The sequence below is a fragment of the Moschus berezovskii genome, chromosome 17, assembly GCF_049115385.1.
Source record: "Moschus berezovskii isolate FMDL1 chromosome 17, NW_MosBer_1.0, whole genome shotgun sequence".
Taxonomy (NCBI): Eukaryota; Metazoa; Chordata; class Mammalia; order Artiodactyla; family Moschidae; genus Moschus; species Moschus berezovskii.
In genome coordinates this window covers 2,918,640-2,978,445 of record NC_142476.1, presented here as the reverse complement: position 1 = coordinate 2,978,445, position 59,806 = coordinate 2,918,640, and the positions used below count along the sequence as shown (strand labels likewise).

Sequence of the window (59,806 nt, the reverse complement as noted above, 5' to 3'; positions counted from 1 at the left end):
TGTTTTTTCTATTCTGTTGTTTTCCTCTATTTCTTGCAGTTTAAATACTACTATATATAAGCTAAAGCAAATAACATATTAACTAAATGGTCAAGTAACTGATTATGACCTCAAATTCATCATGAAATAATACATACAGGGCTATAATTCCAAAGCAAAAATATCTAAATCCAGTCCGAAATAAGATCATCTTTGAATAGAAATTTTCAGTCAAATCTAAATAAAACTCAATTTGAGAAATGAAAAGATAATAGAGGATTGGAAAGTTATTCATGTTGTGAAATATATAAATCCATATTTGTTAGAAGAAGTCATATTTGCTATAACATGGAAGAACCAAGAAGGCAACATACTAAGTGAAATACTCCATGCAGAAGAAGACAAGCACTGCATGTTCTCACATGTAGATATAATCTAAAAGGTAAAACTCGGGAACTCCCTGGCAGTCCAGTGAACAGGACTTGGTGCTTTCAATGCCTAGGCCTGGGTTTGACTTCTGGTCAGGGAACTAAGATCCTTGCAAGCCTTGTGGTGCAGCCTAAGTCAATAAATAAATTTCATAGATGTCGAGAGTAGACTGGTTGTTGCTAGGGGCTGAAAGGAGAAAAGGGTGATGTTGATCAAAGTGCACAAATTTTCTATTATTTATTGAAAAAGTTTAGGGGATTTAATCTACATGATGACTCCAGTTAACAAAAGTGTAGTATAAACTTGAAATTTGCTAAAAGAGTAGATTTTAACTGTCCTCACCCAGGGAAGTCCTATATAACACAATATAGTATAACTATTGTATGCATATAACAGTTTTGGGAAGGTGCAGAAATGGTTGTGGACAAAAAGTTAACAGACTTTTATAAAGGCATACATATTTATTAATTGCACTAGATGTAGGAAATTATAAGTTCTTGATATTTGATGCTTCATATACCTTGAATCTGGTTTCCGGAAGGCTAAAGCACAGGAAGTGAGGATACAAACATATATTTGAAATATCATAAAGTACTGAAGAACACTCTTATTTATTCATTAAAAGTGTAAGTTTAAAAGACCTCTGATAGTCTTAAATTTTATATATGTCATTATAAAATATCCTTATGTGAAAATATTTCAGAATGGAAAAATAAAGCCTACAAAATTCCTTTGTTATTCAGAGTGGTATTTGTGAAACACTATAGCATAATGGCAACCCACTCCAATATTCTTGCTTGGAGAATCCCATGGATGGAGGAGCCTGGTGGGTTACAGTGCATGGGGTTGCAGAGAGTCAGACACGACTGAGCGACTTCACTTCACTTTATAGCATGTTAAAAAGTGTTCTCATGGTGGAAACACCTTAGAATAATTGTATAATATAAAAGTTTGAAATTCTGTACTCCTGGTTCAGTTCAGTTCAGTCGCTCAGTCATATCCGACTGTTTACGACCCCATATTGTATCATTTCAGCCAAATTTCTTTTGAATTGTTGCTTACGGGGAGAAACATTGCAGAAAACATTGACTGGAATATATTGCTGCTGCTGCTAAGTCACTTCAGTCGTGTCCGACTCTGTGTGGCCCCATAGATGGAAGCCCACCAGACTCCCCCGTCCCTGGGATTCTCCAGGCAAGAACACTGGAGTGAGTTGCCATTTCCTTCTCCAATGTGTGAAAGTGAAAAGTGAAAGTGAAGTCGCTCAATCATGTCCGACCCTTAGCGACCCTATGGACTGCAGCCTACCAGGCTCCTCCATCCATGGGATTTTCTAGGCAATAGTACTGGAGTGGCTTGCCATTGCCTTCTCCGCTGGAATATATTAAAGTTAAGCAAAATAGGGAGTTGATGGATTGCCATTAATTAAGAGTTAATGAACACATTAATTAATCATTCTTCATGCTTATGATATATATTTATTTCAGCAACTAAAGGCTGCATTGCAAATATCAGCTCATTTTATTGGATCTAGTGGGAATGATATAAAGAGAAGAGAATTTTAAGCCCATTAAATGCAATTCCAAAAATAGTATTGATTTAGATGAAAATTTTCTATGTGTATATTATAATCTAAAACGGCATTCCATAAACACAGTACATTCACTATGAGATTGTAGGAAACTATTAATTTTTATTTTTAATTCTAAAAGTTTCTTGTAAAGGGTTTATAATATGTTTATGTAATGGCTATATTGCATACTTTCTAGAGTATCTCAGTACATTATTAATCTTTATGCTACTAAAAGTGCCACCTTGCTTGTAGAACAACTGTCTTTATCCACCCACTGGATCTCCCCTCATTTTCACAACACCTGGGAACTATAAAACACTTCAGTACCATACCACGCAATGAACTCCATGTCATAATAGGTTTGAAGAACAGACAACCGTATTTTGAAGAAGATCGTCTGGGTAGTATGGTCTGCCTAAAACTGTTTTAGTATCTGCAAAGCACCAGGAAAACTCTAAATGTAGATTCTTTCTCTCATTTGCTTAACCTGAGGGATACACTTTCTCTTTAAGAGATGTTTTACAGTTATTTAAGATCTCCATTTTTAATGAAACACAAATCCCATTGGAAGATTTTTGCCCCTTAGGCTACCCAACCTGTAATAACAATGTAGTACTCACACTCAGTTAAAGAGTTAGGTGGGGGAGTATTGAAAGGATGTTAATCTACATGTGTTTGAGGAGCTGCTGCTGCTGCTGCTAAGTCGCTTCAGTCATGTCCGACTCTGTGCGACCCCATAGACTGGAGCCCCCAGGCTCCCCCATCCCTGGGATTCCATCCCCAGGAATCCCCTGGGATTCCCTGTCTGTTCGCAAGTACACTGGAGTGGGTTACCATTTCCTTCTCCAATGCATGAAAATGAAAAGTGAAAGTGAAGTCACTCAGTCGTGTCCGACTCTTAGCAACCCCATGGACTACAGCCTACCAGGCTCCACCGTTCATGGGATTTTCCAGGCAATAGTACCGGAATGGGATGCCATTGTCTTCTCCCTGTTAAAAAGCTAAAGCTGCTTTCTGGCTGAACAGAATAGTTGTTGCAACAATATTTGCACCCCAGGAGACAGGGATTCCTGAAGGAAAAATTAATTTTGATTGGAGTATAATTAGAGCTTCCTTGGGGCTCAGATAGGAAAGAATTTTCCTGTAATAAAGGAGACACGGGTTTGATCCCTGAGTCAGGAAGATCCTCTGGAGAATGGAATGGCAACCCACTAAAGTATTCTTGCCTAGAGAATCCCATGGACAGAGAAGCCTGGCAAATATAGTTCACAGGGTACCAAAGAATCGGACATAACTGAGCTACTACCATAATTAGGTGACCAAGAACAATTCTGCATACCCCATATGTGTAACAGAGAAGTAGAATGATAGTAGAATTATTCTGAAACATAAATTTATCAATTTCTTGATTTTACTGGGAAAATATTAGCAATTAGTTTTGGTTTGAAATTTGCCTCACCTATAGCTCCACAGGAGCACAATTGGTATTTCATTGTTGATATCCTTACAACCAAGAATTAAAATGATATATAAATAGGCATCAAAAGTTGCCATTAAGAATCTCATTTCAAAAAAATAAAATCACATTTCCAAAATTAAATATGAAATAATTATATGGATTTAAGCTAAATGATTTCCCGGATTTCTGGAAAATAAAAGAAAAACAAACAAACGAAAAGAACAAAGAAAAACACTCAAACTGATAAGAAAGCCTGTCCCCGTTAGTTCCCAAATGAGATTTCTGATGAATTACCGAATTTGTTGTGCTCAGTATATTAATTTCAGTCCATTTGGGATTTGTGTTATGTTACCCTCATTGCCTTAATAACCAATGGTGCTGAGCAAAATCTCATGCATTAACTTGTTGCTTATGTATCTTCTTTTTGACAGTTTCTATTAATTTTTTTGGGGGGGATCATATTTTAAGTCTTTTTTTTTTCCCCAATGAGCAAATCTATCCGTATATTGTGGATACAAGTTCTTTGTCATATATATGGATAAATCATTTTAACATACTTTCTATTTTATGGAAATATTTCTCTCTGATTATATTTATTTTTTGCTGTGAGTGAGTGAAAGTTGCTCGGTCATGTGTGAATCTTTGTGACCCATAACTGTAGCCCTCCAAGCTCCTCTATCCATGGAATTTCCCAGGCCAGTATACTGGAGTGGGTTGCCATTCCCTTCTACGTGGGATCTTCCAGACCCAGAGATCGAACAGAGCTCTCTCTCACTGCAGGAGAATTCTTTACCATCTATGTCACCAGGGAAGGCCAATCTTTTGCTACATAAACACTGTTCCAAAATTCAGTTTGGTTCAGTTACTCAACAGCATCTGACTCTTTGGGACTCCGTGAACTGCAGTACACCAGGCTTCCCTGCTGCTGCTGCTGCTAAGTCGCTTCAGTCATGTCCGACTCTGTGCGGCCCCATAGACAGCAGCCACCAGGCTCCTCCGTCCCTGGGATTCTCCAGGCAAGAACACTGGAGTGGGTTGCCATTTCCTTCTCCAATGCATGAAAGTGAAAGTGAAGTCGTTCAGTCGTGTCCGACTCTCAGCAACCCCATGGACTGCAGCCTACCAGGCTACTCTGTCCACGGGATTTTCCAGGCAAGAGTACTGGACTGGGTCGCCAGTGCCTTCTCCGCCAGGCTTCCCTGTCCATCACCAACTCCCAAACTCATGTCCATCGAGTTGGTGATGTCATCCGACCATCTCATCCTCTATAGTCCCCTTCTCCTCCTGCCTTTAATCTTTCACAGCATCAGAGTCTTTTCCAATGAGTCAGTTCTTTGCATCAGGTGGCCAAACTATTGCAGCTTCACTTCAGCATCAGTTCTTCCAATGAATATTCAGGACTGATTTCCTTTAGGATTGACTCGTTGGATCTCCTTGCTGTCCAAGGAACTCTCAAGAATCTTCTCCAACACCAAGTTCAAAAGCATCAATTCTTTGGTGCTCAGCTTTTTGTCCACCTCTCATATCCATACATGACTACTGGAAAAACCATAGCTTTGACTAGATGGACCTTTGTCGACAAAGTAATGTCTCTGCTTTTTAATATGCTGTCTAGGTTGGTCATAGCTTTTCTTCCAAGGAGCAAGTGTCTTTTAATTTCATGACTGCAGTCACGGTCCACAGTGATTTTGGAGCCCAAGAAAATAAAGTCTGTCACCGTTTCCATTGTTTCCACATCTATTTGCCATGAAGTATTGGGATAGGATGCCATGATATTAGTGTTTTGAATGCTGAATTTTAAGCCAACTATTTTACACTCCTCTTTTACTTTCATCAAGAGGCTCTTTAGTTCTTCTTCACTTTCTGCCATAAGGGTGGCGTTATCTGCATATCTGAGATTATTGATAAAGAGCTTATAGATAGTATCATACTTCAGGAATGGCATGTAGATTCACACAGAAGTTTTTCAACTGCCTATCTCAGATATTTTTATTATTATCAGATAGATAGCAATATCTCTTTAAAAAGTGCATTTTAATCAAGACTTTTCTGAATGTAAAAAGAAATAGCACAAATAAATTATGTCTTTCTTATAAATATGCTGTGAATGTCCAAAAGTGGTTCATACATATGTATCATTTTCTTCGTCATTTCTTCAAAACTTTAGACAAGGACACAAAATAATGGAAAGAGAAAATTGCTTATCCTTAACTGAATTCATATATAGGGGAACTACTGATAAGTCTGGGATTAAAGTGACCCTATTTATCATGTTTTTTTTGCTGTTTATCTGGTTAACATTCTGGCAGATCTTGGAATGATTATTTTAATTAGGATGGATCCCTAGCTGCATATACCATTGTACTTTTTCTTCAGTCACCTCTCCTTCTCTGACCTCTGCTACTCCACAACCATTGGCCCCAAGATACTGGTGGACCTATTTGCCAGTTCAATTCAGTTCAGTCACTCAGTCATGTCTGACTCTTTGCAACGCCATGGACCGCAGCATACCAGGCCTCCCCGTCCACCACCAACTCCCAAACGCATGACCATTGAGTCAATGGTGGCATCCAACCATCTCATCCTCTGTCATCTCTTCTTCTGCCTTCAATCTTTCCCAGCATTAGAGTCTTTTCCAATACGTCAGGTCTTCACATCATGTGGCCAAAGTATTAGAGTTTCAGCTTTAGCTGAACACTCAGGACTGATTTCCTTTAGGACAGACTGGTTGATCTCACTGAAGTCCAAGGGACTCTCAAGAGTCTTCTCCAACACCACAGTTCAAAAGCATCAATTCTTCGGCGTTCAGCTTTCTTTCTTTTTTAATTTATTTATTTTAATTGGAGGCTAATTACTTTACATTATTGTATTGGTTTTGCCATATATTGACATGAATCTGCCCCGGGTGTACATTTGTTCCCCATCTTGAACCCCCCCTCCCCCTCCCTCCCCATCCCATCCCTCTGGTTCATCCCAGTACACCAGCCCTGAGCATCCTGTATCATGCATTGAACCTGGACTGGCAATTCATTTCACATATGATAATATACATGTTTCAATGCCATTCTCCCAAATCATCCCACCCTCCCCCTCTCCCACAGAGTCCCAAAGACTGTTCTACACATCAGTGTCTCTTTTGCTGTCTCGTATACAGGATACAGGGTTATCGTTATCATCTTTCTAAATTCCATATATATGCATTAGTAAACTGTATTGGTGTTTTTCTTTCTGGCTTACTTCACTCTGTATCAGCTTTCTTTATAGTCCAAATCTCACATTCATACATGACTACTGGAAAAACCATAGGCTTGACTAGATGGATCTTTGTTGGCAAAGCAATGTCTCTGCTTTTTAATATGCTATCTAGGTTGATCATAACTTTTCTTCCAAGGAGCAAGTGTCTTTTAATTTAATGGCTTCAGTCACCATCTGCAGTGGTTTTGGAGCCCAGAAAAATAAAGTCTGACACTGTTTCCCCATCTATTTCCCATGAAGTGATGGGACCAGATGCCATGATCTTAGTTTTCTGAATGTTGAGCTTTAAGCCAACTTTTCCACTCTACTCTTTCACTTTAGTTCCTCTTCACTTTCTGCCATAAAGGTGGTGTTATCTACATATCTGAGGTTATTGATATTTCTCCTTATTTGCCAAGAACAATACAATCTCTTTCCATGGCTATGCTCTGCAATTCTTGGTCTTATGTATCTTTGCAGAATCTGAGTGTCTCCTGCTGGCCATGATGGCCTATGACCAGTACAAGGCTGTCAGCAGCCCCTTGCTCTATGCCGTCAGCATGTCCAGTGGGGTGTGCTCCCTGCTCATGGCTAGGGTTTTCCTGGTGGGGATAACAGTTTCTCAGGTACACACAGCATTAAAGTGAAAAGTGAAGTTGTTCAGTCGTGTCTGACTCTTTGAGACCCCATGGACTGTAGCCCACCAGGCTCCTCCATCCATGGGATTCTCCAGGCAAGGATATTGGAGTGGGTTGCCATTTCCTTAGCATTTCATTTATGATTCTGTGGGTCAAATGTGATTAACGATTTTTTCCTGAGATTTACTTCCACTTTTTTTTTTCCCTGTCCTGTTCAGATACACAGGTCAATGAGTTAGTGATATTCACTCCTTTGGGGTCTATTGAACTGAGTACTATTTCAGGAGTCCTTGCTCTTATTTTTGTATCATCCTTGCAGTCTTGAAGATCCACTCTGCTGAGGGGAGAGTCAAAGCTTTTACCACCTGCACCTTCCACTTAACTGCAGTGTCAATTTTCCAGGGAATTATGTTCTTCGTATATTTAGGCCAAGTTCTTCCTACTCTCTAGATGAAGACAAAATGACCTCTTTGTTTTACACTCTTGTGATTCCCCTGCTAAATCCTCTGATATTTAGCCTATGGAACAATGATGTAAAAGAGGCCTTAGTAAAACTGAAAGCTAAACTATATTTTAAAACATTTGTATTATGCATATGTACACAAAACCACACACATATAGTAATTGTGTAATTAAAATTATATGGCATGACACACGAGAAACCATTTTCTCAAGTTCCTAAGTGAATAATTATTTGTATTAAACTCCACTGTTAAGGGAGAAGGCAATGGCAAGCCACTCCAGAACTCTTGCCTAGAAAATCCCATGGATGGAAGAGCCTGGTAGGCTGCAGTCCATGGGGTCGCTAAGGGTCGGACATGACTGAGTGACTTCACTTTCAATTTTCACTTTCACACATTGGAGAAGGAAATGGCAACCCACTCCAGTGTTCTTGCCTGGAGAATCCCAGGGACAGGGGAGCCTGGTGGGCCTCCATCTATGGGGGTCACACAGAGTCGGACACGACTGAAGTGACTTAGCAGCAGCAGCAGCAGCCACTGTTAAGACTGGAAGAGGAAATGGCAACCCACTTCAGTATTCTTGCCTGGAGATTCCCTATAGAGAGAAGAGCCTGGTGGGCTACGTTACAATCCATGGGGTCACAAAGAGTCAGACATGACTGAGTGACTAAGAACAACCTCACTGCTAAGAAATATTGCAGGTTGCCTCAGATATCATGCTTAGTATGTGGGAAGGGTTTATATATGGCACTTACCATTTTTGAAAAACCTTTTGACTTTTATACTTATGCTAATTTTTGTTCATTTGTCATTCAAACATTATTTCAGTCTCATTAAAACATTGTGCTATGTCTTAAAGGTTTTGTCATAAAGTAAATCAAAGATTTACTGAGTGATCTTTCAGAACTCAGACTTTTTATATTTTATAGTACATCTTATAGATTCTATACTGATAAATTTAAGCTGATACTAGTAGTAGACATTAACGAACTAAGCAGTTTAGTAATAAATGAGCCACAAAATCATCATGGGATACAAAATTTAAGGGCATTTGTGAAACTTTAGGCATGTTAGGAAAATTTTTCATTGTGGAAAAAGCTACAAACATAAAATTCTTAATTTATATAAAAGATGTATAGGTTTCTATTTCTACCATATTTTAACAATTCACCAAACTCTTTCAGAACTGTTGCTCATAAAAGGCAGCCTAACTGAAAATATTGTCTGAAAATTAAAGTCTAAGACAAACAGGGCATCAGTGGATTGGCAGGTATTGTTCAGTAAATAAACATGTATTCTAGTTAATTTGTCTCCATTCAAATGTCAGATGTATATTACAGCATATAAAGACTGATTTGACCTACATATTGGTCCATTTTATTGGATCTAATAAATATTATTAGAAAAAAAGCAGAAAAAAAATTAAGCCCATTAAATAGAAGTAAAAAATAGTATTGCAGCAGTCAACATTTGATTAAAATAAGCTTCCTCGTCTGGAATTGGATAACTTAACGAAGAACTGAGTGTTTTTTAGGAAATTCACAATTCAAATCCACGTTGTGGCAATGGCATATAGATACTCTTCTATTCCATGAAAATTCTTGAAATTCCACAAAAATAGGGAACAGTATATCAAAAGACTCTGATGTATTCTAGGCTGTCTCCTTCAGTCCTCATCACTAACTTTTCTTCTTCTTTCCATACCACATCCCTTTTACTCATCACTGATGATTGATGGAAAGTATCTGTAATGTCAGTTGTTACTTCTAGTCTCTCATTTCTAATTTTATTGACTTGAGTCTTCTCTTTGCTTCTCTTAATGAGTCTGACTGAAAGTTTATCAACTTTATATTCTCAAAGAACAAGCTTTTAATTTCAATGATCTTTGTTATTATTTTTTTATATTTTTCATATATTTATGCTCTGATCTTTATGTTTTGGTTCCTTCTATTAACTTCAGGTTTTGTTTATTCTTTCTCTAAAGAGGAGAGTGAAAGAGTTGGCTTAAAGCTCAACATTCAGAAAACTAAGATCATGGCATCTGGTCCCATCACTTCATGGGAAATAGATGGGGAAACAGTGGAAACAGTGGCTGATTTTATTTTTCTGGGCTCCAAAATCACTGCAGATGGTGACTGAAGCCATTAAATTAAAAGACACTTGCTCCTTGGAAGGAAAGTTATGACCAGCCTAGATAGCATATTAAAAAGCAGAGACATTACTTTGCCAACAAAGGTCTGTCTAGTCAAGGCTATGGTTTTTCCCGTGGTCATGTATGGATGTGAGAGTTGGACTATAAAGAAGGCTGAGCGCCAAAGAATTGATGCTTTTGAACTGTCGTGTTAGGGAAGTCTTTTGGGAGTCCTCTGGACTGCAAGGAGATCCAACCAGACCATTCTAGAGGAGATCAGTCCTGGGTGTTCATTGGAAGGACTGTTGCTGAAGCTGAAACTCCAATACTTTGGCCACTTGATGCGAAGAACTGAGTCAGGAAAAGACTCTGATGCTGGGAAAGATTGAGGGAAGGAGGAGAAGGGGTTGGCAGAGGATGAGATGGCTAGATGGCATCACTGACTCGATGGACATGAGTTTGAGCAAGCTCCACGAATTGGTGATGGACAGGGAGGACTGGCGTGCTGCAGTTCATGGGGTCGCAAAGACACGACTGAGCGACTGAACTAAGTTGCTTTAGGTGTAATGTAAGGTTGTTTATTTGAGAATTTTCTTGTTTCCTGTGGTAAGACTGTATTGCAATAAACTTCCTTCTTAGAACTGCTTTTGTTGAGCACCTTAGGTTTTGGATTGTCATTTTTTTTTGTCATTTATCTCTAGGTATTTTTTGATTTCCTCTTTGTTTTCTTCAGTGATCCATTGGTTGTTTAGTCACATATTGTTTAGCCTCCATATGTTTGTGTTTTTTACAGTTTTTTTTTTTGTAATGGATTTCTCATATTGTCTTTGGAAACAGATGCTTGTTACTATCTCAATTTTTAAAAATTTACCAAGTCTTGGTTTGTGATCCATGATATGATCTATTGTGGAAAATGTTCCATGTTTACTTGATATGAAAGTGTATTCTGCTTCTTTCAGATGAAATGTCCTACAAATATCAAATCTATCTGGTCTATTGTGTTCTATTTAAGAATTGGTTTACTTATTAATTTCTGCCTGGGTGATCCGTCCATTAGTGTAATTTGCGTGTTAAAATTCCCCACTATTGTGTTACTGCCAATTTCCCCTTTTATTGATATTAGCACTTGCCTTATATATTGAAGTGTTCCTGTGTTGGGTGCATATATATTTACAATTGTTATGTCTTCTTCATGGATTGATCCCTTGGTCATTGTATAGTGTCTTTCCTTGTCTCTTTTAACATTCATTATTTAAAAGTCTATCTTGCCTTATATGAGTATTGCTTTTCCAGCTTTCTTTTGATTTTTATTTGCATGGAATATTTTCTACATCCCCTCATTTTCAGTCTGTATGTGTCTCTAGGTCTGAAATATGTTTATTTGTATATTTATTCTAGATGAGACTTAATTTGTTCAAGTTCTTTGTTCAATTTTTATTAGGTTAGTACTAGGTTAGGTTTGTTGTTTAACTGTGAGGATTCTTCATATGCTTTATCTACAAGTTCTTTGTCATCTCTCTCTCTCTCTCTCTCTCTCTCTCTATATATATATATATATATATATATATGGTGTTCAAACATTTTCCCTCAATCTTTGAATATACATGCATTTATATATATATTCAAAAGCTTGCTTCTCTGATTTATTTTTTGCACACTGTTCCACTTATCTCTTGCTACATAAACTGCATTTCAAAACTAGATAACTTAAGAGAATGACCACTGACCATGCGTGCTCAGTCATGTCTTCTGACTCTTTACGACCCCATGGATGGTAACCTGCCAAGATCTTCTGCCCAAGAAACTTCCCAGGCAAGAATACTGGAGTGGGTTGCCATTTCCTACTCCAGGGGATCTTCCCAGCCCAGGAATTGAACAGGCATCTCCTGCATTGATAAGCAACTTTCTTTACCACTGTGCCACCAGAAAAGCCCATATTAGGTAATACATCTGTTTATTTACCTTATAGCTGTTATCATTTCACATATTATTATCAAAATATACATTATCCACCTTAAGGAAAATGATGGTGTCAATTCCATCTTAATAAAACTGGAAAAAAAAGAGAAAAAAGTACAAATAGTTAGGTTATAAAGAGCAACAAAAAGTGACTTGAAAAAATATATTATTGTGCTTTAATTATCAATAATCAACACTTTTATCATCCCTTCATGTTTAACAATGTCTTTACTCACATACAGGCCCTTCTAATCTTTCCTACAGTAGCAAGGAATCAGTGTACTTGGGAAAAAATGCAATGAACTAAAATCTGTGTCACAGTATTGAATTTTTAGGGACAGATGTCTATTCTAAGAATGTGACATTTTGTGTGGACACTTGTTTCGGTACTATTGTTCCAGTGTTATAAGTTAGTGTTGTGTTAGTCACTCAGTTGTGTTTGACTCTTTGCATCCTTAAGGACTGTAACTCACCAGACTCTGCTATCCCCAGAACTCTCCAGGCAAGAATACTGGAGTGGGTAGCCATTCCTTTCTCCAGGAGGTTTTTCCAACCCAGGGATCAAACTCCAGTCTCCTGCATTGCACAGGTTTTCTTTATCACATTAACTACCACAAAAGACATCAAGGGTACCTAGAAATCCATAAATATAGAGGAATTATTGTTGTTTGCTCGAATCTGTTGTATAGAATTTCTCCTAAAAACATTTTTGTCTAGTTATTAAAGGACAACATTCTTAATGAGACCAGAAATCCATTGAGAGCTAAACTAGGTTACATAATTTGTAATAATAGTGTAGCTTCAAAGACTCAGTTTTAAATCATTGAAGGGAAGATAGTCTACATGATCTGAAGGAGAAACCTTCTTTAATAAGCTAAAGTTATGTCTTGGTTAAACAAAATGTAACCGGAGGGACTTTTGTATCCCTGAAGACTCAGAAAAACCTGATAGAATAACTAATTTTAAAGGAATCAGAGCAGGAACAAAGAAAACTTTACATCCTCAAAATGTGTACCAGAGAAGTCAATAGTGGTATTAAAAAACTTGAGTAACAGAAATGCATGTTTCTTGAATTTAATTAGTGCACAGTGATTAGCAATTAGTTACATGGTTTGAGCTTTGCTCAAGGATATCTCCCGTAAGAATGCATTTTGGTATCTTAGTACTGGGATCACGACACAAATGAAATATGGAATCCATCAAAATTCATCAGAAAGACTCCGTTTTTTTTTTTTTTTTAGAAATGTACCAGTTTTGGTGGCTTTAGTCTGATGAACATTCTATTTTTATGGAAAGCAATGGAGGGAGACAGTAGCAAACCAGCAACAGAAGAAACAGACAATGAAAGCAAACAATGTAAAGAAATCCTGTGTACCTCCAAGTTGGCAGGTGAGATTTCTGAATAAATAAGAAAGTGCCTGAAGTCTTTCAAGCATAATCTAGTATATGCCTGACACATCTTATTTAACATCCTTTACAATTAATTAGATAACATACTAATATGTGGTATTTTATACTAGTAACATAGATAGTATATAACAATTCCAAAATGCTTTCTTGTTGTCCCTCAAGTCTATTTCTAAGGATTTCCATAAAGAGACCCTGGATGTGAGAAATTATGTAAGCACACAATCATTCGTTTTAGAGTTTATAATATAAATAATTGAATAAACATTTTTGTATATAAACAGTACCTCTTTCCACTAAATTAACATTGAACATAGCAACATAAGTATGAATAACTGTATATAAACCAGTAGATGAATGAAATAAATGAATATACATAAAAAGAAAGGAATATAAGCCTCTGTTCAGAATATTTTACATGGAAATGTGTTTATTAAGGTCTTTTTTATGTTTAAAATCTGAGTTTATATAAGACTACATGGTCCTCTCTGAGCAGTGTGAGTCAATTGGATTTTCCTATCTTTATATAGAATTTTTAATTGTCACAATAAATTTAATGGATGTGCATATGTGTGCATTGTGCATCTCTGTGTTTGCACCATCTATTATGGAATACAACAGTGTACCTTTATTGGAGTTGGTTAAGCATATGTGATAAATGTTGGATGAATGGGAAAATTTAATCAACTATAGGACTGAACACTGAAGTGAAAGGGACAAAAAATAATAGGAAAAATCTCTATTTCTGTCTCAATAATTCCACATATGAAACTGCGTTGTGCTCGGTTGCCCAGTCATGTCCAAATCTTTGTGACCCCATGGACTGTATCCCACCAGGCACCTCTGTCCATGGAATTTTTCAGGCAAGAATACTTCAGTGATAGCCATTTCTTTCTCCAGGGTATCTTTCCCACCCAGGGATCTTTCCGACATCTCTTGTGCCTTCTGTATTGGCAGGTGGATTCTTTATCACTACCATATTTGTCACATATTTCTGAGAACAAAAAAATTGAAAAATCCAGAGTTCTGACACAGATATAGAAGTATACCCTAAATTATTCCAGAGACAACACTGAATGTGCTGGAAGATAGAACCACACCCAAGAAAACATCACGAGTTTAGTCTCACAGGTACTAATATTTTGCAGTGAGTTTCTTAGATATATTTTATTTTTTCTCAGTTTTTTTTCTTTTCACCAAAATAGAAATGTTCACCTTAATAAACAAAGTTTCATCATGTATTTTGGAGAAAATCTTAATGCAGTTCAGTTCAGTCGCTCAGTCATGTCCGACTATTTTTGACCCCACAAATCGCAGCACGTCAGGCCTCCCTGTCCATCACCAGTCTCCGGAGTTCAACGAATTTCATGTCCATTGAGCCGGTGATGCCATCTCATCATCTATTGTCTTCTTCTCCTCTTGCCCTCAACCTTTCCCAGCATCAGGGTCTTTTCAAATGAGCCAGCTCTTTGCATCAGGCAGCCAAAGTATTGGAGTCTCAGGTTCAACATCAGTCCTTCCAATGAACACCCAGGACTGATCTCCTTTACGATGGACTGGTTGGACCTCCTTGCAGTCCAAGGGACTCTCAAGAGTCTTCTCCAACACCACAGTTCAAAAGCATCAATTCTTCGGCGATCAGCTTTCTTCACAGTCCAACTCTCACATCCATACATGACCACGGGAAAAACCATAGCCATGAATAGACGGACCTTGGTTGGCAAAGTAATGTCTTTGCTTTTTAATATGCTATCTAGTTTGGTCATAAATTTCCTTCCAAGGAGTAAGCGTCTTTTAATTTCATGGCTGCAATCAGCATCTGCAGTGATTTTGGAGCCCAGAAATATAAAGTCTGACACTGTTTCCACTGCTTTTCCATTTATTTCCCATGAAGTGATGGGACCAGATGCCATGATCTTTGTTTTCTGAATGTTGAGCTTCAAGCCAACCTTTTCACTCTCCTCTTTCACTTTCATCAAGAGGATTTTGAGTTCCTCTTCACTTTCTGCCATAAGGGTAGTTGTCATCTGCATATCTGAGGTTAATGATATTTCTCCCAGCAATCTTGATTCCAGCTTGTGCTTCTTCCAACCCAGCGTTCCTCATGATGTACTCTGCATATAAGTTAAATAAGCAAGGTGACAATATACAGCCTTGAAATACTCCTTTTGTTGTTTGGAACCAGTCTGTTGTTCCATGTCCAGTTCTGACTGTTGCATACAGGTTTCTCAAAAGGGAGGTCAGGTGGTCTGGTATTCCCATCACTTTTAGAATGTTCCACAGTTTATTGTGATCCACACAGTCAAAGGCTTTGGCATAGCCAATGAAGCAGAAATAAATGTTTTTCTTGATCTCTCTTGCTTTCTCCATGATCCAGCGGATGTTGGCAATTTGATTTCTGGTGCCTCTGCCTTTTCTAAAACCTGCTTGAACATCTGGGAGTTCACGGTTCACATATTGCTGAAGCCTGGCTTGGAGAATTTTGAGCATGACTTTACTAGCATGTGAGATGAGTGCAATTGTGTGGTAGTTTGAGTATTCTTTGGCATTGCCTTTCTTTGGGATTGGAATGAAGACTGACCTCTTCCAGTCCTGTGGCCACTGCTGAGTTTTTCAAATTTGCTGGCATATTGAGTACAGCACTTTCACAGCATCATCTTTCAAGATTTGAAATAGCTCAATTGGAATTCCACCGTCTCCACTAGCTTTGTTCGTAGTGATGCTTTCTAAGGCCCACTTGACTTCACATTCCAAGATGTCTGGCTCTAGATTAGTGATCACGTTATCGTGACTATCTTGGTCGTGAAGATCTTTTTTTGTACAGTTCTTCTGTTTATTCTTGCCACCTCTTTTTAATATCTTCTGCTTCTGTTAGGTCCATACCATTTCTGTCCTTTATCGAGCCCATCTTTGCATGAAATGTTCCCTTGGAATCTCTAATTTTCTTGAAGAGATCTCTTGTTTTTCCTATTCTGTTGTTTTCCTCTATTTCTTTGCATTGATCCCTGAGGAAGGCTTTCTTATCTCTCCTTGCTATTCTTTGGAACTCTGCATTCAGATGCTTATATCTTTCCTTTTCTCCTTTGTTTTTCACTTCTCTTCTTTTCACAGCTATTTGTAAGGCCTCCTCAGACAGCCATTTTGCTTTTTGCATTTCTTTTCCATGGGGATGGTCTTCGTCCCTGTCTCCTGTACAATGTCACGAACCTCCGTCCAGAGTTCATTAGGCACTCTATCTATCAGATCTAGTCCCTTAAATCTATTTCTCACTTCCACTGTATAATCATAAGGGATTTGATTTAGGTCATATCTGAATGGTCTAGTGGTTTTCCCTACTTTCTTCAATTTAAGTCTGAATTTGGCAATAAGGAGTTCATGATGTGAGCCACAGTCAGCTCCTGGTCTTGTTTTTGCTAACTGTATACAGCTTCTCCATCTTTGGCTGCAAAGAATGTAATCAATCTGATTTCGGTGTTGACCATCTGGTGATGTCCATGTGTAGAGTCTTCTCTTCTGTTGTTGGAAGAGGGTGTTTGCTATGACCAGTGTGTCTATTAGCCTTTGCCCTGCTTCATTCCATGCTCCAAGGCCAAATTTGCCTGTTACTCCAGGTGTTTCTTGACTTCCTACTTTTGCATTCCAGTCCCCTATAATGAAAAGGACATCTTTTTTGGGTGTTAGTTCTAAAAGGGCTTGTAGGTCTTCATAGAACCGTTCAACTTCAGCTTCTTCAGCGTTACTGGTTGGGGCATAGGCCTGGATTACTGTAATATTGAATAGTTTTCCTCTGAAAAGAACAGAAATCATCTGTTGTTTTTAAGATTGCATCCAAGTACTGTATTTCGGACTCTTTTGTTGACCATGATGGCTACTCCATTTCTTCTAAAGGATTCCTGCCCACAGTAGTAGATATAATGGTCATCTGAGTTAAACTCACCCATTCCAGTCCATTTTAATTCACTGATTCCTAGAATTTCTATGTTCATTCTTGCCATCTCCTGTTTGACCACTTCCAATTTCCCTTGATTCAGGGACTTAACATTCCAGGTTCCTATGCAATATTGCTCTTTACAGCACCATACCTTGATTCTATCACCAGTCACATCCACAACTGGGTATTTGTTTTGCTTTTGCTCCATCCCTTCATTCCTTCTAGAGTTATTTCTCCACTGACCTCCAGTAGCATATTGGGCCCCTACTGACCTGGGGAATTCCTCATTCAGTATCCTATCGTTTTGCCCTTTGGGGTTCATGGGGTTTTCAAGGCAAGTATACTGAAGTGGTTTGCCATTCCCTTCTCCAGTGGACCACATTCAGCTCTGGTCCATGTGATCAGATCGACTAGTTTCCTGTGATTATGATTTCAGTGTGTCTGCCCTCTGATGCCCCCTCGCAATACCTACCGTCTTATTTGGGTTTTTCTTACCTTGGGCGTTGGATATCTCTTCACAGCTGCTTCAAGAAAGCGCAGCCGCTGCACCTTACCGTGGATGAGGGGTATCTCCTAAAGGCCTCCCCTCCTGACCTTGAAGGTGGAGTAGCTCCTCTCAGCCCTCCTGCGCTCACGCAGCCACCACCTATTGGACGTGGGGTAGCTCGTCTCGGCCGCTGGCCCTGGCCTCAGGCGTGGGGTATCTACTCCGCCACGCCTCTTTGCATGGTCGGTTGCGCTGGGGCCAGCGTCTCTTGCATCTGAGCCACCAGGGCCGGCGTCTCTGAGCCTTAGTTTACTTATCTTTATTCCATGTGACCTGGGAATCGTCTCTGGATCTGGGGGCACACCCAGCCGCATGCCAAGTGACTTTCCTTCTCTGGGCCTCAGTTTCCCTTCATGCAGAAGGAGATTTGGGGCCAGAAGATGAGTTTGGGCCAGAAGGTTTCCAAGGTCAACCCTGAATCTGCCAGGGAGCCCCCCGCCCCACCCACGTGGTGGTTGGGGATGAGGGGTCCAGAACCTCCGGGTTTAGGGTTTGATTAGACTTGTAGCAGAACCAGCTAGGGAGTAGAGGTGTGTGTGGGTGGGCTGAGAATGCCTGCCAGGTCTCCAAACAGGTGAGCACCGTTTGATGGAGAGCAGGTCTGAGGAGGCCAGGTGAGGCTCCAGGGCAAGCTCTTAGCCACAAGTCCCTAGGCTGCCTGCAGCAAACAATGAGATTAATGCCAGTGTTTTCCATTCCGAGCCCAGGAGCGGGGCGGTGCAGGGCAGCAGCGGCAGGGGTGGGGTTGGGGGTGGTATCGAGACCGGAGGGCGGTATCGAGACCGGAGGGCTCGGTCCGGCTTTGGCCCGCAGGCAGCGGGTCAGGGGTCGGCGCGCAGAAAGCCTAGGACTCGGACGTGAGTTCCAAGTCCCAGCCGCTCAGCTTTCTTTAAGAGAAGGCAAAGGCAACCCGCTCCACTACTCTTGCCTGGAAAAGAATATGGACAGAGGGCTTGGTAGGCTGCAGTCCATGAGGATGCTGAGAGTCAGACACGACTGGGTGACTTCAGTTTCACTTTTCACTTTCATGCATTGGAGAAGGAAGTGGCAACCAACTGCAGTGTTCTTCCCTAGAGAATCTCAAGGACGGGGGAGCTGCCGTCTATGGGGTCGTACAGAGTCGGAACAACTGAAGCGACTTAGCAGCAGCCGCAGTCGCAATTTTCTATATAGTCCAACTCTCACATCCATACATGACTACTGGAAAAACCATAGCCTTGAATAGATGGACCTTTGTTGACAAAGTAATGACTCTGCTTTTTAATATTCTGTCTAGGTTGGTTATAACTTTCCTTGCAAGGAGTAAGCGTCTTTTAATTTCATGGCTGTAGTCCACCATCTGCAGTGATTTTGGAGCCCCTCAAAAATAAAGTCTGACAGTGTTTCCACTGTTTCCCCATCTATTTGCCATGAAGTGATGGGACTGGAGTGGATCACAATAAACTGTGGAAAATTCTGAAAGAGATGGGAAGACCAGAACACATAACCTGCCTCTTGAGAAACCTGCTTGCAGGTCAGGAAGCAACAGTTAGAATTGGACATGGAACAACAGACTGGTTCCAAGTAGGAAAAGGAGTACATCAAGGCTGTATATTGTCACCCTGCTTATTTAACTTATATGCAGAGTACATCATGAGAAATGCTGGGCTGGAGGAAGCACAAGCTGGAATCAAGATTGCCAGGAGAAATATCAATAACCTCAGACATGCAGATGACACCACCCTTATGGCAGAAAGTGAAGAAAAACTAAAGACCTTCTTGATGAAAATGAAAGAGGAGAGTGAAAAAGTTGCCTTAAAGCTCAACATTCAGAAAATTTAGTTCATGGCATCTGTCCCATCACTTCATGGCAAATAGATGGGGAAACAGTGGAAACAGTGTCAGATTTTAATTTTTTGGCCTCCAAAATCACTGCAGATGTGACTGCAGCCATGAAATTAAAAGACACTTACTCCTTGGAAGTAAAGTTATGACCAACCTTGATAGTATATTAAAAAACAGAGACATTACTTTGTCAGCAAAGGTCCGTCTAGTCAAGGTTATGCTTTTTCCAATGGTCTTGTATGGATGTGTGAGTTGGACTAGAAAGAAAGCTGAGCACTGAAGAATTGATGCTTTTGAACTGTGGTGTTGAAGAAGACTCTTGAGAGTCCCTTAAACTGCAAGGAAATACAGCCAGTCCATTCTAAAGGAGATTAGTCCTGGGTGTTCATTGGAAGGACTGACGTTGAAGCTGAAACTCCAATACTTTGGCCACCTGATGTGAAGAGCTGACTCATTTGAAAAGACCCTGATGCTGGGAAACATTGAGTGCAGGAGAAGGGGATGACAGAGGATGAGATGGTTGGATGGCATCGCTGACTCAACGGACATGAGTTTGGGTGGTCTCTGGGAATTGGTGGTGGACAAGGAGGTCTGGTGTCCTGCGATTCATGGGGTCACAAAGAGTCGGACACAACTGAGCGACTGAACTGAACTGATGGGACCGGATGCCATGATCTTAGTTTTTGGAATGCTGAGCTTTAAGCCAACTTTTTCACTCTCCTCTTTCACTTTCATTAAGAGGCTCTTTAGTTCTTCTTCACTTTCTGCCATAAGGGTGATATCATCTGCACAGATGAGATTATTGCTAATTCTCCCGGCAATCTTGATTCCAGCTTGTGCTTCATCCAGACCAGCATTTCTCATGATATACTCTGCATATAACTTAAATAATCAAGGTGGCAATATACAGCCTTGACGTACCCCTTTTCCTATTTGGAACATGTCTCTTGTTCCATGTCCATTTCTAACTGTTGCTTCCTGATCTGCATACAGGTTTCTCAAAAGGCAGGTCAGGTGGTCTGGTATTCCCATCTCTTTCAGAATTTTCCACAGTTTATTGTGATCCACACAGTCAAAGGCTTTGGCATAGTCAATAAAGCAGAAAGAGATGTTTTTCTGGAACTCTTTCTTTTTCGATGATCCAGTGGATGCTGGCAATTTGATCTCTGGTTCCTCTGCCTTCTTAAAATCCAACTTGAACCTGTGGAAGTTCACGGTTCACATATTGCTGAAATCTGTCTCAGAGAATTTTGAGCATGACTTTACTAGCATGTGAGATGAGTGCAATTGTGTGGTAGTTTGAGCATTCTTTGGCATTGTCTTTCTTTGGGATTGGAATGAAAACTGACCTTTTCCAGTCCCATGACCACTGCTGAGTTTTCCAAATTTGCTGGCATACTGAGTGAAGCACTTTCACAGCATCATCTTTCAGGATTTGAAATAGCTCACCTGGAATTCCATCACCTCCACTAGCTTTGTTTGTAGTGATGCTTCCTAAGGCCCACTTCACTTCACATTCCAGGATGTCTGACTCTAGGTGAGTGGTCACATCATCTTGATTATCTGGGTCATGAAGTTCTTTTCTGTACAGTTCTTCTGTGTATTCTTGCCACCTTTTCTTAATATCTTCTGCTTCTGTTAGGTCCATACCATTTTTGTCCTTTAATGAGCCCATCTTTGCATGAAAAATTCCCTTGATATCTCTAATTTTCTTGAAGAGATCTAGACTTTACCTTTCTGTTGTTTTCCTCTGTTTCTTTGCACTGACCACTGAGGAAGGCTTTCTTATCTCTCCTTGCAATTCTTTGGAACTCTGCATTCAGATGCTTACATCTTTATTTTTCTCCTTTTCTTTTCACAGCTATTTGTAAGGCCTCCTCAGACAGCCATTTTGCCTTTTTGCATTTCTTTTTCTTGTGGATGGTCTTGATTCATGTCTCCTGTACAATGTCACTAACCTCCGAACATAGCTCATCAGACACTCTGTGTATCAGATCTAATCCCTTAAATCTATTTCCCACTTCCACTGTATAAACATAAGGGATTTGATTTAGATCATACCTAGATGGTCTAGTGGTTTCCCCCACTTTCTTCAATTTAAGTCTGAATTTGGAAATAAGCAGTTCATGATCTGAGCCACAGTCAGCTCCCAGTCTTGTTTTTGCTAACTGTATAGAGCTTCTCCATCTTTGGCTGCAAAAAAATATAATCAATCTGATTTCAGTGTTGGCCATCTGGTGATGTCCATGTGTAAAGTCTTCACTTGTGTTTTTGGAAAAGGGTGTTTGCTATGACCAGTGCGTTCTCTTGTCAAAACTAAATTAGCTTTTGCCTTTCCTAATTCTGTACTCCAAGGCCAAATTTGCCTGTTACTCAGGTGTTTCCTGACTTTCTACTTTTCCATTCCAGTCCCCTATAATGAAAATGACATCTTTTTCTGGGTGTTCTAAAAGGTCTTGTAGGTCTTCGTAGAACCGTTCAGCTTCACCTTCTTCAGTGTTACTGGTCGAGCGTAGACTTGTATTACCATGATGTTGAATGATTTGCCTTGGAAACGAAAAGAGATCATTCTGTCGTTTTGAGATTGCATCCAAGTACTGCATTTAGGACTCTTTTGTTGACTATGAGGGCTACCCCATTTCTTCTAAGTGATTCTTGCCCACAGTAGTAGATATAATGGTCATCTGAGTTAAATTCATTAATTCCTGTCCATTTTATTTTGCTGATTCCTAGAATGTCGATGTTCACTCTAGGAGCGGCAGCCAAGAGGTGTTATCCCACATCCAAGGTCAGGAGCAGTGGCTGTGATTTGCTGGAGCAGCTGTGAATAGATATCCCACGTCCAAGGTAAGGGAAACCCAAGTAAGATGGTAGGCACTGAGAGAGGACATCAGAGGGCAGGCAGACAGACTGAAACAACAATCACAGACAACTAGCCAATCTGATCACATGGACCACAGCCTTGTCTCACTCAATTAAACTAAGCCATGTAGTGTGGGCTTAGTTTCCCAAGATGGACGGGTCATGGTGGAGAGGTCTGATAGAATGTGGTCCACTGGAGAAGAGAATGGCAAACCCCTTCAGTATTCTTGCCTTGAGAACCCCATAAAAAGTATGAAAAATTCTTAATTTAATTAAGATTTTAATTATTTTTCCACATAGTGAATCACCATAGACTTCAAGAGTTTAATTGCTATTTACCACTGAAAAAAATGATGTACTATCTTATTTAGATTTGAAACGAAACAACACAGGATTGATTATTTTCTATTTAAGTAAACTTTTTTCCAGTTATAAAAACCAATATATATCGGGAGTTCCCAGGTAGCCTAGTAGTTAGGATTGGGGTTTTCACTGCCAGGGTCTGGGTATGGTCCCTGGCCTGGGAACTGAGATCCTGCAAGCTGTGTGGCATAGCAAAACAAAACAAAACACCATATTATTTTTTACAATATGAGCATGAACTCATAACAAGAATTTTATAGTATCACTGTATTTAAAGAAATTGAAAATGTTAGTCGCTCAGTCATGTCCAACTCTTTGCAACGTCATGGACTGTAGCCTGCCAGTCTCCTCTGTTCATGGAATTCTCCAGGCAGAATACTGGAGTGCATTGCCATGTCCTTCTCCAGGGGACCTTCTCAACCTAGGGATCAAACCCAGGTCTCCCGCACTGCAGATAGATTCTTTACCATCTGAGTCACCAGGAAAGCCCATATAGTCTTTTCAATTAATATAAAACTTCATTTGTGACTATGATTTAACAGATGGTGATTACTTTTAAAATTTGTAAATGTCCATTAAGTATAGCGTCTTCCCAGTGACTCAAACGGGAAAGAATCTTCCCTCCATGTAAGAGACCTGGATTCAATCCCTGGGTTGGGAAGATCCCTTGGAGAAGGCATGGCAACCCACTCCAGTATTTTTTCCTGGAGAATTCCATGGACAGAGGTACCTGGTGGGCTGCAATTCATGATTTTGCAAAGAGTTGGACACAACTAAGCAACTAACATTTCACTTCACTTCAAGAAAATATGTCATTTAGTGTATATATATATATATATATATATATATACATATTTCTGAATATATTTAATTCAGAAATATGTATATATATTTCTCGAAGAATGCATGTGTACAGTATCAGAATGTCTATAAACATTACCCCTTCCAGTTATTAAGAAGAATAAAGAAATACTGTAACAGTTACAAACCAACAGTTACAAACCAAACAGTTACACACCAACAAATACCATCCACTTTCTTCCAACTCAATTCAATGTGTGTGTTCATGCGTATAGAAACCTATGTTCACTCAAATATACACAGGATACATGCGTACATACACATACATTCATAATGGTCCTAACAAGCAAAGGATGACTCCCTGACATTTTTCTTCCAATGACAGATGATTAAATTGGCAAACAGTGTTGCAGGAGAAGGTTTTTTTTTTCAGTCTTTCCTCAAGTTTTTAGTTTACTGCTTGAATATAATGTGTCTGAACAGCTATTGTGGCACCACTCATTAGCTATAGAGTTTATCAAATGATTGTTAAGGGAACTTAAATCCACCATCAATTCTTATTTATACAAATATCTTGCTTTTTTACCTCTCTAGAGAGAAAATTATAAGATGACACATAATAAGGCTTTAATACTTGTGAGTCAATCACTGTCCTACAAGTGAAGATATAGTACATGTATAAAATAAATACATCCCCCGGCCTTTTTTATTTTTAAAGGCTGTTAGTGGAATCCAGGTATTCCTGCAAACCACATCTGTGTTCACTGTGAATGCAATTTATTGCATTAATTGTAAGAACTGAGTTTAAATATTGATTTTTTTGAATCTGTTGACCTTTCATTCATGACTTTTGACATTTCTTCATAGCCTTTTAGTACTGGGAATATTCCTAAATGACATGGGGAAGATGGATATTTCAAAGAAGAAACAAAATGAATAAAGGAAGATGTAAATTATTAAGTGGAGAATCATCTTCTTGTATTTCATTGGATCTCTGCTTTGACTAGAAAAGATGATGTAGACTGTTACTGTGCAGCTTAAAATAAGAGTAATTTTGTAGTTTTCTGCCTGTCATAGCAATGCGTTGACAATAGTGAAGAAATAAAGCTCAATTTTTGCAAAAGCTGTTAGTGTGTTCACAGGGGAAAATACACAGCAGAAAATATAATTAATCACATAATAACATACATCAAGCCAGAGAGTGGACCCTTCGGAGATTTAAGTCCCAGGTGCTGTCTGGTATAATAAAATGCCATCTGTTTATTTTATTTTTATTTAATTAATTTATTTTTATTGGAGACTAATTATTTAACAGTATTATATTGGTTGGTTTTGCCATAAATTCACATGAATCTGCCCCGGGTGTACATGAGTTTCCCTTCCTGAACCCCACTCCCACCTCCCTCCTCCCTTTATCCTCCCTCTGGGTAATCCCCGCACACCAGTCCCAGTTCAGGGTCGATGCAGCTGTGTATTTTTTAAGCATCTGTAGCAAGAACAGAAAGGCCTGCTCATTCCATGTAGGTTCTCAAATCTCCAGATTTAAGAATATGGGAGAAAAATTTAACTTTAAATAAATGAGAGATTTGTAAATTAATTACTCCTGTTTACTGGTTCAGTCTAAAGCACATCAATTTAATGGCTAAAAAATAATACTTTCTTCTCAGAACTGGAAGAATTTTTCTAAACTTATTCAGTTCAGTTCAGTTCAGTTGCTCAGTCGTGTCCGATTCTTTGTGACCCCATGAATCACAGCGTGCCAGGCCTCCCTGTCCATCACCAACTCCTGGAGTTCACTCAAACTCACGTCCATCAAGTCGGTGATGCCATCCAGCCATCTCATTCTCTGTCATCCCTTTCTCCTCCTGCCCCCAATCCCTCCCAGCATCAGAGTCTTTTCCAGTGAGACAACTCGTCCCATGAGGTGGCCAAAGAAGTGGAGTTCCAGCTTTAGCATCAGTCCTTCCAATGAACACCCAGGACTGATCTCCTTTAGAATGGACTGGTTGGATCTCTGTGCAGTCCAAGGGACTCTCAAGAGTCTTCTCCAGCACCACAGTTCAAAGGCATCAATTCTTCAGTGATCAGCTTTCTTCACAGTCCAACTCTCACATCCATACATGACCACTGGAAAAACCATAGCCTTGACTAGATGGACGTTTGTTGGCAAAGTAATTTCTCTGCTTTTGAATATGCTATCTAGGTTGGTCATAACTTTCCTTCCAAGGAGTAAGTGTCTTTTAATTTTATGGCTGCAATCAACATCTGCAGTGATTTTGGAGCCCAAAAAATAAAGTCTGACACTGTTTCCACTGTTTCCCCATCTATTTCCCATGAAGTGATGGGACCAGATTCCATGATCTTTGTTTTCTGAATGTTGAGCTTCAAGCCAACCTTTTCACTCTCCTCTTTCACTTTCATCAAGAGGCTTTTTAGTTCCTCTTCACTTTCTGCCATAAGGGTGGTGTCATCTGCATATTTGAGGTTATTGATATTTCTCCCAGCAATCTTGATTCGAGCTTGTGCTTCTTCCAGACCAGCGTTCCTCATGATGTACTCTTCATATAAGTTAAGTAAGCAGGGTGACAATATACAGCCTTGACGTACTCCTTTTCCTATTTGGAACCAGTCCATTTTCTAAACTTATTAGTATTTATAAAATGATTATTTAAAAATTGTTTTTTTATTTTAGGTTCAGCAGAAAACCTTTACTCTTTATCAATGGGAAAGTATATGCATGAACTTAAGTATTTTTTAAAACTCTATTTACAATTTAGTTTAAGTGCCACACTATAAACAGCTATATGTGCAAAGTTAACTCCAGGTAAACATGTGCCATATATACTAAAGAAAATTTATCACCATTATTCTTATTCTTATATCAACAGAGACATACATACAAGCAGACATGACACAGGCAGATACACACACACACAAAGAGAAGACTATGTATGTAAATATAAGTGTTTATTGTATCTCATATCTTTTTCTATTTTTAAATATAACGATCAATCTAAAATCAAAGAAGTAAAAATATGTGTGTTAAGTTCTGTGGTTTTCACTTCTTTATATCACTTTCCTTTGATTGGTCAAGAGACTCCATTTAGCACCAGACACTCCACAAATAGGTAGTGAATGGTGTGGCAAAGCAGTAATAAACCTGCAGAGAAAGGGAGGCCTTTCTTATTTCATGCCTCACTAAATACTAAACACCAAGATCAATAACATAATTATTTTTATTAGTATATAATATGAGAATTGATTTTTAAAACTAACATATAAATGTTTTGGGGGAAACATAAAGATTATGATCATTTTTTGTAACCATGTAATTTTTCCAGAATAGAAAATGCTTAATATTTCATATTGTTGTCTGGTGTCTCTAACACAGGTATTTTTTCCACAATGCTTTTGAGGAGTAATTAAGTATCAGTTCATCCAAATACCCTTCTTGGTACAAGGAAGGTAATGCTCAGATATATTAAAGAGTTTTAGATGATATCATGCCTCAGGGATGACAGTGTAGATTTAGACAGAAGTTTCTCAACGGCCTATCTCACACATTTTTATTATTATCAGATAGATAGCAATACCTCTTTAAAGAGTGACTACTCTGGTTCATCCCAGTACACCAGCCCCGGGGAGGTGGGAGGGGGGTTCAAGATGGGGAACACATGTACACTCGGGGCAGATTTATGTCAATGTATGGCAAAACCAATACAGTAATGTAAAGTAATTAGCCTCTAATTAAAGTAAATTAATTAAAAAAAGAGTGACTACTAATTAAGTCATTTGCTGGGTATAAAAAAAATTTGAAGAAATAAGTTTGTTTAAAGAAATTTAGTCTGTTCAACTTGAATCAGCTCTGTCAAACATTAATTAAAAGCCTCATTTGAAGAAAGAAATTGTGTTCTTCATTACAGATGTATTGTCGATGTCAAGAGTGGTGCAAGTAAATAACTCATTTTCCTGATCATTTCCTCAAAGGCTAGAGACGAACATAGTAGAACAGAAGAGGAAATTGCTCATCCTTAACTGAATTCATACTTTGGGGAATTACTCATAATCCTGGAATTAAAGTGACCTTATTTATGGTGTTTTTTTTTTATTATTTAGCTCATTAACTTTCTGGCAAATCTTGGAATGATAATTTTAATTAGGTTGAATCCCCAGCTACACATCCATGTACTTTTTCTTCAGCCATTTCTCTTTCTGTGACCTCTGCTATTCGACAGCAATTGGTTCCAAGATGTTGATAGACCTTTTAACCAAAAACAAATCAAACTCCTTCATTGGTTGTCCTCTGCAATTGCTGGTCATCTGCATCTTTGCAGATTCTGAGTGTATACTACTTTCAGTGATGGCTTATGACCGGTATAAGGTCATCAGCAACCCCTTGATTTATTCAGTCAGCCTGTCCAACAGGATATGCTCACAGTTCATGGCTGGGGTTCATATGATGCGGATGACAGATGCTTTGATACACACAACGTTAGCATTTTGCTTATGTTTCTGTGGGTCAAATGAGATTAACCATTTCTTCTATGATTCACCCTGGCTCTACCTCCTTTCCTGTTTGATACGCAGGTCAATGAATTGGTATTGTTTATTGTTTTGGGCTTCATTGAATTAACCTCCATTCTGGGAGTTCTTATCTCTTGTTATATCATCCTAGCAGTCTTGAAGATTCACTCTGCTGAGGGGAGGTTCAAAGCTTTCTCTACCTGTACCTCCCATCTATCTGCGGTGGCAATTTTCCAGGAAGCCATGCTTTTCATGTATTTCAGATCCAGATCTTTCTGCATTATAGATCAAGATAAGATGACCTCATTGTTTTCCACCCTTGTGATTCCCATGTTAAACCCTCTGATCTATAGCCTATGGAACAAGGATGTGAAAGATGCCCTGGAAAAACTAAAATCTAAAAGATGGTTTTAAATATTTATATTTGGCATGTGTGGGAACACATTACATTTATTTTATTTCTTAACTATTCTGCAAGAGAAATAAAGATGTCTCAAATACTGTAAATCAATTGATAAAATCAGTATTTATTCTATGTTGCAGAGTTTATTTTGCGTTAAAGACCCTGATGCTGGGAAAGTTTGAAAGCAAAGGGAGAAGGGGGCAGCAGAGGATGAGATGGCTAGACAGCATCATCAGCTCAGTAGACATGAATTTCAGATGGTAGAGGACATGGGAGACTGATCTGCTGCAGTCCACGGCATTGCAAAGTTGGACATAACTTAGCAACTGAACAACACCACCTCTATGTAGAAAATGTTTTCAACTTTTCTAAGTTTGCCAATTTCTTTTGTTCATTCATTCAAATGTTGACTTATTATACTTAAATATGTTGTATATTTAGCAAGTTAACTTTGACCATTTAAATGTTTTGTTTTCTACGGTACTGGAGAAGGAAATGGCAACCCACTCCAGTACTCTTGCCTGGAAGATTCCATGGATGAAGGAGCCTGGTAGGCTACAGTTCATGGGAGGACAAAGAGTCAGATATGACTGAGTGACTTCACTTTCTTTCTTTCTATAGTTCCTTTTTGAGAAGGAAATGGCAACCCACTCTGCTGTTCTTAACTGGTGAATCCCATGGACAGAGGGGCCTGGTGGGCTACAGTCCATGGCGTTGCCAAGAATTGGACACGACTAAGCAACTAACACACACATACACACACATTCATTAAGTAGTTTCTATACCAATAAATTTTATCATTTATTTGAAAAAAAAAACATTGTTTAACTAAGTACTAAATAATTCGTACTAATCTCAACATCATTATGAAATAAATACAATGGTATTAAATCCAAAGAAAATTTCCAAATTTAGTGCAAAAAAAGGCTTCATCAAATGGAGATTTTGAGTGTCAAATATAATGAGGCATGTTGTGACAGGAAAAGAGAGCAGGCAGAGGATTTGAAAATTAGAGTTGTCTGGAGGTGGACATTCAGAAAACAAAGATCATGGCATCTGGTCCCATCACTTCATGGGAAGTAGATGGAAAAACAGTGGAAACAGTGTCAGACTTTATTTTTTTGGGCTCCAAAATCACTGCAGATGCTGATTGCAGCCTTGAAATTAAAAGACGCTTACTCCTTGGAAGGAAAGTTATGACCAACCTTGATAGTATATTAAAAAGCAGAGACGTTACTTTGCCAACCAAGGTCCGTCTAGTCAAGGCTATGGTTTTTCCCGTGGTCATGTATGGATGTGAGTGTTGGACTGTGAAGAAAGCTGATCGCTGAAGAATTGATGCTTTTGAACTGTGGTGTTGGAGAAGACTCTTGAGAATCCCTTGGACTGCAAAGAGATCCAACCAGTCCATTTTAAGGGAGATCGATCCTGGGTGTTCATTGGAAGGACTGATGCTAAAGCTGAAACTGCAATACTTTGGCCACCTCATGCGACGAGTTGACTCACTGGAAAAGACTCTGATGCTGGGAAAGGTTGGGGGCGGGAGGAGAAGTGGACGACAGCGAATGAGATAGCTGGATGGCATCACCGACTCTGTTGACATGGGTTTGAGTGAACTCCGGGAGTTGGTGATTGACAGGGAAGCCTGGCGGTGCTGTGATTCATGGGGTCGCGGAGAGTCGGACACAACTGAGCGACTGAAATGAACTGGAGGTGGAGAAGCCCACAACTTCTTACAAGCAAAGAAGCTTTGAGTAAGGAAAATATTTAATTCTACCCTCATAGATTCTTTGGGCTGATCTCAGGATTAAACTGATTAGAGATATTAACAAGAGGAAAAAGAACAACTTTAATTATGCACATTGGAAGAATCCATATAACATGAGAGATGTCAAAGACACTAAAGTGAGATACATAGAACCTCATTATGGGCTTCCTGGGTGGCTCAGTGGTAAAGAATCCCCTACAATGTAGGAGATGCAGGGGACACTGGTTCACCCCTTGATCATGAATATCACCAGGAGGAGGGCATGACAACATACTCCAATATTTTTGCCTGGAGAATCCCTTGGACAGAGGAGCCTGGTGGGCTGGAAAGCGTTGGACCCTACTGATGTGACTGAGAAGGTACACATGCAACTTTGACCAAGCAGAAAGTGTTAAACACCCAGCAATTAAAAGGGAAGGAAGGAAATTCATAGGGAGATGAAAAGGGTAAACGTTTGGTAAACAATGTTACTGGGAATGTTTGAAGATGAGAGGAGAAGGGGATGACAGAGTGTGAGATGGTTGGATGGCATCACCGACTCAATCGACAGGAGTTTGAGTAAGCTCTGGAGTTGGTGATGGACAGGGAAGCCTGGCATATTGCAGTCCATGGGGTTACAAAGAGTCAGACAGGACTAAGCAACTGAACTGAACTGAAACAAATGTTTCCTTGGCTATACAGAAACAATGAGGCATAGAGAGAAATTTTAACAAAAGTTTTAGATTTCTACCTATCTATGACACCTAGTTCATATTATTCTCTAGTCATCTATGATAATAGCTCCCTTTTTGGAACATGTCCTATATCTAAATTTTTTTAGACAGTTAAGAGTGAGTAAAAAAAAAAAAGCAAACAACAACAACAAAAAAGACTTTCTGAGTTGTTTGTTTCTTAAAAATACTTAGAGCAACATTGTCGTCATACCAAAAAGACATATTTTGGGGTGGTTAATTTTGCTTGCCTACAAAACTGTGGTTTCAAAAACATGAATAAAAATTAAGGAAATTGTGCTAAATGAAATAAATCAGACAGAGATAGACAAATGCTTTATGTTCCCCTTTGTATGTGGAATCTCAAAAGCTCAATTCAAAGAACCAAAGTAGAAAGATTGTTCCCAGGGACTGGAGGAGCCAGGGGAAGAGGATAGTGAAGATGATCAAATGGTTCAAGCTTTCTGTTATAACACAAAAGGTTTCTGGACATTTAAAGCAGTATAGTGACTAGAGTCAACAATACTGTATTGTATACTTGAAATTTGCTCAGAAAGTATGTCTTAAATATTTCCAACAGAATACAAAAATGGAAGCTGTGTAAGGTAACAAATCTGTTTATTTCCCTTATAGTGTTAATCTTTTCACGAATTATTCATTTATCAAAATATACATTGGAAGACTTAAAGAAACCCAATGTTATCAATTACATCTCAATAATGCTGGAAAAAAGGGTGAAAAAAGTCCAGTGGTTAGGTTATAAAAAGCAATGGAAAATGCCTTGAAAAAATATACCATTGTGCTTTCATTATCAATAATCAACACCTCTATCAACCTAAGAAAATTTCCTTCTCTTCTTGCCCATTATCAGTCCTCATGAACTATTCCTTTGTGTAATTCATAATAAACCATCTCCCAGGTAAGCATTGTCCTAATACCGCCATGCACTTTAAGTCATTACCTCTAATATGAGATTGTGAGCATTCTTTGCCCAAGGATTAAACATTCCATTTCTGCTGTCCAAAGCGCTGCATATTGTTTGCAACACAAAACTAGAAAGCAAACAAAAAATAAATGTATCACTTATTATAAACATTTTCTAGTGTCCATTAGACATTATAATGCAATTACATGTATATGAAATATGTGTCTTAGAAATATATACTTTATATAAATGTAATCTAATATATATTTTATAAAATATATGCATATTTGCATATTTTATATCTTTTAAGAAACTCCATAAGGTAGTCCGGGTTACTAAGGTAATTGATCTTTAAAAATCAATGGTCCTGGTTACTAAGGTGATTGATCTTTAAAAATCAGCATATTAATTGCTAAGTACTTGACAAGCAGGGTTTCCAAAAGCATGATGCGGCTGGAGAATGAGAAACAGACACAAGAGTTGAGGGAAAGGCGAGGATCAGGGGACTAACATCACTGCAAGGTGCAGGTGCCGAAACTGAATCCAGGCCAGTTCTATTATACTCTCAGCTGTGAAGGAAAGAATATGCAGGGTATTAGGCGATAACTCATGTGGCCTTCAGGGCCAAAGAACAAAGTGATCATTAACCACTAAGTAACCAGGAAACAGTAATCAATAACAAATCACTAACTAAGACTTATATTCTTATCTATAGATTTTCCTCCAGATACGTAAAACATGTGACTCTGAGACACCAGTTGGGAGACAGTCTGGGATCAGTTTTCTGACTGCAGGATCATATCTTCTTGTCAACATTATGAACTGTTCCCTCTGGACTTGTTCCAAGAGTCTCATGCCTTATAGCATCCAGTTTATCAATAATTATAAATTCCTTTTGTGACCCTTGTCTGGCCTGCTTTTCTTTTATTCTTCCTATCTCCTACATTAATTACCTTCTACAGTAATTACCTAGAAATAAAGTGTGTTCATCTGCATATTTTCCTGATACTCATCTATTTCATATCTTTGATTTAATTTCTGATGGTTAAAACATTTAGTCAACTTGTTGAGGCACATGGATAGGTCTATATATTTGAAAGATCATTTAAGACTCATGGCATTCTTAATTATCTAATACAATTGTGGATACTAAAAACCACTGAATGTCTTACATCTTCTAGCTGCCATTTTTAAATGCCTTTGTGTGCAAATATTTCAGAAAGAAAGTAAAGCCTTAAAAGTTCTACTGTTTTTGTAGGGGATGAATATTTGTGAGACATTGTAACCTATCACTAGGTTGTACACTGAGAAAAAAAAATGTGAACTATATTTTTTCCATAAAAGATTTAAAGGTCTCCACCTGCACCATATTTCCTTTTTTAAAAAAATTTATATATTTAGGGAGGAGGGAGGGGGGTTCTGGGGGGGAACTTACGTAAACCCAGGGCGAATTCATGTCAATATATGGCAAAACCAACCTATATAATATTGTAAAATAATTTGCCTCCAATAAAAAATAAATTACTTAAAAAATTTATATATTTTAATTGGAGGCTAATTACTTTACATTATTGTATTGGTTTTGTCATACATTGGCATGAATCTGCCTCGGGTGTAAAAAACATTTTAATAACAGACATGTTCATAGTACTTTAAACAAGATAAAGCATAAAACATTTAAAAGAAAAGGAAATAAAAAGGACATCTGCATTTACTTGTAAATTTCCTAAAAGTTGGTGGATTAACTGGCTTACAGGACTTCCCAGGGAAAATATATGCACAGACAATGAGCTTCACCAACACTATTAATGAATAAGAAATAACCACAGAATATCTAAATGTAGTACTATGACTAAACTACAAATAAAATGTACGGTAATGATGTCCTTTTACACATTGCAAGTAAAAATGTGAATTGGCACTTTACTTTGCAAACCATATGCTTCTGTTGGCTATAGCTGCACATATAAACATTGTATGATGTAAACTTTGTACTCCTAAATTTTTAGCAAAGCAAAATTAATGAATGTTCATATGTTCACCCAAAACTGAAAACACTCAAAGTTTATCAACACAATAGTACTATATCTGACAAACTTTTTCTTAAAGTGTTAAATATTATGCATTTAGGTTTTTAAGCCATAAACTCATAACAGCTAATTATGATTGTCAGGTGCTCATATATAGAACTACAGCATATATAAATAAACGACATGCCCCAAGTCCAATAAAGCTTTATGCACAATAGTTTCATGACATCTGCCTAATAAGATAAATTACTTCATGATACATCTGTACATTGGAAAAGTATACAGCAGTGAAGATAAATAGAATACTTTATATACAGCATGGGGAAATGTCACAAACATAATGTTGAGTTAAATGAACAAGACCAAAAATAACAGTGAAAAGCTATATAATGTTACTCTTCAATACTTTAAAAGCTTCCAACTAACCAGTAGCATTGGATATCAGCTTATAGCTCTATGAAATGATTTCTAAGATGCCAATAATGTTCATTTTTTGACCTAGCTTTACTTGAAGGGACTCTTTATTTATGAAAACTTAATTGCAGTGAGGTTTTTTAAATGAAAATTCCATGTATATTAATAAATATATATTTTTTTAAAAGTATACTCCCTAGAAGATTGTGAACAACCACAAGATTTTATTTTTTAATTAAGCAGTTCCTTGTGTGCATGGTATTCATATTGCTTTTGGAAATTTTGTGGAATGCATGTATTTCATAGAATATCTTAATACATTATATTTATGTTATTAAAAGTGCTGGTTTGCTTGTAGAATAACCTCTTTATCCACCTACAGTCCTTTCTGGTCTTTCCTACAGCAGCAAAGAAACTTAGTATATTTTGGAAACAATCCCATGAAATAAAACCTGTGTCACAATGCTCATTTTTTTAGGGACAGACAGCTATTCTCTGAAGAATATGACATTTTTTACAGACATGTGCTTGTATAATATTGTTTTGGTTCTTCAGGGGTACCTGGAAGTCCCTAGACATAGATTAGTTCTTTACATTTGTCAGTTTCTTTGCAGTCTGTGTTTTGTTCTGTTTCGGATCAAGCCTTTTATTTTTAACTGGAGAATGACTGCTTACAGGGTGTTGGTCTCTGCCATACAACAACACGGGTCAGCAGTAAGTGTACAAGTAAACCCTCCCTATTGAGTCTCTCTCCCCTGCCCCCACCCTACCCCTCTAGGTTGTCACAGAGCACCAAGCTGAGCTCCCTTTGTTATTCAGGGAATTTTCACTAGTCATCTAGAGAGTAGCATTGAAATATATACATTAACACATGTAAAACGAGTTCCCTTCACTTGCTTGAATTTGATGTACCAAATTGCACCTAAAGATTTTTTTTTCCCAATTATTAAAGAACTCCATTTCTAATGAGAACAGAAATCCATAAGGAGTTAAAAGTAGGTTACATAATTTGTATTAATAGTGTAGCTCCAGAGACTCAATTTTAAGCCATTGAGAAGCATTAGATTGAAGGGAGTTAGTCTACATGGTCTGGATTAGTAGCCTTGTTTAAGGAGCTAAAGTTAGGTCTTGTTTGAACAAAAAGTGACCAGAGGGATTTTTGGATCCCTGAAGACTCAGAAAAACCTGACAGAGTAACTAATTTGAAAGGAATCGGAAGACAGGAACAAGGAAAGCTTTACATCCTCAAAATGTGTACCAGAGAAGTCAATTGTGGTGGTAAACAACTTGAGTAACCCAAATGTATCAGTTTCTTGAATTTAGCTAGTGCACAATTATTAGCATTTAGTTACATGGTTTGAGCTGTGTCTCAACATTGTCCACCATGAGAATGCATTTTGGTATCTTAGTATTGGAATCATGACAGAAATGAAATATAGAATCCATCAAAAATTCATCACTAACTTCATCACTAATCACTTTTCCCATATTTTAAACTGTACCAATTTCACTGACATTAGCTTGATGAGTGTTCTATCTTAATGGAAAGCAACAGAAAGACAGCAACAAAGCAACAAGCAAAAGACACAAACAGGAAAAAAAGACAAAAGAAATGCTGTGTCCCTGCTAAATACCAAATGACACTTCTGAATTAGCAAGAAATTACCTGACGTCTTCAAGAGCATAAACTAGTGTATGCCTGACATATGTTGTTAATGATCCTTTAGAATTTGTTAGATAGCACACTAAATATATGACTTTTTGAAGTAATAAAATAGATATTATATGAAAACTCATAGTAGTTGGTAACAACTCCAAAAGGTTTTCTTATTGTCTGTCAAGTCCATGTCTAAGGATTTCCATAAAGAAACACTAGATATGATGAATTATATAAGCATACAATCATTCATCTTAGAGTCTGTTGTATAATCAATTGAATATGCACTTTTGCATATAAATTTTCCCACTTTCCACTAATGTTGAAAAATCAAAATAGCTAAGAATAACTGTATATAAGCCAGCAGATGAATGAAGTAAATGCACATACATCAAAGGAAAGAAATGCAATGCCTCTGTTGAGAGTATTTTACATATAAATGTGCTAATTAAGGTCTTAGTAATTTTTTAATTGATAATATATTAAAAAATGGTTCTTTCTAGGTAGTGTGATTCAAATTGGGTTTTCCTATATTTATATAGAATCTTTAATTTTCACAATAAATTTAATGGATGTGTGTGTATGTGGTACATCTGTTTGTTGCCTTTGTCTTTTATAGAATTAAAACATTGTACCTTTACTGAGATTGGTTAAGCACATATAGTAAATATTGACTGAGTGGAAATGATACACTATTTTAACCAAGTATAAGATTGAACACTGAATAAAATGGGAACAAAAGAATAATAGGAAAAACCTATATTTCTATCTTAACAACCCACTTATATGAAATATTTAGCAATAAAACATATAGTTATATTTGTCACTTATTTCTGAGAACCAAAGTTTAATAAACCCAGGGACCAGACTCAAACATAAATATGTACCCTAAGTTATTACAGAGACAGCATTGAATGTGCAGACTGATAGAGCCACACCCGAGAAAAACATCACATTTGCTCACAGGTATTAATATTTTGGCGTGTGATTTTTTTATGTTTGATTTTTCTTTAGTATTTTCTTCTTTTCACTACAACAAAAATGTTCATATATAGTAAACAAAGTTGTGCCATATAATGTGGAGAAAATCTTAATTATTTACACACTTTTATCACATAGTGAATTAGGGTAGACTTCAGATATTTAATTAATACAAAAATTTTGCCACAGAACAAAACTGAAACCCACTTCTTAGTTAGAAGAAAAAATACAAGATTGGTTATTTTCTATTCAAGTAAACTTTTTGCTAGTTAAAAACAAGTACATATTGACAGTTCCCTGATGGCCTAGTGGTTAGGATTCCAGGCTTTCTCTGCTGTGTCCTAGGTTCAAATCCTGGACTGCAAACTGAGATCCTGCAAGTTACACAGTATGGTCAAAACAAACAAACAAAAATGACACATATTGTTTTTTTTAATAATAAAGGCTTGAATTATACGCCAATGTTCATTGCAGCACTGTTTATAATAGCCAGGGCATGGAAGCAACCTAGATGTCCATCTGCAGATGAATGGATAAGAAAGCTTTGGTACATATACACAATGGAGTATTTTTCAGCCATCAAGAAAAATGCATTTGAATCAGTTTTAATGAGGTGGATGAAATTGGAGCCAATTATACAGAGTGAAGTAAGCCAGAAAGAAAAACATCAATATAGTATACTGACGCATATGTATGGAATTTAGAAAGATGGAAACCTGAAACCTGTGTACGAGACTGCAAAAGAGACATAGACATATAGAACAGTCTTTGGGACTCTGTGGGAGAGGGTGAAGGTGGGATGATTGGGGAGAATGGCATTGTAGCATGTATATTAGCATATGTGACCAGTCCAGGTTCGACACATGATGCAGGATGCCTGGGGCTGGTGCACGGGAATGACATGGGGGGAGGATATGGGGAGGAGGGAGGTGGGAGGGGGGTTCGGGAGGGAGAGCACATGTACACCCGGGGCGGATTCATGTCAATGTATCGCAAAACCAACCAATATATTAATGAAAGGTAAAAAAATAAATAAATAAATAAAAAGCAAGAATACCATATGCAATAATCAAGAAAAAAAATAAATAAAATTATACATATAAAAAAAAATAAGGGATTCATAGTGTTACTATTGTTGATGTTGTATTGTTTAGTTGAAAAGCCAATATTTTTTTAAACCCATGGACTGTAGCCCATCAGGCTCCTCTGTCAATGGGATTTCCCAGGCAAGAATATTGGAATATGTTGCCATTTTCTTCTCCAGAGGATCTTCCTGACCCAGGGATTGAATCCATGTCTCTTGCATGGGCAGGAGGATTCTTACTACTAAACCACCTGGGAAGATATTAATGTTATTACACTTACTGTGTGTTTGTGTGCATGTGATCATGCATGCTCAGTTATGTCTGACTCTATGCGACCCTACAGACTGTGGCCCTCCAGGCTCCACTGTCCATGGGACTCTCCAGGTAAGAAAATTGGAGTGGGTTGTCACGACTTCCTCCAGGGGATCTTCCGACCCAGGTATCAAACCCATGTCTCCTGCGTCTCCTCAATTAAGAGTGGATTCTTAACCCACTGAGCCAACTGGGCAAAGAATACACCCTCTTCAGCATTTTCACAAGCTAGTAGTTAGCTACTTGAATATAATGTATCTGAACTGTATCTGAATATAATCTGAATATAATTTATCTGATATTTGCACCAATCATTAGCTATAGAATTAATAAAATGATTGTTAAGGTGAGTCCCTTGTACTGCAAGGAGATCCAACCAGTCCATTCTAAAGGAGATTAATCCTGGGTGTTCATTGGAAGGACTGATGCTGAAGCTGAAACTCCAATACTTTGGCCACCTCATGCGACGAGTTGACTCACTGGAAAAGACTTTATGCTAGGAAAGGTTGGGGGCGGGAGGGGAAGGGGACGACAGAGAATGAGATGGCTGGATGGCATCACCGACTCTGTGGACATGAGTTTGAGTGAACTCCGGGAGTTGGTGATGGACAGGGAGGCCTGGCGTGCTGTGATTCATGGGGTCGCGGAGAGTTGGACTCAACTGAGCGACTGAACTGAACTGAAGGTGAAAAGTTCAGTCGCTAAGTCGTGTCTGACTCTTTGCAACCCCATGTACTGTAGCACACCAGGCTTCCCTGTCCATCACCAACTTCTGGAGTTTACTCAAACTCATGTCCATCGAGTCAGTGATGTCATCAAACCATCTCATCCTCTGTTGTCCCCTTTTTCCCCTGCCTTCAATCTTTCCAAGCATCAGAGTCTTTTCCAATGAGTCAGTTCTTCCCATCAAGTGGCCAAAGTATTGGAGTCCCAGTTTCAGCATCAGTCCTTCCAATGAATAGCCAGGACTGATTTCCCTTAGGATTGACTGGTTGAATCTCCTTGCAGTCCAAGAGCCTCTCAAGAGTCTTCTCCAACACCACAGTTTAAAAGCATCAGTTCTCTGGTGCTCAGCTTCCTTTATAGTCCAACTCTCACATCCATACATGACTACTGGAAAAACCATAGCTTTGATAAGATGGACTGGTGTCGGCAAAGTAATGTCTCTGCTTTTTCATATGCTGAGTAGGTTAGTCATAGCTTTTCTTCCAAGGCACAAGCATCTTTTAATTTCATGTCTGTAGTCACCATCTGCAGTGATTTTGAAGCCTAAGGGGACTTAAATGCATCATCAATTCTCTTTAATCACATATCTTGTTTTTGCCCCTCTAATAAGAGAGGAAATTATGAGTCATAAAAAGACTTTAACACCTGAGTCAATCTTTGTTCTAAAAAGATATACTGCAGGTACAAAATAAGTGCATTTCCCCCACTTTTCATTACTAACGTTTGTTAGTGGAATCCAAGTATCCCCACAAACTACATCAAATAATTGCATTAATCAAAAAGAATAGATTTTAGGTACTGATAATTTGAATCTGTTGGCTTTTCATGCTTTGCTTTGACATTTCTTCATATCCTTTTATTACTGGAAATATTCCTAAATGGCATGGGGAAGGTGAATATTTCAAAAAGGAAGAAACAAAATGACTAATAGGAAGATATAAATTACTAAGTGGGGAAACCTTGTAATTCATTGGATCTCTGCTTTGACTAGTAAGGAGGGTTTAGATTCAGTGTAACTGTGAAGCTTGAGATAAACATAACCTGTATTTTTCATACTGTCAGATCAAAAGTTGACAATAGTGAAGAAACAAAGCTTAATTTTTGCATAGGTTGTTACTGTTTTCACAGGGGAAAATACAGAGCAGAAAATATAATTAACCAAATGTTAGCAAACACTGAGCCAGAGGGTGGACGCTTCAGAGACTTAAGTCGGAAATGCTACCTGACAAAATAAAAGGTTAGCTGTTTATTTTTTAGACATCAATAGCAAGGACAGAAAGATCTGCTCATTCCAGGTTTGTTCTTGCATCTCCAGATTTAAGAATATAGGAGTAAACTTAGCATTAAAAATGAGATACTTATCAATTAATTACTTATGCCTACTAATTCAATATAATGAATTCATGAATTTAAAAGTCAGAATATATTTTCTTCTCAGAACTGTAAAAATTTGTCTCTAGCATCTATAAAATGATTGTTTAATTATTTTCTTTTAATTTAGATTCACAGGAAAGTCTTTACTTTTTGTCACAAAGTATATATATACATTTTAGATTTTTTAAATTTTATTTCAAAAATAATATAGGTAAACAATATAAATAGCAATATGTGTGAACTTAACTCCATGTAAATCATATGCCAATATATATGTAAAGAAAATCTATCACCAATATGCTAATTCTTATATCAACAGAGACGTGCACACATGCAGACAGGACACATGCAAATACACACACACAAGGAGAAGACTATATTTATCAGAAGTGTTTATTATACCTCATCTCGTTTTCTTTTTTTTTTTTAAATATAAAAGTCATTTAAAATCAAAGAGACACAAATGTGTGTGTTAAATTCTGATGTTTTCACTTTTTTGTATCATTTTTCTTTGGCTGGTCAAGGGATCCATCCTCTGGCAACAGGGCACTGCAGAGATTGGTAATGAGAACTGTGGCAAAGCAGCAACACGTTTCTATCAGTCAGTCAGTCAGTTCAGTCGCTCAGTCATGTCAGACTCTTTGTGACCCCATGAATCACAGCACGCCAGGCCTCCCTGTCCATCACCAACTCCCGGAGTTCACTCAAACTCATGTCCATCGAGTCGGTGATGCCATCCAGCCATCTCATTCTCTGTCGTCCCCATCTCCTCCCACCCCCAATCCCTCCCAGCATCAGACTCTTTTCCAGTGAGTCAACTCGTCGCATGAGGTGGCCAAAGTATTGGAGTTTCAGCTTCAGCATCAGTCCTTCCAAAGAACACCCAGGATTGATCTCCTTTAGAATGGACTGGTTGGATCTCCTTGCAGTCCAAGGGACTCTCAAGAGTCTTCTCCAGCACCACAGTTCAAAAGCATCAATTCTTCGGTGATCAGCTTTCTTCACAGTCCAACTCTCAAATCCATACATGACCATGGGAAAAACCATAGCCTTGACTAGACGGACCTTGGTTGGCAAAGTAATGTCTCTGCTTTTTAATATGCTATCTATAGTAAAGGTCCATAATGCTTATTTTATGTTTACCAAATGCTGAAGCTAACTTAGACCAAGACAGTAACATACTAATTTCCATTATGAATAGTTGCTGATATGCTCTAGAATGTATAGAAAATCATTTAAACCAACATTATCTGAGCTTTTTTTTGATAAACATTACAATGGTAACAAATTTTTGTGTTCAAATGACTGTTTTCAGAGATGGAAAATGCTTAATCCTATAACTGACAGCCAGGTCTCTCAAACACTGGTGTCTCTTGTATGGTATTTTGAACATCAAATTAGACATTAATTCTTCCAATTATACCTCCAGAGATAAGAAAGCAAAAACCTAGCAAAATGAAAAGCTCATAGAGTTTTATATACATCATAATGACACTCAGGCTTAGATAAAACTTTTTGGATGTGTAATACAGTTTTTTGTTTGTTTTTATTTTTCCATGTAGGTAACAATGTTTCTTCAAAAATTAGGTACATGATTCGGTAATTTTCTGAGTATAAAATGACATTTACACAAAGAGACTGTGCTCTCCTTTACAGACTTTTTGCAGATGTTCATACATTTATCTATACTTTTCCTGATCATTTTGTCAAAAATTTAGATAAGAAAAATTAAAGAATGGAGAAAGAAAATAGCTCCTCTGTGAATGAATTCATTTTCTTGGGGATTACCAGTGATCTGGATGTGAAAGTGACCTTATTTGCCATGTTGCTAGTTGTTTATCTTATTAATCTTCTGGGAAATCTTGGAATGATAATTTTGATTAGAATGGATCCCCAGCTGCAAATGCCAATGTACTTTTTTCTCAGCCACCTCTCCTTCTGTGACCTCTGCTATTCCACAGCAATTGGGCCCAAGATGCTGGTTGACCTTTTGGCCAAAAACAAACCAATCCCCTTCTATGGCTGTGCCCTACAGTTCTTGATTGCCTGTACCTTTGCAGATGCTGAGTGTCTCCTGCTGGCCGTGATGGCCTATGACTGGTACAAGGCCATCAGCAGACCCTTGCTCTATGTGGTCAGCATGTCCAGCAGGGTGTGCTCCCTGATCAAGGCTGGGGTTTGCCTGGTGGGAATGGCAGATGCTCTGATACACACGACATTAGCTTATGCTTCTGTGGGTCAGAGATTAACCACTTCTTCTGTGACTTACCGCCACTCCACCTTCTTTCCTGCTCTAGTACACAGGTCAATGAATTGACAGTATTTATTGTTTTTGTAGTTACTGAACTGAGCTCAATTTTAGGAGTTCTTGTCTCTTACTGTCATATCATCCTAGCAGTCTCAATGATCCATTTTGCTGAGGGGAGGCTCAAAGCTTTCTCCACCTGCGTCTCCCACCTAACTGCTGTGTCAATTTTCCAGGGAACTCTGCTCTTTATGTACTTCAGGCCAAGTTCAATCTACTCTTTAGATCAAGACAAAATGACCTCATTGTTTTACACCCTTATGATTCCAATGTTAAACCCTCTGATTTATAGCCAATGGAACAAGGATGTGAAAAATGCCCTAGGAAAAATAAAAAATAAAAGATGGTTTCAAAGATTTATATCACACATATGCACACACATATAGTAGTTATTATTTTTGCAAAATTATATGATATGATACATGAGAAATATATTTTTTTCAAATTATTTAATAAATGAGTATCTATACCAAAATTCAGCCATAGGAAATTGTTACAGTTTTCAAAACTTGTCATGCTTCATTATATGTCTTGACCTTATCTATGAAACTCTCTCTGAGCAAAACTTACTGGCTCTTCAAATTCTATCATATTTTTTGTGTGTATCCAGTCATTCAAACATTATTATTTCAAGTATGTTAATATTTATCAACTATTTAATTCTTCTTTGTCTGCCTCTAAGTGCTTTACATTTCTTGAAAAATCAACTAGTTTGTATAAAAATGGACTTTATAATCTGGATGAATAAAGAAACATTTATTAACTAACCATAAGTACAATTCATAGTAAAGTTTAAGACTTTCATTAATTAAAAAAAAAAAAAACTTTGGGTTAAAAATCTATGAACAAATGTCAAAACATAGCGGGCAGAAGAAAAGTTTTCTTGAAATTATTTGTTCTAGCTCTGTGAAAAATACTGTTGGTAGCTTGATGGGGATTACATTGAACCTATAAATTACTTTGGGTAATATACTCATTTTCAGAGTATTTATTCTTCCAACCCATGAACACAGTATATTTCTCCATCTATTAGTGTCCTCTCTGATTTCTTTCACCAGTGTTTTATAGTTTTCTATATATAGGTCTTTTATGGCTGTCTGAGGAGGCCTTACAAATAGCTGTAAAAAGAAGAGAGGCGAAAAGCAAAGGAGAAAAGGAAAGATATAAGCATCTGAATGCAGAGTTCCAAAGAATAGCAAGGAGAGATAAGAAAGCCTTCCTCAGTGATCAATGCAAAGAAATAGAGGAAAACAACAGAATAGGAAAAACAAGAGACCTCTTCAAGAAAATTAGAGATTCCAAGGGAACTTTTCATGCAAAGATGGGCTCGATAAAGGACAGAAATGGTATGGACCTAACAGAAGCAGAAGATATTAAGAAGAGGTGGCAGGAATACACAGAAGAACTGTACAGAAAAGATCTTCACGACCAATATAGTCACAATAACGTGATCACTGACCTAGAGCCAGACATCTTGGAATGTGAAGTCAAGTGGGCCTTAGAAAGCATCACTAGGAACAAAGCTAGTGGAGGTGATGGAATTCCAGTTGAGCTATTTCAAGTCTTGAAAGATGATGCTGTGAAAGTGCTGCACTCAATATGCCAGCAGATTTGGAAAACTCAGCAGTGGCCACAGGACTGGAAGAGGTCAGTCTTCATTCCAGTCCCAAAGAAAGGGAATGCCAAAGAATGCTCAAACTACCGCACAATTGCACTCATCTCACACGCTAGTGAAGTCATGCTCAAAATTCTCCAAGCCAGGCTTCAGCAGTATGTAAACCGTGAACTCCCAGATGTTCAAGCAGGTTTTAGAAAAGGCAGAGGCACCAGAGATCAAATTGCCAACATCCGCTGGATCATGGAGAAAGCAAGAGAGTTTCAGAAAAATATCTATTTCTGCTTCATTGACTATGCCAAAGCCTTTGACTGTGTGGATCACAATAAACTGTGGAACATTCTGAAAGAGATGGGAATCCCAGACCACCTGACCTGCCTCTTGAGAAACCTGTATGCAGGTCAGGAAGCAACAGTTAGAACCAGTCATGGAACAACAGACTGGTTCCAAATAGGAAAAGGTGTACGTCAAGGTTGTATATTGTCACCTTGCTTATTTAACTTATATGCAGAGTACATCATGAGGAATGCTGGGCTGGAAGAAGCACAAGCTGGAATCAAGATTGCTGGGAGAAATATCAATAACCTCAGATATGCAGATGACACTACCCTTATGGCAGAAAGTGAAGAGGAACTCAAAAGCCTCTTGATGAAAGTGAAAGAGGAGAGTGAAAAGGTTGGCTTGAAGCTCAACATTCAGAAAACCAAGATCATGGCATCTGGTCCCATCACTTCATGGGAAATAGATGGAAAAACAGTGGAAACAGTGTCAGACTGTGTTTTTTTGGGCTCCAAAATCACTGCAGATGCTGATTGCAGCCATGAAATTAAAAGACGCTTGCTCCTTGGAAGGAAAGTTATGACCAACCTTGATAGTATATTAAAAAGCAGAGACCAACCTTGATAGTATATTAAAAAGCAGCGACATTACTTTGCCGACCAAGGTCCGTCTAGTCAAGGCAATGGTTTTTCCCGTGGTCATGTATGGATGTGAGAGTTGGACTGTGAAGAAAGCTGATCGCCGAAGAATCGATGCTTTTGAACTGTGGTGTTGGAGAAGACTCTTGAGAGTCCCTTATACTGCAAGGAGATCCAACCAGTCCATTCTAAAGGAGATCAATCCTGGATGTTCATTGGAGGGACTGATGCTAAAGCTGAAACTCCAGTACTTTGGCCACCTCATGAGACGAGTTGACTCTCTGGAAAAGACTCTGATGCTGGGAAAGGTTGGGGGCGGGAGGAGAAGGGTACGACGGAGAATGAGATGGCTGGATGGCATCACCGATTCTGTGGACATGAGTTTGAGTGAACTCCGGGAGTTGGTGATGGACAGGGAGGCCTGGCGTGCTGTGATTCATGGGGTCGCGGAGAGTCGGACACGACTGAGCGACTGAACTGAACTGAACTGAACTGTTTCTTTAGGTAGATATATTCCTAAGTATTTTATTCTTTTTGTTGCAATGGTGAATGGAATTATTTCCTTAATTTCTCTTTCTATTTTTTCATTATTAGTGTATAGGAATGCAAGGGATTTCTGTGTGTTGATATTATATTTGCAACATTAGTATTTTCACTGATTAGCTCTAGTAATTTTCTGGTAGAATCTTTAGGGTTTTCTGTGTAGAGGATCATGTCATCGGCAAACAGTGAGAGTTTTACTTCTTCTTTTCCAATTTGGATTCCTTTTATGTCTTTTTCTGCTCTGATTGCTGTGGTCAAAACTTCCAAAACTATGTTGAATAGTAGTGGTGAGAGTGGGCACCCTTGTCTTATGCCTGACTTTAGGGGAAATGCTTTCAATTTTTCACCATTGAGGATAATGTTTGCTGTGGGTTTGTCATATATAGCTTTAATTATGTTGAGAAATGTTCCTTCTATTCCCAAATAATTTCACAGTTTATATGGAAATACAAAAAAACCTTGAATGGCCAAAGCAATTTTGAGAAAGAAGAATGGAACTGGGGGAATCAACCTGCCAGACTTAAGGCTCTACTACAAAGCTGCAGTCATCAAGACAGTATGATACTGGCATAAAGACAGAAATATAGATCAATGGAACAAAATAGAAAGCCCCGAGATAAATCCACACACATATGGACACCTTATCTTTGACAAAGGAGGCAAGAATATTCAATAGAGAAAAGACAATCTCTTTAACAAGTGGTGCTGGGAAAACTGGTCAACCACTTGTAAAAGAATGAAACTAGAACACTCCCTATCACCATACACAAAAATAAACTCAAAATGGATTAAAGATCTAAATGTAAGACCAGAAACTATAAAACTCCTAGATGAGAACATAGGCAAAACACTCTCTGACATAAATCACAGCAGGATCCTCCAAGACCCACCTCCCAGAATATTGGAAATAAAAGCAAAAATAAACAAATGGGACCTCATTAAAATTAAAAGCTTCTGCACAGCAAAGGAAAAAAAATAATGGCAAATGAAGCAACTGACAAAGAATTAATCTCAAAAATATACAAGCAACACCTGCAGCTCAATTCCAGAAAAATAAGCGACCCAATCAAAAAATGGGCCAAAGAACTAAGCAGACATTTCTCCAAAGAAGACATACAGATGGCTAACAAACACATGAAAAGATGCTCAACATAATCAGAGAAATGCAAATCAAAACCACAATGAGGTACCATTTCATGCCAGTCAGAATGGCTGCTATCCAAAAGTCTACAAGCAATCAATGCTGGAGAGGGTGTGGAGAAAAGGGAACCCTCTTACACTGTTGGTGGGAATGCAAACTAGTACAGTCACTATGGAGAACAGTGTGGAGATTCCTTAAAAGACTGGAAATATAACTGCCATACGACCCAGCAATCCCACTCCTGGGCATACACACGAAGGAAACCAGAATTTAAAGAGACACATTTACTCCAGTGTTCATCGCAGCACTGCTTTTAATAGCCAGTACATGGAAGCAACCTAGATGTCCATCTGCAGACGAATGGATAAGAAATCTGTGGTACATATACACAATGGAGTATTACTCAGCCATTAAAAATAATACATTTGAATCAATTCTAATGAGGTGGATGAAACTGGAGCCTATTATACAGAGTGAAGTAAGCCAGAGAGAAAAACAACAATACAGTATACTAACGGAAAAGGCAATGGCAAGCCACTCCAGTTCTCTTGCCTAGAAAATCCCATGGATGGAGGAACCTGGTAGCCTGCAGTCCATGGGGTCGCTAAGGGTTAGACACAACTGAGCGACATAACTTTCACTTTTCACTTTCACACATTGGAGAAGGAAATGGCAACCCACTCCAGTGTTCTTGCCTGGAGAATTCCAGGGACGGGGGAGCCTGGTGGGCTTCCGTCTATGGGGTCACACAGAGTCAGACACGACTGAAGTGACTTAGCAGCAGTATACTAATGCATATATATGGAATTTAAAAAGATGGTAATGATAATCCTGTATATGAGACAGTAAAAGAGACACAGATGTATAGAACAGTCTTTTGGACTCTGTGGGAGAGGGCAAGGGTAGGATGATTTGGGAGAATGGCTTTGAAACATATATATTATCATATGTGAAATGAATCGCCAGTCCAGTTTCGATGCATGATGCAGGATGCTTGGGGCTCGTGTACTGGGATGACCCAGAGGGATGATATGGGGAGGGAGGTGGGAGGGGGTTTCGAGATGGGGAACACATGTACACCTGGGGTGGATTCATGTCAATGTATGGCAAAACCAATACAATATTGTAAAGTAATTAGCCTCCAATTAAAATAAATTAATTAACGAATGGATAAGAAAGCTTTGGTGCATATACACAATGGAGTATTATTCAGCCATTAAAAAGAATACATTTGAATCAGTTCTAATGAGGTGGATGAAACTGGAGCCTATTATACAGAGTGAAGTAAGCCAGAGAGAAAAACACCAATACAGTTTATTAACGCATATATATGGAATTTAGAAAGATGCAAATGATAACCCTGTATACGAGACAGCAAAAGAGACACAGATGTATAGAACATTCTTTGGGACTCTGTGGGAGAGGGTTAGGGTGGGATGATTTGGGAGAATGGCATTGAAACATGTATGTTGTCATATGTGAAACGAATCACCAGTTCAGGGTCGATGCATGTTACAGGATGCTCGGGGGTGGTGAGCGGAGATGACCCAGAGGGAGGATAAAGGGAGAAGGGAGGTGGGAGGGGGTTCAGGAGGGGGAACTCATGTACACCCGGGGCAGATTCATGTCAATGTATGGCCAAACCAACCAATATAATATTGTAAAATAATTAGCCTCCAATAAAAAATAAATAAATTAAAAATTAAAAAAAAAATAAATAAAAAAGCGAAAGGCTTTCTTGCATGGAAATATTAATTATCAGGTCCAAAATTAAATTTGGGAAGGAAATGATTCTGTGAAGATAATTTGACACTTACAGAGGCTTTGAGTTGAGCAACGGTATACCTTTTCAGGGGATTTCCAGTGGTTCAGTGCTAAACAATCTGCCTGCCAATGCATGAGATGCAGGAGACTCGGATTCAATCCTTGGGTCAGGTAGATCTGCTGGAATAGGAAATGGCAACTTGCTCCAATATTCTTTATTGATTTTACAGAGGCTTTGAGTTGAGCAATGGTATACCTTTTCAGGGGATTTCCAGTGGTTCAGTGCTAAACAATCTGCCTGCCAATGCATGAGATGCAGGAGACTCGGATTCAATCCTTGGGTCAGGTAGATCAGCTGGAGTAGGAAATTGCAACTTGCTCCAATATTCTTTATTGATTTTATATAATAAATTTTAAGAAAGAATATAAAATTGCTGTGAATACTAGGGTGCTGATCTATAACGAAGATACATATCACACTAGAAGTAAAAGCATTCATCTGTATACATTCTTAATATGTATCTATTTTGTGGATTTCTACTCTAGAATCTGACGCTAAAGCACTGAATCAGCATGTCTAAACAATACAAATATATTTGAAGAAGCATGTAAAATTCATGTATTTATTTATTACAGTTGTAAAAGTTAAAAAAAACACTGTTTCTTAAATTTTCTAGCTATCACTGTAGAGTGTCTTTGTGCAAAAACATTTCAGAATGAAATTAAAGCCCAAGAAGATTCTCTGGCTTCCACAGGGGAAATTTGTGAGAAACTGACCTATTACACAGAATCATACTGGAAAGAACTTATGAATAACTTGTTTTTAAATAAAATACTTAAGGGGTTTTCACCTGTACTATGTTTCCTCAATTTACACACAATATTTTAAAACTGTTATTTATAAGCAGAAACATGGTAGAAATCATTTTTTGAGATATATTGTCCAAGAAAAATGGAGCATTGGTGGATTGTTGCTAATTTAGAGAATATAAATGTGTAATCTGTTTAGGTAATCTATCTTTTTGACTGCCCTGTATCAGAGCATCTAAAGATTCATTTGATCTACATACTGGCTTTATTATGAGATCTAGTGGATGTGAATATTTTAAGTCTTATAAATGGAATTATAAAATTAAAATTGACTTATTCAGTTGTCTGAGGGCTTCCCACCTCAATTGACCAGTATCTCCCTGGAAGGAACTTGTACACATAGATACACCTCAGCTTTTGTGACTATCCTAGGGATATGGTAAAGAATCTGCCTGGAATATGGGAGACCTAGGTTTGATCCCTTGGTCAGGAAGATCCCTTGGAGAAGGGAATGACTACCCATTTCAGTATTCTTGCCTGGAGAATTCCATGGACAGAGGCACCTGGTGGGTTACAGTCCATGAGATCACAAAGAGTCTGATATGACTGAGTAACTAACACTTTAAGGGTCAACATGTCTCCAGTTCATCTGATTCTGACAGACAGTAAGACCTTCATCCAAGAATGTCATAGAAAATTTATACCGTATTAAACACTTTCCCAACCATGAAGGTATAAAACTAGAAATCAGTTAGAGAAATAAGTTTAAAAATTTGCAAATATATGGAGATTAAGCATATCCCTGAACAACCAGTAGTTCAGAGAAGAAATCAAAAAAGAATTAAAAAATATCCTGAGGCAAATGGAAATAGAAAAATATCATGCCAAAAATTAGAGGACAATAAAAAATTACAACAAACACAGCTTTAAGAGAAAAGTTTGAAGTGAAAAAATGCTTACATTGAGGGGAAAAAATAAAGCTAGAGCTACCTTTTATACACTAAGGAACTAGAAAAGCAGAACATGCTAAATCAAAAGTTAGTAAAAGAAAAGAAATAACAAAGATCAGAGTTAAAATAAATGAAATCGAAAAAGTCAATCAACATAAAGGCTGTACTTTTGAAAAGGTAAGCAAAATGGAGGGAAAAAATAGCTAAATTTACCAAGAATAAGGGAGAAGTCTCAAATAAATAATACTATAAATGTCAGAAGGAATATGACCCTTGATAACACACAAAAACCAAGGATCATAAGAAACTACTATGAATAATATACATCCCCCCAAAAAATAAATCAAATGACTTAGAAGAAACTGTTAAATTCCTAGAGCATAACAACCTACAAAGACTGAATGATGAAAAAATAGAAAATCTGAGTAGACAAATTACTAATAAGGAGATTGAATCAGTTATCCAAAGCTCCCCAAAAGATAAGTCCAGGACCATATGGCTTCGTTGGTGAATTCTAACACTTAAAGAATTAATAATTTTTAAACTTTTCAAAAAATAATAGAAGCATAGGCAGTACTTCTAAACTCATTTTATGAATCCAGCATTACCTTGATCTCAATACCAGACAAAACGCAACAAGGAATGAAAATTAAGCGTCAATATTCCTGATGAACAAAAATGCAAAAATCTCTAACAGAAATCTGTCAGAAAACCAAATTCAAAACTGCATTTAAAAGATCAAGTGTTATTTATTCCAAGCATGCAAGGACATTTCAACATGTGCAAATCAATTAATGTAATATACCACATTAACAAACACAAGTAAAAGTAATATAATCATCTCAATAAATGTAGAAAACAAATGACAAAATTTAAAATTTTTCCATGATAAAATTCTCAGCAAACCAGTTAGAGACGGAACCTGCTGCTGCTGCTGCTAAGTCGCTTCGGTCTTGTCCGACTCTGTGCGACCCTATAGAGGGCAGCCCACCAGGCTCCGCCATCCCTGGGATTCTCCAGGCAAGAACACTGGAGTGGGTTGCCATTTCCTTCTCCAATGCGTGAAAGTGAAGTCGCTCAGTTGTGTCCGACTAGTAGTGACCCCACGGACTGCAGCCTACCAGGCTTCTCTGTCCATGCGGTTTTCTAGGCAAGAGTACTGGAGTGGCTTGCCATTGCCTTCTCCGAGAGACGGAACCTATCTCAACCTAAATAAAGGACATATTGACAAACAGCTTACATCACATTAAATAATGAAAAGGTAAAATCTTTCCCTCAAAGATAAGGAACAAGACAAGAATTTAAGTGCTATCTCGGCAGAGTGAAACCCTAAGAGATTTGATATCCCTGGAAATAGAGAAGTGCCTGATGGAAAAAAGTGATTTTGGAAAGGAATCATGAAGTAAGCAAGGAAAAACTCTGATGTTCAAATATGTAACTAGAGAAATAGATAATGGTAGTAAAGCTCTCGAGTGATACAAACACCCTCAGTTTAGTATGTAGCAAATTATTACTATTACTTTGCTTGCACTTGGCCTGAGCAATATCTCCTGTAATATAAGTTAAGCATATTTATATAGACATCATCACTGTAATAATTCCAATAAGGCAACAATTAATATATCATTCAGGCACTCTTTATCACATATCAAGAATGCTTAATTTTAATAATTTTAGTCTACAGTGGGTTCTAGGTTTATAGGACCCTAAAAATAAAGCTAGGTCTCTATCTAGTTCTCAGTGAGGTTTCAAAAAAACAAATCCCCTGGAGCATTTGTAAACATATACTGGTTTATATTTATCTTCATAAATTACTTTCCATACACAAAAATTTTGCATTTACCTTTTCTGTGGTAAAGAAATAAATTAATTGTGATAAGGAAAACTCACAGTAAGAAAACTTTATTTTATGTTACATTCAGGAGCAGAATTTAATTAATACATAAGGATTTATGTTTGTCAGTATCCTGAAATGATTAATATATTATAAATTATCACTCACAACACAGAAAATAAAGAACATATCCCCTAAGGCTGCCATGTTGTACAACTTTAGGGACAATATTTTAGTTATTTCTTTTGCTTCATGGAATTGTGTGGTACAGTATTTATTTAGTAATCTATATATTAGAACAATATTATCATTATACCTTTAGCTAACACCTGCATCAGTCATATAATTATTGCTTATTTTTGTTGAGGGATCATTATGATCTAGTATCCTAGAAACTTTAAAGTATATAATACAATATCATAGCTATAATCTCAATACCATACATAAAATAAAAAACTAATTTCTCCTACAATACAATTTTGTACAATTTAACCAGCATATTCCCAATTCCCCCACCCCCATCTCCTGGTAACCACCATTCCCTCTCATGAGTCTGACACACAAAGGCTATTTTAGAAACAAATGGATATAAAGGTTTTTTTGACAGAATTATCCCAACACACGTTTTTTTAATAACCTATCATCCTTATTCATGTGAACTGTATTAGTAGAAAGAGCCTTCAAAAGCAGTTTATTTTTAATTTTGGTTGAACATCTACCAGCCTTATATCACCAGATATAAAGAACATTCACCAGCATAGCAACAAGAAAATATTTAAAAACACACATGCATGGAGCAATTACTTATGGAAACCTTATTCTTGATGACTGTAGGAATGTACACCCATATGCAGACCTGGGAGATACTGTGGGCTGAGCTCCAGACTACCACAACAAAGTGAGTATTACAGTACAGAGAGTCAGGAGACATTCCTGGTTTCCCGGTGTCTATTAACTTTCATCCACATCGTATCACAGTGTATTAAGTGTTCAGTGGATTATGTCTAAAAAGTGGAAGTACTGTAATTTAAAAGTACTTGGTCACTAAAAAAAGAACAAGAAATGTTAATCATCATCTGAGTTTTCAATGAGCTGTAGTAGTAACATCAAAAATCAATGATCACAGAGCAGCAGAGCAAGTAGGTTAATGATGAGACAGTTCAAAAATTGTGAGAATTATCAATAGGTAACTGCAAAAACAATAAAATGAAGCATGGTAAAATGAGGTTTACCTGCATATTAACAGAATAAGAAATTCAATGAAGAGTGAACTATGTGTGATAGACATCATGCAGCCAAAGGAAAGCAGACTATATCTCCCCAAAATATGCTTCTTTAGCATATTAATACTTTGAATTAAAGTTACTTAAGAAAGAGCAGTGGGAAAAGGACACTCTGAAACTCCTTTGTAGCCCTGAAAGCACGAAATAAATCTCTCATGTGAAAGTTCCGCACCCCCCACCCCCGCCCAGCCATACTGGAGGGTGGAAGGCATTTATGTCACAAGAAACAGGGAATTTATGGGCCAAGAAGGCTGCATAACCAAACCTTGTTATTTCTTTATTGATTGCTTGTTGCTGCTGTTGTTCGGTCACTCAGTCCTGTCCAATTTCTTGTGATCCCATGGACTGACGCATGCCAGGCATCCCAGGCATTCACCATCTCCCAGAATTTGTTCTAACTCATGTCCATAGAATCGGTGATGCCATCCAACCATCTCATCCTCTGTCACCCCTTTCTCCTTCCCTCAATCTTTCCCAGCATCAGTTGTTTTTTTTTTTTTTTTTCAACAGTGAATTGGCTTTTTACATCAGGTGGCCAAAGTATTGGAGTTTCAGCTTCAGCATCAGTCCTTCCAGTGAATATTCAGGGTTAATTTCCTTTACGATTGACTGGTTTAATCTCCTTGCTGTCCAAGGGACTCTCAAGAGTCTTCTTCAGCACCACAGTTTAAAAGCATCAGTATGGTACTCCACCTTCTTTATAGTCCAACTGTCATGTCCATATGTGACTCCTGAAAAAAACTACAGCTTTGACTGTACAGAACTTAGTTGACAAAGTGATGTCTCTGATTTTTAACATGCTGTCTGGTTTTGTCATAGCTTTTCTTCCAAGGAGCAAGCATATATTAATTTCATGCTTCAATCACTGTCCACACTGATTTTGGCGCTCAAGAAAATAAAGTCTGCCACCGTTTCCATTTTTTCCCCATATATTTGTCATGAAGTGGTAGGACCAGGTGCTTACTAATTACTACCTTAAGCCTAAACCTCTTTATCTTGTCAATTCCTCACAAATTTAATATTTTCTTGCCTAAAAGGAATAAAAGTTTTCTGCTTTTATTTTATTGGTCACTTTGAATCTCATCATTTTTTATGGGACATCCATATATCGAAAAGTAAATTTGCTTTTTTCCTATTACTCTTCCTTATGTTAATTTAATTATAGGCTAGTCATAAAACTTAAAAGAAAGGAAAATTATTCTGAAGCCACACAAGCCAAAAAAAAAAAAATAGTGAAATAAGGGTGACTGACATCTCCTTGAGGAAAAGGTCTCAGATCATGACTAATGAATAAATCAATATGTAAGATTATCATATCTATAAATGAGAAATGAAGGCGATCTTTAAAAATGGAAGAAACTGGAACAACAATGAGAAAGAGATGAAATCATTAGTGGAAAAATCTATTTTAGTTTCATTAAGCATCCCTTTTTATAGGAGGGGAATGTAGATTTTTGGTATCATAAAGCATAGTATTAAAATAAATTCTGATAAATTTCTGACAGTGATCAATTTTGTGAAAAGAAAGAAGTATTAAAAGCTCAACCCTTGCTAAAGCTGTTGTGTATCCACAGGGGAAAATACAGAAATAGAGATCTAATTAACCATGTTCTTATAGCATAAAAATATAAAAGCTGAAGCCTTAGAGACTTAAGTCCCAACAGTCACCAGACAGAAATAAGAAGCTATCTACCTATGGTACATGTACTAGAGTGAAAACACTTAAGCCTTGTTCATTGCAGGAAGGTTTCTAAATGGATAAATGTAAATAATATGGAAAGTAGTACAGAGACTTATTTTTGTAGAAAGGTGACGAAGTACTAAAAGTTTACAAATGAGACAGTTTAGACCTGCTATGCAGTTATATAAACACGATAATGTAATAGCTAAACAAGGAAACTTCTTTGTTAAACCTGTGTGAATTTGACAAACCTTGTTTGTAATTTGTAGAAGAATATTAAATATTTTGCTTTTTTATATTTTAATCGAGGTTGATATCAAACCATTTATCACTGTTGCAAATAATATCATTGTACAGGTAAATTTGCTCTTGTGATTTTTAAAATAATAGTAGAGATAGTATATTACAAATATCAATATATAAAATATATATATAAATCCAAGTCCATAACACAATATTTATGATATCTGAATGTCATAATTCTTTATTGTTCTTTAGTCTCTAAGTTATGTCCAACTATTTGCCACCCCAGGCCCAACAGGCTACTCTATCCATGGAATTTTCCTGGCAAAAATATTGGAGTGGGTTGACATTTTCTTCTCCAAGGGATCTTCCCTACCCAAGATTCTCTACCACTGAACCATCTGGGAAGCACACCAAAATACCTAAATCTAGAAAAAATAAAAGTCAGACCTACATCCCAATTTTCATGAATCAACAATGCACACACATAGAACTCCACTCTTTGAATATTCTAAAAGAACAGAGGAGATATTTGTGACATTGTATATAACAAATTGCATTCCAGTCCCCTATAATGGAAAGAGCATCTTTTTTGGGTGTTAGTTCTAAAAGGTCTTGTAGGTCTTCATAGAACCGTTCAACCTTGGCTTCTTCAGCATTACTGGTTGGGGCATAGACTTGGATTACTGTAATATTGAATGGTTTTCCTTGGAAACGAACAGAAATCATTCTGTCATTTTTAAGATTGCATCCAAGTACTGCATTTTGGACTCTTTTGTTCACCATGATGGCTACTCCATTTCTTCTAAGGGATTCCTGCCCACAGTAGTAGATATAATGGTCATCTGAGTTAAATTCACCCATACCAGTCCATTTTAGTTCACTGATTCCTAGAATGTCGATGTTCACTCTTATCATCTCCTGTTTGACCACTTCCAATTTGCCTTGATTCATGGATTTAACATTCCAGGTTCCTATGCAATATTGCTCTTTACAGCATCGGACCTTGCTTCTATCAGCAGTCACATCCACAGCTGGGTATTTGTTTCGCTTTGGCTCCATCCCTTTATTCTTTCTGAAGTTATTTCTCCACTGATCTCCAGTAGCATACTGGGCACCTACTGACCTGGGGAATTCCTCATTCAGTATCCTATCATTTTGCCTTCTGATACTGTTCATGGGGTTCTCAAGGCAAGTATACTGAAGTGGTTTGCCATTCCCTTCTCCAGTGGACCACATCCTGTCAGACCTCTCCACCATGACCCATCCGTCTTGGGTGGCCCCACATGGCATGGCTTAGTTTCATTGAGTTAGACAGGGCTGTGGTCCATATGATCAGATCAACTAGTTTTTTGTTATTATGATTTCAGTGTGTCTGCCCTCTAATGCCCACTCCCAATACCTACCGTTTTATTTGGGTTTCTCTTACCTTGGTCATGGAATAGTTCTTCACAGCTGCTCCAGCAAAGTGCAGCCGCTGTAGTCCCTTGGACTGCAAAGAGATCCAACCAGTCCATTCTAAAGGAGATCAATCCTGTGTGTTCATTGGAAGGACTGATGCTGAAGCTGAAACTCCAATACTTTGGCCACCTCATGCGACGAGTTGACTCACTGGAAAAGAGTCTGATGCTAGGAGGGATTGGGGGTGGATGGAGATGGGGACGACAGAGAATGAGATGGCTGGATGGCATCACCGACTCGATGGACGTGAGTTTGAGTGAACTCCGGGAGTTGGTGATGGACAGGGAAGCCTGGCGTGCTGTGATTCGTGGGGTCGCAGAGAGTCGGACACGACTGAGCGACTGAACTGAACTGATATAACAAATTATTGTATAGAATTTAAGACTGGGACAGGGAATTCAAGAAACATCAACTCCTTTAAACCAGAGAGAGGTAGATTTCAGAAATATTCAAGAAGAATAGGGATCAAATAAAACAATAAATCAATATTGCAGTTTCCGGGGGATTGGGATAGAGGCGTCATTAATATGTGAATCCTTCTGCATATATGGGACCAAGGACATAGGAGTAATTTTACCAAACATCTTGCATATCTGATCTATTGGTGAGTAGATCATGTAGATTCTAGTTAATTACAGCAGAATTACTCATGCAGGAAATCATACTGCCTTTCTTGCCTCAGTGTCACCTCTCTTAGCAAGCTGCTGCTGCTGCTGCTGAATCACTTCAGTCATGTCCGACTCTGTGAGACCCCTTAGACGGAAGCCCACCAGGCTCCCCCGTCCCTGGGATTCTCTAGGCAAGAACACTGGAGTGGGTTGCAATTTCCTTCTCCAATGTGTGAAAGTGAAAAGTGAAAGTGAAGTCGCTAAGTCGTGTCTGACCCTTAGCGACCCCATGGACTGCAGCCTACCAGGCTCCTCCATCCATGGGATTTTCTAGGCAAGAGTACTGGAGTGGCTTGCCATTGCCTTCTCCGGTCTTAGCAAGAGCTCTATGATAAGTCTCAAACATTCTTCATAATGTTCCCTGAGCAACAGCAAGTGTTAGGGGAGCAGGGTCAGCCCTGGAGTATTCCTAACTGCGCTCTCCAGCATATAATTTACGTAGACATTTTCATCTTCTTCTGCAGTTCCCTCCCTGCTCTGATTAACTGATACTTGTTACTGGATACTGGGCTTCCCTGGCGGTTCAGTGGTAAAGGATCTGCCTGCCAATGCAGGAGACCGGGGTTCAATGCTTGGATAGGGAGGATCCCCTAAGAAAGAAATGGAAACCCACTCCAGTATTCTTACCTGGAAAATCCCATGGACAGGGAAGCCTGGTGTCTTACAGTCCATGGGATCACAAAAGAGTCAGACATGACTTAGCAACTAAACAACAACAACAACAATAAGAATGTATACTGGATAGGGAAAAACAAACAAGCAAACTATGGGGACACAGTAGCATGTTATATCCAGGAAAATGGAATAGCTCTGCCTGTTCCATAATTGTGCATGATGAGGAAATAACAAAGGGACACATCCATTATTTACACCACTCATTAACTATATTTCTCTATTTCAGGATAAAACAATATTTCTGCAATATTGAAAAGAGCAACAATCTTGTCAGAATATGTGGGTTATCTGGACCAATTAATTTAAGAATCACTGCCTCAGATACATACTAATAAGGCTGATGTGGTAATAATTTAGATGAAAGAATGCCACAAATGGTACAGTGCTATGCAAATGTAAGTGATATCATTATTATTATTGATTGATTTATATTAAAATAGATACATTTTCAGGGAGTCAGTTTGCCTCACATAGTCCTAGCATTATCTCTCTTCTTAATTACTGAAATACAGAAAGGACCCACAACTAAAACACTAAGATGATGTTATCCTCCACTTCCATCTACTTTTTCATAACCAGGGATTCCCAGATGTGAGTGATGACTGCTGAGAACTTCCCTGTGTTTCCTGAGTTTGTACTGTTAAGGATTTCTAGCAGATGGGATGTACAGCAGTCACTCTTCATTCTCTTCCAGCTGGTTTACGGCATAACTGTGGTTGCCAATGCAGGGATGGTCCTGCTGATCAACATTGACCCTAGCACACACCCGTGGATCATTTCCTGAGCAATATGTCCTTCTGTGATGCTCGCTGCTCCTCCACTGTCTCTCCCAGTATGCTGACTGATTTCTTATCTGAGCTAAAGAAGATTTCATTTAATTTGTGTGCCTTTCAGATGTTTCGGGACCTTTGCAGATGTGAAATGTCTCTTGTTGACTATCATGGCTTATGATCATTTTGTGGCCATTTGTAATCCACTTCTTTATATAGTTGTCATGTCCAGGAGATTTTGTACCCAGCTTGTAGTTTTTGTGTACTTAGAAGCTTTGATCTATCCAACCGTTTTTAGCTGTTGCACAACTCAGTTGTCATTCTGCAATTCCAATGTCATCAATCATTTTTTCTGTAACTTCCCACTCTTATTAGCCTTGTTTTCCTCAGATGCAACCTTCAATGAGATTGTGATGTTCCCTTATAGCAGCTGTGTTCTGGGTTGCAGTATCATTGTCTTCCTCTCCTACAGCTACATCATAGCAACCATCCTTAGAATAAACTCAGCCAAGGGGAGATGCAAAGCCTTCTCTACATGTGCCTCCCAGTTAACAACTGTGGCTATATTTTATGGCACGCTCCTACTCATGATCTAAGATCCAGCTCCAGTTACTTTGTGGACACAGACAAAATGGCCTA

At 38.1% G+C, this 59,806-nt stretch overlaps 3 pseudogenes; all 3 read left to right on the top strand.

Moving 5' to 3' along the window:
- Positions 1 to 7,180: 7,180 nt before the first annotated feature.
- On the top strand, positions 7,181 to 28,536 carry LOC129551019 (olfactory receptor 5W2-like; annotated as a pseudogene).
- Positions 28,537 to 42,242: 13,706 nt separating this feature from the next.
- LOC129551020 (olfactory receptor 5W2-like) lies at positions 42,243 to 43,198 on the top strand (annotated as a pseudogene).
- A 15,797-nt stretch (positions 43,199 to 58,995) lies between these two features.
- LOC129551021 (olfactory receptor 5AR1-like) overlaps positions 58,996 to 59,806 on the top strand; it is a 932-nt pseudogene continuing 121 nt past the window's right edge.